Raw genomic sequence first — 72,089 nt, forward strand, 5'->3', positions numbered from 1 at the left:
ACGCGTAACCGACTCCCTTACCCAACTCTGGTTGTAATGGCCGAAGTTGATTTATAAAATCAATTGCCTTATCCCTTTTTCCAATGTTTTGAGTAAAACATTGGTGGCGACTCCATGAACCCTTTTACTACGAAAACCACTAATCCATGGAGGGTCCCGCTTGGGATTAACATGGATTGGTGAGACTTTTAATAAATAAATTGGATAAGATCGACAAGGTCTCAGTTTGAGAATAAGTCGTTCTAATAATCCAATACATTTTCAAAACTAAAATAAAAGCGAGCTCGACCGTCTTCGCGACCGCCAAGGCCCGTTTCGGGCCGGTGGCGACAGATGGCGACTCCACTGGGGAAGCTTCGAGAGTCAGTCCCATTTAGTGACAGATTATTTTTAACAAATAATAGTTAAAATTACTTCATTACCCCTTGCTTGTATGATAACATGTTTATCTATTTGGCTTTAATAACTGTTGTATGTTTAAATTCTCGCAATTGTTTGAAATATAAATTGCACACAAACCTTTGCACACAACAGTTCCCTCTATACCCGGGGGCATGAGTGATTAACCATAGGGAGTGGATGTTAGTACGGCCGGTTGTCGAATGGGTCTATAGGTGCCCGTAGACCGTTGTCGGAAAGCATCACTCAAGGTGATAACCATGAACTCGAGTCCGACAGTGCGTTGGAGCTTTCCATCGGCTTACGACGAGAGGAATTGGGTCCCTATAATGGGGGCACCTTGGGGGCCTCAGACCGGTGAGAACAGTTAGAACCACCTTGAATATGCACTTTTCTGCAGGATACCCCTACCTCGTGATTCGCTCGTGACTGTTCGTGGATGAGTGAATTGTTTGTGCATTTTTATGTGACATTGTATGAGCATACATTGCACCTTTTAAACATACAACATTCTTTTTTAAATAAAAAGAATAAATAGAAATAAAGATCTTCTAGTACATGGTGTTAACATCTACCTTCATTGCATTCATATAGGTAGTTTCCCTTTTCACCCAAAAAATACAAAAAAGATACAAATTAAATATCCAAAAGAAAAATGATATTTACCCAAAACCAAGCAATATCATGCATCATCTTAGGAACATCCCGAAAACATGATAATGCTTAGTTGAATAAACACAATGCATGCATATTCAACGTCATCATCTCATGTCATGCATTCTTATCAAAGATCATGGAGGGATCTAGGTTTGCATTTCATACATCCCTCCCAATAAATCATTAATAAACATTAATAAAAAGAAAGAAATAATCGATGCGTATGTTCAAGATGGATCGCACGCCATTTGTTATTAAGTGTAAGCCAACAACCGCGCCAAGCGAGCGCACATCAACTCCGTTGTTGGTAATCAAGACAGACGAAGGGAAAGGTCCAACGCCATTAAGGATCATCGCTCCAAGGCCTTTTCCCTACGAATCAAATAAGGCTGTGCCATGGATATACGACATCCATTCTTCTGTCGACAGCGATATTTCCAACATCGCTGGACTTGGGGGCATGACTAGGAGTGGCAGGATCTACACTCCCGAAGATCTTCATGATAAAGCCCCCAAGAATAAAGAAAAAGAAGAAAAAAAAAACCGAGGAAAATAAAGAATCCGAGGAGGAGACAGACGAGCTGTTAAAGTTTATCCGACAGAGCGAGTACTCCATCGTGGATCAACTTCATAGGACGCCAGCAAAGATTACGCTGTTGTCGTTGATCCTAAGTTCCGAACCGCATCGGCAAGCTCTGTCGAAAGTCTTGAACGAGGCATACGTGTCGCACACTATCTCCCAAGACGAGTTTGAGGGGATTGTTAGTCACATCAAGGCTAATGATCACCTCACCTTCATCGATGAAGAAATCCCCGCCGAGGGATCAAACCACAACAAGCCCTTGCACATCTCTATAAAGTGCAAGGAGTATCACATCGCTAAAGTCTTGGTAGATAATGGATCTTCCTTGAACGTAATGCCAAAAAGAGCGCTCAAGCAATTGGCAATCAAGGGAGTCCAAATGCGCCCGAGCAACATGATCGTTCGAGCCTTCGATGGTTCTAAAAGAGAAGTGGTGGGAGAGATCAATCTTCCAATCCAAATTGGACCCACTATCTTCAACGTCGAATTCCAAGTGATGGACATTACTCCCGCATACAGCTGTCTCCTCGGCCGACCTTGGATTCATGATGCGAAAGCTGTACCCTCTACGCTCCACCAGAAAGTCAAGTTCATAGTGGGTGACAAACTGGTGACTGTACAAGCTGAAGATGACATACTCATCAGCAAGCCATCCAACATACCTTATGTGGATGCAGCAGAGGAAGCTTTGGAAACCGCCTTCCAAGCATTGGAAATTGCCAATGTTGAAACGTTTCCTCGAGAAATGAAGAAGGTAGCTCATATGCTCACAAAGAACGGATACTTGCCAGGACAGGGATTGGGCAAGTACTCCCAAGGAATCCCGGAGCTACCCATTATCAAGGACAATCCGGGGAAACAAGGGTTAGGATACAACCCTGTTAAAGATCAAAGAACGAAGAGGAATCAAGATCCTTCTCGACGTTCTTTAAGCCAGATCTTTAGGAAGGCCGGTTCACAAGCGTCAAGGCCGGTCGTCGTCGTCAAAATGTTTTTCTCCTTCCGATAGGGATGTATAGACTCAGTGACTATTAGAGATCACTCCTCGGGGACAGCCCGACCCCCGAGCCTCGATAGGGCACATGTTTCCATTATGATGATAATAAAATCATTCTTCATTATTTCTTTATTGCTTCTTTTCTTGCTCGCAATAAAAATCTAAACCACGTTATTTAACCCTGTTTGAATAAACATGAATGAGGTTAAAATCATCTTGATAATAATAAACCCGCATCATTTTTATGTGGAAATGTGCATAACGACTTGGAGCACCTTTTCTTGGCCTCAATAAGTGCCGTCATGGATAAAAGAAATCCATTCAGGACAAAAATCCTAAAAAACAAAAAGCTCGGCAGGAAACCCAAAAAGGGGGCTGCACAAAAATAAGAGCAAAAGACCCGCTAGGAATCCCACAAAAGGGTGACCTAGGCAAAAATTAGGGTTACAAAATAATGAACAAAAACAAAAGCCCGCTAAGACATCACAAATGGGTGTTTTAGGCAAAAGTTAGGGCCGTCAAAAAAAGAAAAACAAAATAAATCCATGATGGTACCATCAATTGAATTCAACAAGGGGCTCAAGAAAAGCTATCCAAGTTGTCAAAACACAATCATTAATAACAAAGATGTGCTTAACCTCATAAGTGTTTAATCGAACAAGCCTAAACACATAAGCCTACCATGGCCAGCCATTCTTACAAAAACCATTTTTCAAAAATAAAATAATCCCCTCTAAAACACAAACTTTTGAAAAATATACCCTTTCCTTCTTCTCTCTCTTGACCCAACGATTTTTGAATAATCTAGTGGAAACATGGAGATATAGTGGTCAATAGGAGGGTTGACACATCTTCTAAAGAAAGGGAAGGATCATTTGGTTGATGACACCAAATCTCAAATATAATACGCATCATTCCTCGGTTACAGAAGTCGGCAGCGCACAGCCCGTCTAAGAGGAATGGCAAAATCCAAAAACGCATCGGTTAATTCTTTTGAAAAAAGAGTCAAATAGAATTAGGTGCATCATACCGCATACATGCATACAGATGATAGGTGTACTGGAAGATCACTTATTCTCTGTTTATTGAAAAAACAAACAAAAAAAAAAAAAATAAATAATATATATAAACTTCAGGAAAAACAATGCGCCCGTACCATGTTCAGTACACCCGTACTAAAATTGGGGTTATGAACAAATTTTTAACTCAAACATGGGCGTACTGAAATGGATGCGGCCATATTGGCCATAAAGAAATTTTCAAAGACCTCGTCATGAGGCAATTGCATAAAATAGAAAAAATAGAAAAAATTGCTTGTGTATGACAGCAGCAAACAAAATGCAAAGATTCAGAAAATCAACAGCGTCATACAGAATAACTAAGCCTGGAGAGGCTTGCCGAAAGAATACTCTCAGAATAACTGAGCCTGGAGAGGCTTGCCGAAAGAATACTCTCAGAATAACTGAGCCTGGAGAGGTTTGCCGAAAGAATACTCTCAGAATAACTGAGCCTGGAGAGGCTTGCCGAAAGAATACTCTCAGAATAACTGAGCCTGGAGAGGCTTGCCGAAATAATACTCTCTCAAAATAACTGAGCCTGGAGAGGCTCGCCGAAATAATACTCTCTCAAAATAATTGAGCCTGGAGAGGCTCGCCGAAATAATACTCTCTCATAATAACTGAGACATTTCTGTACAGAAAAAGCCGAAAAAACAACAGAAAAGGCAAAAATACAGAAAAAGCCAAAAAATGACAAAAAAGGCAAAAATACAGAAAAAGCCAAAAAATGACAAAAAAGGCAAACATACAGAAAAAGTCAAAAGTCGACAAAAAAAAGACAAAGATTTCACATCTTTCAGAATAACTGAGCCTGGAGAGGCTCGCCGAAATAATACTCTCAGAATAATTGAGCCTGGAGAGGCTTGCTGAAATAATACTCTTTCAGAATAATTGAGCCTGGAGAGGCTTGCAGAAATAATACTTCCTCAGAATAACTAAAGCCTGGAGAGGCTTGCAGAAATAATACTCCCCCAACTGTATAGAATAATTGAGCCTGGAGAGGCTTGCTGAAATAATACTCTCATCAGAATAACTGAGCCTGGAGAGGCTTACTGAAATAATACTCTCTCAGAAATAACTGAGCCTGGAGAGGCTTGCCGAAACAATACTCATTCAGAATAATTGAGCCTGGAGAGGCTCGCCAAAATAATACTCCACATCAAAGAATAATTGAGCCTGGAGAGGCTCGCAGAAATAATACTCCCCAGAGAAACCTCAACTCACGCTCTTGGACTCAAAATCCCCAGCAAGAGCTATCAAGCAAGATCGTCAAAGTCCCTAATGGAAACACGATCGCCCAAGAAGAATATCCAAGTCAAAGGACTTTAAAACTTCCTCAGTGAAGATAGCTCTTCAACTCAGGCGTTGAGTGAGGCTAAGCCTGCAGAGGCTTCCTAAATAATACTCTGGGATACATAAGATCCCCAAATCCCCAGTCGCCTACTCAAGAGGCATCCCTGCAAAAGGAGAAAAATCAAAAAATATCAATAAATATTCCCCAAGCGGAATCCGGCACTCAGCCGAACACTGAACCCCATTCCCCAGTCGCCTACATAAGAGGCACTCCTTCAAAAGGAAAAATCATAAAAAGATCAATAATCATTCCCCAAGTGGAATCTGGCTCTCAGCCAATCATTGAACATCAAGGTGATATGCCTAACAGAAGAGGCTAATCAAAATCAACGACAAAATCCCCCAGTGGATAACAGCCTACACAGAGGCAGCAAAATCAGAAAATCAAAAAGAGTCACCCGAATAAGGATAAACAGGGATACTCCACCAACGTCAAAGGACGTCAGCCAAACATAAGGCATCGCTCAATTCAAGGAGAGCATCTGTGTCTACACCCCAAGGAAACAGAAATTCCCCATGGGTACCAACCAAGCAATGCAAGTTGGGGCACAAAAACCTATGAATGACTGCACATCCCCTAGACGGATCCCTGCGTTATCCAGCCCTCAGTGGCACCAAAATCAAAATCAAACCGTCGAAGCAGTATCGTGGACTGTGGAGACAAAATCATCACAAATCCCTGAAAAGGAGATATTCACGCTACCCCGTCGTCACAAACACGGAGGTATGCAGCTTCCGGCTCGAGCAATGAGCGAAGCTATCTCTGGAAAGGAGGTACTCACGGCTCACCGTCGTCACAAAGGTACTTAGCTTCCGGCTCGAACAAAGAGTGAAGCTAAGCCTGGAGAGGCGGTACTCACAGCTTCCAGCTTGGGCAGCAAGCAAAGCAAAGCCTGGAGAGGCGAAACTCACACTGCTCACCGTCGTCACAAAGGTGCTTAGTTTCCGGCTCGAACAAAGAGCGAGACTAAGCCTGGAGAGGCGAAACTCACACTGCTACCGTTGTCATAAGGGTACTTAGCTTCCGGCTCGAACAAAGAGTGAAGCTAAGCCTGGAGAGGCGGTACTCACAGCTTCCAGCTTGGGCAGCAAGCAAAGCAAAACCTGGAGAGGCTACTCGACAATTTTCCACCGGAAGACGCTACAAGTCAGAAGGTCGGCGCATCACCCGGACAATTGGGTCAACTCCTTTACTTGTCAGCCGGTACACCAAAAGGCCGTCCGACTAAGTAAAGGGGGGGCAGCTGTAGACCCCTAAAATTGTCCGGGTCGGAAATAAAACTCAAAGACCCTCAAAGATCGAAGGAAAGTCAGCCAGAAGGACTCCTAGAAGACCATAGGATGGCTATCTGTAGATTTAGAGGTCTTAGAGTAGCTTAAAATAAGGAAGTGGAGGGAATGAAGCCCAATACGGCCGTACTAAACTTAATACGGCCGTATTGAAGCTTCAACATGGCCGCAGTGAACTCAATACGGTGTATTGAAGTTTCTGAAACTTCAATACGGCCGTACTGAAATCAATACGGCCGTATTGAAGCTTCAATACAACCGCAGTGAACTCAATACGGGCGCATTGAAATTTCTGAATTTCAATACGGCCGTATTGAACTTCAATACGACCGTATTGAAGTTCAAAAATTTCAATACGGCCGTATTGATTCTGTAGCCCGTATTGCGCCTATTCCATATAAATATGACGTCAATTGGACGTCATTCCACACTTGGGAACATAGTTTCAACCCTCTCCTTGAGTATTCTGGGGTTTTTGAGCAGTGTTATGCCCTAGAAATCACTTGGAGAGTTGATCCGACGAAGTTCTTGAGCCCCGAGCCATTTTGCTTGAGGATCGAACCTAGTCGAAGGGAAATCCTCCGGATTTCCGTAGTCAAAACTTTATAGGAGGGAGCGAGCGGGCTTGTAGAGCGAGGGAACGCCAAAAAGCTTCCCAGTTTTACGAAATATATAAAAGCACGCTTCAAAGGTTTCTTCTTAAATCCTTCCTTTTACTGCTTTCTGTGTGCATATTTAAACTGTCATCATGTAGATAGTTAATTCATAATCGTTTAGAATAAATAGGGGTAATTTAGTAATCTTGTACTATTATTTTTAGAAATAATCTGTCATAGGGAACCCGAAAGGGGCGTTGTGGGGTGCTAACACCTTCCCCACGCGTAACCGACTTCCTTACCCAACTCTGGTTGTAATGGCCGAAGTTGATTTATAAAATCAATTGCCTTATCCCTTTTTTCAATGTTTTGAGTAAAACATTGGTGGCGACTCCATGAACCCTTTTACTACGAAAACCACTAATCCATGGAGGGTCCCGCTTGGGATTAACATGGATTGGTGAGACTTTTAATAAATAAATTGGATAAGATCGACAAGGTCTCAGTTTGAGAATAAGTCGTTCTAATAATCCAATACATTTTCAAAACTAAAATAAAAGCGAGCTCGACCGTCTTCGCGACTGCCAAGGCCCGTTTCGGGCCGGTGGCGACACCAAGGTCAAAGACAATACCACTTTTGTCAATCGAAAGTCTTATGTGCTTTAAAAGTATGTTCAACTTAGAAGATTTGTTAACAAACTTTGTTATAGGTCCTTCCTAAGTTATAGGTTTTTAGCTTCCAATGTTGTAACCTTAAGCGGAACGAAGCTAGTGATCTTGTCCTTAAGAGACTTTATCTCTTCTGCTGCATCTAACATGTTCTTCCTAAATCCAAGATTTTTTTAAGAATTTTTTGTTTTTCCTCTAATTTCTTGTACTTGAGAGAGACCGTGTGAAAGTTAGCCAATAAAGTCTCATAGGACATCTCATCGTCATTTGATATAGAAGAATGAGAGCTTGAATCAGTTCTTACCTCTATGTTAGCAATGTCTAACTTAGTGTCTGTCATGAGGCATATGTTGGCCCTCTTATCGTCTGACTTGCTACTATTTTTACTATCCAGATCTTCAGGTGGCCATCAGACTTTACTTTTCCTTCCTTTTAGAGGATCATGTTTTCCTCTAAGATGGGGCTATCAGCCTTCGTATGGCCAAACTTCTTTCACTCATAATAAACAACCTCTTTGTTGTTAGTTTGGCTTGGCTTCCTAAATCTTTCTTGAAGTTAGCGAAAAAACACATAGAAAGGGGGTTGAATATATGTGTGTGTGTACAAAGGAATTTTCAAATCATTTTCGCAAGATTAATGTTCTTTGTCCAATGCACTTTTAAACGTCAGACTGTTATGTAGAATTTGTTTAACATAAGGTCAATGCGTCGAAGGGTTTATCGTCTGCTAAGGAAAATGTTTCATAATGATAATCATTGAAATTCTTACATTTTCCTTTTCAAGATAGTTTTGTTTAAGGACAAGCAGTAGATAAAACTTTTCAATGTAATATATATATTAAAAGAACTTGCATCTTCGTCTGAAAAGTGGTTTTAACTGTATGTAAATATTGGACGAAGTTTTTCACAAAGATTTACTCAGTAAGGAAGATTTGTTCCTAGTTAAACATTAAGAGTAATGCAATCATTTTATACTAGTTCTCTCAACTGATCTACGCCCAGTCTCCTTCAATTGGGTTCCACTAGATATGCAATTTAATACACAAGTATTCTCAACCACTCCTGGCCCGTCGGCTTCACTTACCAATGCTAGTATTCTTAAACCACTTCTGGTTCTCCAAGTATTCTCGACCACTCCTAGCCCGCCAGCTTCACTCCCTAGCGCTAGTATTCTTAAACCATTTCTGGTTCTCCAAGTATTCTCGACCACTCTTGGCTCGCCAGCTTCACTCACCAGCGCTAGTATTCTTAAACCACTTCTAGTTCTCCAAGTATTCTCGACCACTCCTGGCCCGCCAGCTTCACTCACCAGCACTAGTATTCTAAACCACTTCTAGTTCTCCAAGTATTCTCGACCACACCTGGCCCATCAGCTTCACTCACCAACGCTAGTATTTTCTTATCAGCCACTTCTGGCTAACAATGAGTATTCTTTGACAAGCCCCTTCGGGCTTTACAAGTATTCTTTTCCTAGCCTCTTTAAGCTTTACAATGTTGGCTAGGCAAGTTTGGATGGAGTGTGTAGGTTACTCTCACAGAGAGGATACATATAGGATCTACACTCTTTAAGGTTTCTCTAACTTAGTCCTACAGAGACTTGTGTTTGAGTGTTTGGGTTACTCTAATGGAGAGGATGCATACGTTTACAACACTCACTAAGGTTCGTTCATAACTGACATTTCAAAACCTTAGTCTATAGAGATACAAATACAATATTACATTGTACATATGACTATCACCGCTCATCTCTGGACTCTCTGTCTTGTGGGCTTGATATCACATTTCTTAATCACAACCCCAGGGCAAAGCCTATGATTATTCCTTTGTTACTTCTTGCCAACATTTTCTGATTTGATGTTATTGCATACTTATAGGCTTGTAAAAATTTTCTGTTGCATATGTTCGTTGAAGCTTATGTAGTCGTTCATGACTGGTTTGATCCTTTCATTTAATGCATTTGGTCTTGCATTAAATGTTGCTTCCTGTTCTTAGACATTGCGTGTATTATTTTTTGTCATATTGCCAGCAGTGTTTGACTTTATCTGAGACCTAGAAGTTATTTATCTTTTTCTGGTCATGCAATAATATAGTCGTTGTCCTTTTCTAAAAAAGTAATGCACTTTTTCTAACACATGCATGCTCTACTTTTACGTTCTTTTCTTCTTCTTTGTTTCTTCTTCTATTACGTTAAGAACACTTTTGTGATCGTCGGTAACACTTTGAGTAATCTTTTGAGGCTAGATAAGTGCTTGTGTAGTGGTCTTCGTCTGGTCTTATATGGTTTGTTTCAGTCTGTGCTGATCTTGGTCTTGATGTACAATTGACTTTTTCCTGTCCATAGACATATGCCTCATCTGATCTGTTCTTTAGAGCAGTTGCACTTGACACAATTTTTTCTGGATATTTTGTGATCATCTGGTGCATATTTGTGTTCCAATTACTCATCTCTTGATGCTCGGTATCCTACATCACTTGCTTTATCTGTCTCGACTTGTCTGATTCATGTCTTGCTTTGACTATTCCTCATAGGCTTTGTCTGATACATCAGTGTCTCATTCTAGTGGTAGTCCTCTTCCATCCGTGAGCAAACTTCGTTTTTATGCTTGACTAGCCATCATTTGATTCTTTCATCTAGTTTGTACAATCTTCAGGCATTGATGCATTTAATGCCTTTGGTTTTGCATTAAATGTTTGATTGTTGAATTTGTGCTTCACAAGATCTTTTGTACTGTATGTTTGATTTTCTGACTAGCATTAAGATATCTTTGTACTTCCTAATATTGCTGCTACAGAGGCGTTGTCCTTAGCTAACTGGTAGGTGTCCTTGCTCTAACACACGCAACTTTGATATGTGGATAAGCGCTTCTTTTATTTTGATGACATCATGTGTTCTTCTAAGAGTGTGGGTGCTAGGTAGTTTGTCTCGTTGTGTCTTTAGATACAGTCCAGCCTTCTTGGTTTCTGTCTGTTTATTTGAATCTCTGTCTAGTCAGCTATTGATGGCATCCTTGCTTCCATTGAAGAAGGAATGTTGAACAATGGCAAGGGATGTTTGAACTCCTTGGATCAAAGTTCCTCAAGGGGTGTTTTTAATGGAGGAGTGGGGTGGAAATGGAAGTGTGGAGGTTGGGTAAAAGGTGTTTGAGGAAATGCTTAACGAGGGTACTCTAGGGTTGGCTCACTTCATGATGATGAAGGCACTTCTAGGTTTTTTTCTCTCAAGGTGGAGATGGTAGGGTTTGGCCAAAAATAGCCAAGGGTGACTAAGGAAAGATATAAAGGCACAAAAGGCTCTCTTTATATTCAATATCCAAAGTATTTACAAGTTGTGGTGCCTAGGGTATTTATAGGAGTGGGAGGCATCTAGGGTTGCATTGGCCAAAATTTACAATGCCAAATGCACACCAAATGAAACCCAAATTAACCCTAGATGCAACTTGGTGGCCAAGGATGGAATCTTTGGGTTTAGTTAGGCTACATCTAGGTGCATGATAAAACCACCCAACCTTTGCCCTCCACTTGGGCCTAAACCTTTCTAAATCCAAAAATAGGCCCAAACACCACCAAAAATATGTCTAGCTCCCTAATTAAATACCTTAGCCCAAAATTAAAAACCTATGATCTAAAGCACCCCATAATACAAGGGTAAAATGGGAAATACAAAAGAAAATAAATCCTATGACTAAGAAACCACATAATACAAGGGTAAAATGGGAAATACAAAAGAAAATAAATCCTATGTCTAAGATACGCAAAATAAAAGGGTGAAAATGGAAAATTTAAAGATAAGGCCAAAGTAGGAATAAATTTTATGCTAATAAAAACGTAGGAGCTAAGGCCCAAAAGTAGGCCCACTCCTCTTAGGTTTTCAAAACTAACCCATTCCTCTTGCCTCTTTCAAAATATCACCTCTTGGTCTTCTTGGCTTTAGTGTGATTCCATCATTGGCTCCCTCTTGAAAAGGATTTGACCTCAAATCATGAGGTTCTTCGTCATGACCAACAAAAACATAGAAATAAGCATGAGAGGCAATAGTATATGATATAGATGGAAAGTGCATCCTAAGAGAAGTTCCACTAAAAATGCTAAAAAGACTTTCTAAACTAAAAGGACTAGACTCCCTAATGCTAAGGATAGGATCCTCCCTATGATGAAGTCTAGGTGTATAACTAAAGCCTAAAAAGTTAAAAAAGACTAAAACTATAGCACACTAATGCATTAGTCTTACAAACTAAAATATCCTGTTGGAGGTACCTAACGTAGTGACCTAGGTATGTATTGGAAAATAAATAAAATTTAACTAAAAAATTACCTAAACAACTTTGTATTTCATAATTTGTTAGATACATATGAGAAAAAAGGTGTTAAGAGGAGTCTAGAAAACTCATATAATCTAAGTTTGTCTTGTAGGGAAGTAACTAAGTTAAGTTCAAATAAGTGTGAACTTCCTTCAAGATCAAAAATAGAAGATACAACACCATGAGATGTATCCAACAAACCATATAAACCAAAAGTTGGGTGCTTTATGAAGAGAACTAAAGTAAAAAGAGTCTTAAAGAAAGAAGGCTTATCTTGCTTGGGCACCACCAAGGAAGTAGCACAAGAAGTTGGACTAAGTGAAGTCCACTTCTTCACTAAATCTTGAAGTTGAGATTCTTTTTCTTTAAAAAGGATTTGTTTTTGAATCTCCACTTCATGACTAGTGGCAACGTGAGAAAAAAAGTTAAGGTCTTGATGAATGAAAAGAGTCTTTTTTAAATCATTTTCAATGGTAAATTGACTCTCCTCAAGCATAAGCCCTTTGGAAGAAACATTATCCTCCTTACTTTTCTCTAAGAGTGTTGGTTGTTGTTTTTCTTGTTCTAACCACTCTTTAACCCTCTCTATACTTTTCTTCTTTTTTTCTTTCTTTTATTTTTCTTTTCTTCTAAGTTCTTCCTCTCTTTTTGTATTTTCTTCCTCATGCATACTCTTAGGGATTCTAACCTCTTTGGATTTTTGATACCTAGTTGGGACAACCCTAGGTTTGGATCCACTAGTTTCTCTCCCCTCAACTAATTTTGCAAGTAATTGTTTTGTTTCCTCCTTATTCCTAGCATTTTCTTTTTCCCTTTTTCTAATTTCTTCCTCTCTTTTTATGTGTTCCTCTTCTTTTTTTCTTATGTACTCTTTTAACTCTCTAATCTCATCTCTAACACTAAACCTAGTACTACAAGAATTATTACCATGTACACTAGAATGATCACTCATCTTTGATCAAGAAAAGGTTTTCACAAATTTGTTTTCAAAAGGTTGGTAAAAAGGTTTTCACAAAGAATGAGTGATAAAAAGGTTTCCACAAAAAGGTTTTCATGATGCAAGATTGGTATGAAAAGGCCTAAGTGTACAAAGTGAACTATCAAGGGAGGTGGACTACTAAGAATCACTTAAAAACCAAGCCTTTTCAAGTAAAAATCACTAAGTCTTTTCAAACTTCTCTCACAAAACAATTTTTTCACAATACTTGTGTGTGTGTGCATGGCCCCCCTAGTAGGAAAAAGAAAGCCTTCTAAACGAAAATTTAGACAAAAAAAAGACCTAAGCAATTATACTACCAAAATCTTTAAAACAAGCAAAGGAAAGCAACTTAAAATATATACTAGTCGAATTCCTAGGTGAAGGTTTTCAAATCACCTTCAAACTACACGAAATTACTACCAAATTGAAGAGGTTAAAAATGGCCAATTACAACCCAAAATGAATGGAAGCAAAGGCCCAAAATAAAAAGGCCAAAAAATTTAATCAAGAAAAAACAAGTAAGAACCGAAAATTTTAAGACTCCAAGTCTTCAAATCTCCACCCCTTCACAATGAACACCCAAGGTTAGCCTTTCAATGGAGTTTGCACTCTTTGATTTGGTGTAATCCTCCAAAGTTCCTTAAACTCAAATCGGACAGCCCCTCCACTCAATCCACCAAGAAAGTGTGTGGTGTTTAGAAGCTTTCCTCACCTAGGTCAAGAAGAAAACACAACCCAAGAGTACAAGAGGCCAAGGAAGAAAACTAAAAAGGAACAATTAAAAAGGCTAAACTCAAGCGGATTTGTTGAGACAAACTTAAGAGTAGAAAGAAAGACTCAAAAACTAAAATTAAGGCACATTAACAAAAGGCAAGCACACAAAATAGTAAGTCCTAGAATGACACTAGAATAGAATTCAACAAGTAGGCTTAAAAGAAAATAATGCACTTAAGGTGTTTGATTAAATGTCTCATAAGGTAAATAAGCATTGTCCAATGGTCCAAGATTAACTCCAAGTGCCAAGGTATGAAAATTTTGGGTCCAAACTCAACAAGTCTAGCAAAGGTTCCCTTGTTCTTTTGTCTTTGATTCTTTTGATTTTGTTTCTTTTGTTCCTTTTGACACTTGACTAGGTCACGATTTTAAGGTCCACAAGTCCAGCCAATACTCCTTTTTTTTTTAATTTTATAGTTCTCCTTTGCTTGGGTTTTACACTTCTGTTTGTTAGTTTGATGAGTAAGTCCTTGGAGTATCCTCTTAGCAACTTACAATGGCTTAAAGAGACAAGTTTTTGAGTGTTTTCTTAAAGTTTTTAATGTGCAATGTCCAGCAACAAGAATTGGCACATAAAAGTCATTTTCATACTCAAAACATCAAAAAATACATAGGCATGTTAAGTGCACCAAGGAATACACAAAGTAGCCGAAAATTTTAAAGCAAGTATGTGCAAAGAAATTAATCAAACATGATATTTTAGGAATGTAGAACATGCTAGAACTAATTATCATGCATGATTGACTCTCTAAAACACATCAAGGACTCACGGACATTTTATCAAACAAGTGGCATGCATGTCATTTTTTGTTCATTTCAAAGGCTAAGCATAAAAACTTAGAATTTCTCTCAAGGTAGTTCAAAGGAAACAAGCTTATGACAAAACCATATGGATTATAAAATGAAAAACATCATTATATCATGCAGCCCAAAAATTTCCAGCAACTTAATTTTAAAGAAAAAATGGTAGGAACCCTAGCAAGGAACAACAATTTAGACATTCAAGGCGACACAAATGACATGACCGAAAATACTAAAGATGGAAAAGTTACCCTTGAAGAACCAAGGCTCTAGATACCATATGATGGCATCCTTGCTTCCATTGAAGAAGGAATGTTGAACAATGGCAAGGGATGCTTGAATTCCTTGGATCAAAGTTCCTCAAGGGGTGTTTTTAATGGAGGAATAGGGCAAAAATGGAAATGTGGAGGTTGGGTAGAAGGTGTTTGATGAAATGCTTGAGGAGGGTACTCTAGGGTTGGCTCACTTCATGATGATGAAGACCACTTCTAGGTCTTTTTCTCTCAAGGTGGAGATGGTAGGGTTTGGCCAAAAATAGCCAAGGGTGACTAAGGAAAGATATAAAGGCACAAAAGGCTCTCTTTATATTCAATATCCAAAGTATTCACAAGGTGTGGTGCCTAGGGTATTTATAGGAGTGGGAGGAATCTAGGGTTGCATTGGCCAAAATTTACAATGCTAAATGCACACCAAATGAAACCCAAATTAACCCTAGATGCAACTTGGTGGCCAAGGATGGAATCTTTGGGTTTAGTTAGGCTACATCTAGGTGCATGATAAAACCATGCAACCTTTGCCCTCCACTTGGGCCTAAGCCTTTCTAAGTCCAAAAATAGGTCCAAACACCACCAAAAATATGTCTAGCTCCCTAATTAAATACCTTAGCCCAAAATTAAAAACCTATTATCTAAAGCACCCCATAATACAAGGGTAAAATGGGAAATACAAAAGAAAATAAATCCTATGACTAAGAAACCCCATAATATAAGGGTAAAATGGGAAATACAAAAGAAAATAAATCCTATATCTAAGATACCCAAAATACAAGGGTGAAAATGGGAAATTTAAAGGTGAGGGAAAAATAGAAATAAATTTTATGCTAATAAAAACGTAGGAGCTAAGGCCCAAAAGTAGGCCCACTCCTCTTAGGTTTTCTAAACTAACCCATTCCTCTTACCTCTTTCAAAATATCACTTCTTGGTCTTCTTGCCCTTAGTGTGATTCCATCAGCTATGCAAGCTCTTGACTTCATCTAGGGTGCTTTGACTTAGCTTTGTCCAGCATCCATGGTCTTGTATCATCTAAGGCTTCATTATTTTCCTTCTTGTATTGGGCTTGATTTTGTTTGATCGTTTGATCTCCTCATATGTCGTCTTGTTAGATTTTGCCCTTCATCTGGGTTGCTCGTGTCCTGTTTAGACTTAGCTTTGTCCAGCATTCTTGGTTTTCGTCTATGTATTTGAATCTCCGTCTGGTCAGCTGTGCAAGCTCTTGACTCTGTCTAGGATGCTTTGACTTAGTTTTGTCCATCGTCCATGGTCTTGTATCATCTGAGGCTTCATTATTTTCCTTCTTATGTTAGGCTTGATTTCGTTTGATCATTTGATTGTTTGATCTCCTCTTCTGATGTTTTGTTAGCTTTTTCCCTTCATCTTGGTTGCTCGTGTCCTGTTCTTTATTTCTTTTGTGTCTGTGTTTGTGGGTGTCTTCGTATGATATATTCCCTTCATTTGGTCAGCCTTTATCCAGTGCTTAGCTCATATCTCTTGGTTCTGGTGTATATGCGTATCAACTTGCCTGTACTTATATTTGAAACACTAACACACTTGTTAGAAATAACAACATGTATTATATTTGTCACATTCAAAAACCTTGATGGGAATTGTTTTCATCTTCGTCTGACTTAACAATCTCCCCCTTTTTAATGATGACAAATATAATTGATCAAATGGTTTCAGATACACTACATCAGAAGTATTTGCAAGTTCATTTGATTTCTCCCCCTTAGTTTATGCACTCCCCCTTACTAGATTGTCTCTTAACCGAGTCCGATAAACTGATCAATTATTTTCTATTTCTCCCCCTTTGTAATCATCAAAAAGAAATATATGCCAGATTAATTATCAAGATTAATTACTATAGCCAAACTGTAATGTTTTGATTTGTGCATGAATATTAAAACCTTTTAACAAAGCATTATGTTTATAAAGATGAAAACTTTGCATGAACTATATATCCTTAGTTAACCTTGATTGAGTTGAGTAGCGTACGTACATAGCAGGTGTACACTAAAAACTTATTATCATCATTTTTTTTTTTTTGCCATCAAGATGGCTGAGTTTCTAAGGTTATTAAGCATTAGAGGAATTTATATAGTAAGTGTAACATCTTAAATTTTCTAACTATTTATCTATAAGTTTCTGCAAATTATTATATATATTAAATATTATGTAAGTTACTGTGAATGAAATTTATGTAGCATTATTTAACCAAATTTTCTAAATTCAATAACATGAATTTTATTATCTAATTTGACTATTTCTCGGACAGTGTTGAGAAAATGTTGTAAAATATGAGGAACTCAATTTAAGAAAATTTAAGTAATCAATAACTTAAATAATAATTTATTGAGTGTAGATTAAGAATAAATATAGTTAAGAGAGAAAATCTCTAAATTAAAATTTATAGAAATTCTCTAAGGATTTAACAAGAAAAAAATTATTCTGCTAAAACCTTATGCTAGAAAATTATGGAAAAATGTTCAAAAGGATATAATAATTTTATCATCGATATAGTATGCTTGGAATAATTAATAAAAATGTATAGTTAGTTGAAATAAAAAATACAAGTCTCAACCAATGAAATTATGACACATAAGCAAAATCCTAATTTATTTAATTAATATTAATTAACATAATTAGGAGAGGATCAAGAGACAAAAGTTTATATTTTTAATGGTCAAGATTCTAATTATGATATTAGTATCTGAAAATGATAATTAATTTTTAAGATACTTTAATAATTCTACAATGTTCTAGAAAGTTCTACAAAACTCTTCAAAGTAGATATCTAGTTACCAAATAATTAAATGGGTTGGAAGCTTAACTATTAAGATATTTAAATAATTCAAGAAAGTTCTATAAAATTCTACATAATAGAAATCTAAAATTGATTAGATACTTAACCATTAAGATATTTAATAATTCTACAAAATTCTAGGATGTTCTATAAATTTCTACAAAAGAAAAGGGACACATAATCACCATGTGATTAAAATGAATTGAAAACTTAATCATTAAGATAACTAAATAACTCTACAAAATTCTAGAAAGTGGACATCTCATCACCAAATTATTAAATAAATTGGAAACTTAATCATTAAGATACTTAAATAATTCAAGGAAATTCTAGAAAGTCCTATAAATATCTACAAAATGGACACCTAATCACTATGTTATTAAAATTTCTTAGGAAATATCAAGAAATATCTACACATCTAGAAGATTGGAGAATGGAGGTGGAGACTAGTATAAATAGGAGAAACCACACACCAAAAAGCTCACCAACAACCCTTAACAACTAGACATAAACCAATGCCAAAGAAACACCCAAAAAAATACTCTATCTTTTCCACAACCAAGGAGTAAAACAAGGAGTAAACAACTAAAATTTCAAACAAAAAAAGGAAGAAAGGAAGAATATAAGAGGAAGAAAAGAAGTAGGAGAAGAAGAAATCAAAGAAATTAGGAAAAAACTAGCAAGCTTGGAGAAATAGGTATGGGTTAGATGTTTAATTTTATTCATGTCTATATAGTTGTATAATAAATATTAATTTTTACTTATAAGTTTTGATGCATGGAACCTTAGGTTAGTTGATATGGTTTTCTATTGTACTTTTGATAAATTTGATGCTTTAAGGTCGAATCTTGAAGTGGTTGATTGTTTATGGTCGAATGTTTTTATTGAAATTGTTTGAATTGTATTTGAAGAGTTTGATTGAGAATAATTTTTGAAGTGATAGATTAATAGTGATTCATATTGCATATTGCATAATGTCATTTTTGAGTCAAAAGATTTTTAGGGGGAAAAGAAAAGAATTTCAAAAAAATAAATATTTGAGAAATGAATTTTGTACCAAGGATATTTGATAGAAAAAGAACAAGTTTTGTAATTTTGAAATGATACTTTTTACGTTAATTCTTTTCTTTATGTTTACTATCCGAGACATTGGTGGCAAGAGATTGATTGAGAATTGTGATAGTGGGTACTGTTAAGGACAGTTGGCAGTACGAGATGGATAAAGAAAAGGATAAAGTGAGAGAGAGCTTGATATGGTTGTGAAAGTCTGACTAAGATATTTGTTTTATGCTACCAATGCCAGAAGATAGTAATGGGGTTTGAGTAGAATGGGTAAGATGGGACCTCTGGTCTGGGGGATAGACCTTTGGTCTAGGGAGTGTTTGGGCATGGGCAATCCCATAGATGGCCAGTCTTTATTGATTCTGTGTCGTGGTTGCCTGTCGGGTGCACTAACACTCTGACTACTGTCTACTTGTTCGCGTTTAGTGGGGCATTGCCGAATCACTGGACAGAGTGATGTTAAACTCTAGCTTCACTAAACACTCAAAAGGGAAAATCTCCATGGTGTATTGAGTCAAAATGATTTTTAAAAATATGTTTTTAGTCAAAATCTGCATCTCATTCTCATAATCATATTGCATTATTTGGACTATTATTAATGAAAAATCTTATCAATTTGTTATGTGTATTGATAATTGTATGAACTTATTATGCACTTGTCTGATTTGTTTGTGTGAGATGTGAATGAAATTAAATGTCTAACCCCATAAATATTTTTAAACCCAGATATTGGAGATCTCATAATGCAGAAAAATTGGATGTGCAATTAGAAGGTCAGATGCAAAAATCCAGAGCATAGGATGGGGAGTTTTATTTTACTGAGTTGTTATATGATGGCTTGTAATATCTAGTGACTTTTATTAACTAAAAATTTAATTGAATAAATTTAATTCATTTCTTTAAGTATCTTTTCTACATATTATTCATAATAATATAAATAATTAGTTATAATTAGCATATGTAATCTGGAGAGGGGGTTACATTAGTTGGTATCAGAGCTCTGGTTATGCATCTTTAGGGCTTGTGAGTGTAGGTCCATTAGGTTATAAGATTTTCAAGTTCTTTGGAGAATTGTTTAAAATTATTTGAGAATGATTGAATTTGTTTGAAAGTTGGTTGAATTCGTTTTATACTATATTCTTAGGAAATTGTAATATTAGTTGTCCAATTAGTTTAACCAAAGGGAGATAGTAAATCTAGGAAGAAAGGACACCTAGACGTGATATTTAGGTTACTATATTGATTTAGAGAAATAGTTCATGGCACAATTTATATGAGAATTGGCGTAAGTTTTAGTCAAATAGTAAATTCTAGTGGATGGAACCATATTAGTCAACTTTAAGAAAAATGATCTACTTTAAGTTATAGGAGAATTTGAATTGGAAAGAGATGAAGACTGGATTTAGATATTGAAGGATTTATTCATAGCTATGGAATGTCTTGGTAAATGGAGATTTTATCATACTAGGTTTTAGCTTTAAGGAGATGCTAAAGTTTGGTGGAAAGTTACCTAGAGGATGTTGGAGAAAAAAAGAGAAATCATTGCCTAGGATATATTTAAACTTTATGGAGAAGTATTTTACTACTAGTGTTAGAAATTTAAAGGAGGTGAAATTCAATAAGCTTATGGAAATTTGGAATTTGCTACTAAGTTTGAGTCACTGGTAAAAATAATCTAGATATTTGCACCTCACCTTTGAGGGAGAAAAAAAAATAAGAAAGGACTTAGAGATGAGATTAGAAAGGTTGTAACTTCATGGATAAATGCAAAATAGTGGAACATATGGATAGGATTGCATAAAAGTATAAATGTTGGAAGTGTGGGAAAGGTCTTTTGACTAATAAATTGTATTTCTAAGACCTCAATTTTTTGGATGATGATCTTGGTCTACTTCTTGAAAGGGAAATAGAATTTAGTATAGATTTAAGGCCTTGTAACAGGCCTATTTCAATAGAGCCTTTCAAAACATTACCATTAGAATTAGTCAAACTTAAGAAACAATTACAAGAATTGTAGAAACAATGTATTAGACCAAGTGTATCTGTAGGGGGATCCTTAGATTTGTTAGAAACATGGAAGATATACATTATGTATAGAATATAGATAATTAAATAAGGTAACAATAAATAATAAGTACCATTTTCCTAGAATAAATTATTTAATGGATCAAGTTAAAGGATCTACTATATTTCTAAAATATATTTAAGATCAAGATATATATCATCAAATAAGAGTTAGGATAGAGGATATTCTAAAGATTGCATTGAGGGCAATATATGGACATTATGAATATCAAGTGATGCCTTTGGGGTGACTAACGGTCTCATAAACTTTCTAAATTATATGAATAGAGTGTTTAGACCATACTTAAATAAATGTATAGTTGTATTTATAGATCATTACTATATTCTAAAAGTAAAGAAGAATAAGAAATTCATTTAAGGATAGTTTTGCAAGTGTCAAGGAATAAACAATCATCAGCAAAATTGTGTAAGTGTGAATTTTGGTTGGAGGAAGTAAAATTTTTAGGACATGATATTTCAAAGGAAAGAATAAGTGTAAATCCTTCAAAAGTGGAAGTTGGTATGCAAGTGGAGAAACCTAAAATTGTACTTGAGATTAGAAGTTTTCTAGCTTTAATCGGATACTTTAGGATCCATTGAAGGATTTTCAAGTATAGTAAGACCTTTAACATAATTGACTAGGAAAATTTCACCTTTTTATTTGGAGTCAAGAAGTGGGATTGTTTTTCAAGTGTTATATTGAATAGGATTCAAATTAACCTTATGAAGTATTAGGGGTTAGGTTGGGTATCAATGTAGAATAAGAAAATGGTAGCTTACGTGTTCAATTATTTAAGGCCACATGAGATAAGTTATTATACCCATGATTTAGAATTAGCCACTATAAAGATTTGGAGACATTATTTATGGATCTAAATTTGATAGTGACTGTAATAGTTAAAATGTTAATTTGATCAGGAGGAGTTGAATATGAGACAAATAAGGTTGATGAAATTTATAAAGGATTATGATTTTCAATTATTATTTCATCGAGGAATGGCCAAGGTATTAGTCAATCCTTTGGATAGAAAAGTCATTCATGTTTCAGCTATGATGAAAAAAGAAACGGAATTGATATTTGGATACTTGAATTAGTATACTATTAGGGAAAAGGATAAAATAAAATGATATTTGGAATGATTCTATAAATAATGGGTTCTTAGAGGAAATTAAGGATATACAATAGAAAGGTGAATTTATACAAGAGAGGAAAATATTGATAGGAATAGATAAGGTTGGAGATTTTAATTTAGAAATGAAAAATATCATAAGATCTAGTAGTAGAATTTGTATCCTTAATGATATTGAATCAAAAGATTTATTTTTGGAGGTAAGACGTATGAGTAAATTATTCATCTAAGAGCTACTAAAGTCCATACAGACTTGAAAGAGATGTTTAGGTGTCCTAGAATGAAGAAGGGGCATTGCAGAATATGTGGCACATTGATTAATATGTTAGAAAGCTAAGATTGAGCATAAGAAACCATCTAACATGTTGCAACCATTGAAGATCCTAATATGGAAGTAAGATATTGTATTTATGGATTTTGTAGTAGGTTTATCTAAAACCTCTAGGAGTTGTGACTCTATTTGGGAAATTATGGATAAATTAACTAAGAGTGCACATTGTATAATGGTATATATTAGGCATTACCTAGAAAGATCAACACAATTTTACATAAAAGAAATTGTGATGTTACATGAAATACCTACTAACATTGTATCGAATAAGGATCCTAGGTTTGTATCCAAATTTTGGAGGGAATTCCAGAAAGCTCTAGGAAGTAAATTACAGAATAGTTCAATCTATCAACCTTAAATGGATGGACAAACAGAAAGGACTATTCAATCATTCAAAGATCTTTTGAGAGCTAGAGTATTAGAAGAAAAATTCAGTTGCATGGGAAGAAAATTTACCTTTAGTAGAAATTACATATAATAATGTTATCATTGTAGTATAAGTTTAAGATCCTGATGAAGCATTCCATGGATGTAAATGTAGAACACCTTTAGTTTGGTGTTAGGATGGTGATAATTTATAAGGCGATATGTGAGCCAACAAACCACAAATAAGGTAAGAATAATTTAGGAGAAAATGAAAATTTGCATAGACTCGATAGAAAAGTTATGTTGATAAAAGGAGAAAACCTTTCGAATTTCAAGAAGGAGTTCGTGTATTTTTCAAAGTCACCTATCACTAGAGTTGGAATTTCTATAAAATCTAATAAATTTACCCCTAAATATAGTAGACCCTACCAAATTCTGCGTCGAGTTGGAAATATCACCTATCAGGCAGTCTTATCACCTTTCATGAGATGTTCCATGAGTCATAATTAAGACAATATATCTTAGATCTGACACATGTCATAGAACCTAATCATATGTAGATAAAAAAAATAAAAAATAAATAAATAAAAAACCCAACAATTGAACCAAACCCTATTAAGATTGAGGGTAGAAGGATTAGGTGTCTAAGAATGGAAAGAAATATATATCACTAGTTAAGGTTATCTAGAATGACACATGAGATAACAACATTTGAAAACTCAAGGAGAAAATGAAAGTAGAGTACTCTCACCTATTTATATAGAATGTGGTAGAAATTTCGAGGACGAAATTTATTGATAAGTAGGGAAAAATTGTAACATCCTAAATTTTGTAACTATTTATCTATAAGTTTCTGAAAATTATTATATATATTAAATATTACGTAAGTTACTATGAATGAAATTTATGTAGCATTATTTAACCAAATTTTCTAAATTCAATAATATGTATTTTATTATCTAATTTGACTGTTTCTCGGACAGCGTTGAGAAAATGTTGTAAAATATGAGGAACTCAATTTAAGAAAATTTAAGTAATCAATAACTTAAATAATAATTTATTGAGTGTAGATTAAGAATAAATATAGTTAAGAGAGAAAATATCTAAATTAAAATTTATAGAAATTCTCTAAGGATTTAACAAGAAAAAACTTATTCTACTAAAACCTTAAGCTAGAAAATTATGGAAAAATGTTCAAAAAGATATAATAATTTTATCATCGATATAGTATGCTTGGAATAATTCATAAAAATCTATAGTTAGTTGAAATAAAAAATACAAGTCTCAACCAATGAAATTATGACACATAAGCAAAATCCTAATTTATTTAATTAATATTAATTAACATAATTAGGAGAGGATCAAGAGACAAAAGTTTATATTTTTAATGGTCAAGATTCTAATTATGATATTAGTATCTGAAAATTATAATTAATTTTTAAGATACTTTAATAATTCTACAATGTTCTAGAAAGTTCTACAAAACTCTTCAAAGTAGATATCTAGTTACCAAATAATTAAATGGGTTGGAAGCTTAACTATTAAGATATTTAAATAATTCAAGAAAGTTCTATAAAATTCTACATAATAGAAATCTAAAATTGATTAGATACTTAACCATTAAGATATTTAATAATTCTACAAAATTCTAGGATGTTCTATAAATTTCTACAAAAGAAAAGGGACACATAATCACCATGTTATTAAAATGAATTGAAAACTTAATCATTAAGATAACTAAATAACTCTACAAAATTCTAGAAAGTGGACATCTCATCACCAAATTATTAAATAAATTGGAAACTTAATCATTAAGATACTTAAATAATTCAAGGAAATTCTAGAAAGTCCTATAAATATCTACAAAATGGACACATAATCACTATGTTATTAAAATATCTTAGGAAATATCAAGAAATATCTACACATCTAGAAGATTGGAGAATGAAGGTGGAGACTAGTATAAATAGGAGAAACCACACACCAAAAAGCTCACCAACAACCCTTAACAACTAGACATAAACCAATGCCAAAGAAACACCCAAAAAAATACTCTATCTTTTCCACAACCAAGGAGTAAACAACTAAAATTTCAAACAAAAAAAGGAAGAAAGGAAGAATATAAGAGGAAGAAAAGAAGTAGGAGAAGAAGAAATCAAAGAAATTAGGAAAAAACTAGCAAGCTTGGAGAAATAGGTATGGGTTAGATGTTTAATTTTATTCATGTCTATATAGTTGTATAATAAATATTAATTTTTACTTATAAGTTTTGATGCATGGAACCTTAGGTTAGTTGATATGGTTTTCTATTGTACTTTTGATAAATTTGATGCTTTAAGGTCGAATCTTGAAGTGGTTGATTGTTTATGGTCGAATGTTTTTATTGAAATTGTTTAAATTGTATTTGAAGAGTTTGATTGAGAATAATTTTTGAAGTGATAGATTAATAGTGATTCATATTTCATATTGCATAATGTCATTTTTGAGTCAAAAGATTTTTAGGGGGAAAAGAAAAGAATTTCAAAAAAATAAATATTTGAGAAATGAATTTTGTACCAAGGATATTTGATAGAAAGAGAACAAGTTTTGTAATTTTGAAATGATACTTTTTACGTTAATTCTTTTCTTTATGTTTACTATCCGAGACATTGGTGGCAAGAGATTGATTGAGAATTGTGATAGTGGGTACTGTTAAGGACAGTTGGCAGTACGAGATGGATAAAGAAAAGGATAAAGTGAGAGAGAGCTTGATATGGTTGTGAAAGTCTGACTAAGATATTTGTTTTATGCTACCAATGCCAGAAGATAGTAATGGGGTTTGAGCAGAATGGGTAAGATGGGACCTCTGGTCTGGGGGATAGACCTTTGGTCTAGGGAGTGTTTGGGCATGGGCAATCCCATGGATGGCCAGTCTTTATTGATTCTGTGTCGTGGTAGCCTATCGGGTGCACTAACACTCTGACTACTGTCTACTTGTTCGCGTTTAGTGGGGCATTGCCGAATCACTGGACAGAGTGATGTTAAGCTCTAGCTTCACTAAACACTCAAAAGGGAAAATCTCCATGGAGTATTGAGTCAAAATGAATTTTAAAAGTATATTTTTAGTCAAAATATGCATCTCATTCTCATAATCATATTGCATTATTTGGACTATTATTAATGAAAAATCTTAACAATTTGTTATGTTATTGATAATTGTATGAACTTATTATGCACTTGTCTGATTTGTTTGTGTGAGATGTGAATGAAATTAAATGTATAACCCCATAAATATTTTTAAACCCAGATATTGGAGATCTCATAATGCAGAAAAATTGGATGTGCAATTAGAAGGTCAGATGCAAAAATCCAGAGCATAGGATGGGGAGTTTTATTTTACTGAGTTGTTATATGATGGTTTTTAATATCTAGTGACTTTTATTATAACTAAAACTTTAATTGAATAAATTTAATTCCTTTCTTTAAGTATCTTTTCTACATATTATTCATAATAATATAAATAATTAGTTATAATTAGCATATGTAATCTGGAGAGGGGGTTACAGTAAGCGAGATGCTTAGGGAGTAAGAGAATCCTATAGTCATGTGCAGATCTATTTATGCACCAAACGAAAGTATAAGAGTAAATGCATTGATCTGAGTCAGACATAGTTGCAATATGAAGAGTCTTATTGATGGAAGACCATCTTTGGAACTTCATGTGGGACCCATCACTAGGCTCATGGCTAAGAGATTGAAAAAGGATAGGGGAGCTAATACCCCTAAAGACATGTTTCTCATATTGATCATCCTCCTAAGCCTTGCTAGCATAGACTTTATTTTTATTCCTATTTTACCCTTATCTTTAATTTTCTCATTTTCACCCTTGTATTTTGGGTATCTTAGACAGGATTTATTTTACTTGTATTTCTCATTTTACCCTTGTATTTTGGGGTGCATTAGATCATAGGATTTTATTTTTTGGGCTAAGGTATTCGATTAGGGTGAGAAAAGGGCTAGACGCATTTTTGGTGATTATTGGACCTATTTTTGGACTTAGGAAGGCTTAGGCCCAAGTGGAGGGCAAAGGTTGCATGGTTTTATCATGCACCTAGATGTAGCCTAACTAAACCCAAAGATTTCATCCTTGGCCACCAAGTTGCATTTAGGGCTAATTTGGATTTCATTTGGTGTGCATTTGGCCTTCAATTTTTGACCATGCACTCTCCAAATGAAACCCTAGATGCCTTCCACTCATATAAATACCCATAGCCTAGCACCTTGTACACACTTTGGATTATATTGATTTTGAGTGAGCATTTCATGCCTTAACATCTTATCCTTAGTCATTAGGTTTGATTTGTCTAACCTTCTCCTATCTCCACCATTGGAGAGTAGGAAACCTAGAGTGGCCTCCATCTTCATCTTGGAGTGAGCCAACCTACTTTGAGCATCCCCACTAAACTCCCAAACACTTCACACTTTCATCCATTTTCACGTCTAAATTTATTCCAGCCTAAAACGTCTCTCTATCTCATTTCCTTGGTGAGCCTAGATCCTTGGGCAAAGGTGACCCTCTTCAAGACGCCAACTTCATCCATGGAAGGGAGGTCTCCATCATGTGGTATCTAGAGCCAAGGTTCATCAAGGGTAACCTCTAGCTTATTTTCTTCTTTTCGGTCATTGTCCCTTATTTGTCATTCCTTGTTGTGGCCGAATGCTTTGCTTCACAGTTTGGTTCATATTATGCTTCTTGTGAACCTTCCTTGAACGTTTTAGGTTTCCTTGTTAAGTGGTATCCATGCTTGTAATTTTTAGGTTTGAGTCTCATGTGAACATGATGAACATGCTTTTTGATTTTTGAATCCTTTCAAGTTTTTTCTAAGTCTTGGTTTCCATTTTGTCTACAAAAAATTCCATGTATGTATGCCAAACACCTTGCATGATTACATTAACCAAAAATATTATGATGCATAACATGAAGTGGGTGTGACATATAGAAGCCTTTTAGGAGTCATTCATGCATGCTATTTAGTCCAAGCATGTTCCATGTATTTTTGAGTATCCATGTGTAAAATGCTTCCTTGCACATGCCTTTAAATTGCACCCCACTTTTTCCTTGCATTTCCACTTGATTTGGTCAATATTTGATGCTTGTTAACCCTAAAATAATCTAAGAGGTGTGCTGAAAAAATTGTGCAAAACAACTTGTACTAAAAGTTCAAAAACCAATTCCACTCAAAAGATTCCCTAAAACCCTCTAAGAAGCCGCCACTTGTCCCCTTCTCCTTTTCTTAAAATTTGACCTATTTTTTTATCCTCCCACAAGTGCAAAACCGAAGCAACAAAAAGGGCTGAACATTAAAGAATTTGGACCCAAAGAACAAAAAAAAAAGTGACGTGAAAAAAAAGAGATAAAAACAAAATTTTAGACCAAAAAGGACTTGTTGCTAGACTTGTGGACTTGGACCAATACCTATGCTTTTTGGAGTTAGACTTAAGACCTTATTGAACCTATTTTTTTTAGACTTTAAATGTGGCTGGACTGAACCTCATAAAGGACTTAATCAAGTGGACTAAACAATTAATCCATTCTAGTGCCATTCTAAGACTACTTTTTTGTGTGCTTCCTTTTTAAATTGTGTCTTAATTTTAGTTTGTCATTTTTTTGCCTCTTTTGTTTTGTCTCAATCAATTCTCTTTCAGTTTATCCTTCCCTTAATTGTGCCTTTTCAGTTTTTATTTCTTGGACTCTTGCTCTTGGGTTGGTTTCATTTTAAGTGTAGGTGAAGAACATTTTTAGACAACTAGCAAACCTTTGGTGGATTTTAGTGGAGAAGAAAATCCAACCTATACCTAGTCCTTTGGAGGGATTTCCACTATCAAAAGGAGTGCTTAAACACTTGGAGAGGACTAACCAAATTTTTTCTTTGTGAAGGAAGCCAATTGGAGGAGTTGAAGTCCTAATTTTCTTTTCTCTTAATTCTTGTTTAATTTCTTTTGGGCCACTTGTATTTGGGCCTTGTTTCTTTTATTTTGGGTTGTAATTGGCCATTTTAAACCTCTTCATTTTTGGTAGAAACTTCATGTAGTTGGAAGGTGATTTGAAAACCTTCACCTAGGAATTCGACTAGTATATGCTTTAAGTGTTTTCCTTTGTATGCTTTATAGTTTTTGTAGCATAATTGCCAAGGTCTTTACTTTGTCTATTTTCTACGTTTAGAAGGCTTCAATTTGCCTACTAGGGGGGCCGTGCACACACACACATAACTTGTGCAAAAATTGTTTTGTAAGAAAGGTATAAGAAGGCTTAATGATTCTTACTTGAAAAGGCTTGGTTTTTAAGTGATTCCTTGTAGTCCACCTCTCTTTAGGTTCTTAGGAACTACTTTTGATTCTTATCTTTGAATTTCCTAATTCAAAGTGGTGAATCTTCCTCAACTTATCAATTTTTAGGGATTGTGGCGTTGTTCTTCCATTTCTTACCTCAATCCATATTTTTTTCTTTTAATTTCTTAATTATGAGCTTTCCAACCTAGATAGATTCGTAAAATGAATCCATCCCTCTAGGTTCACATCATTTGGTATCAGAGCTTCGGCTCTGGGTTTGGAATGGTAATGGAAATTTACTATACAAGATGTTTGGTTGACGACCATCTGTTCTTGGTTGCAGTAGATGAATTCAATTTCAGAAATGTTGTGAGCAGCAGGGCAGTTGAGAAATTATTTCTGCCCACTACAAATAGACAAGCAAAGATTAAATTCTCTATTGGAAAATATGAAGATGAAGTTTTTTGTGATATTGCCCCCATGGAGACATGCCATATGTTATTAGGGAGGCCATGGCTATATAATAAAATTATAAATCCTGAACGGCCTTCTATTTGTTTTGTGCATGGTGGACAAAGGATTAAGTTGATATGTCTATCAATCGATGTTGTACATGAAGATCAACTAAAATTGAAAATAAAGATACAAAAAGAAAGAGAAGAGAAGATGAGAGTAGAAGATGAGATACATAGAGAGGAAGATGACAACTCTAACGTTACATTTTCTTCTTTTGATGTGTCAAATTTATAGGAATATGAGGACAAGTTTTCTTGTTTGAAGAAGCATGTCAACATCATTTCTAATGCACCTTTACATTCAGTCCACCTTTCAAAATAAAATTCAAGAGACCTTGCACCTGGAAAATGGAGTTGATTTGTTGTTTGAAGTTACTATTTTCCAAAGTTTCCACTTGAATGGGATTCAATTCCTATTCATTGAGTACGTTTGTGGTTATGAGTTTGAAGAGGTTATATTTGTTTCGTTGATGATTAATAGCTTACCAACAGGTGAAGCTAGAGATGGATACAAGCGAGATGTCTTCAACCCAGGAGGAAGCATTTGCGTTCCGATAGTAGTTAGTGAATTAAATAAATTAGGAAATAAATAAAGCCTTAAGATTCAGGATGAATCTTCTCAAAGAAGGAGGGTATGATGTGAATCCAGCAGGGTAAAATTGAAGACTAACAAGCCCAAAGTCATATGATAAAGAAAAAGCATTAATGGGCTAAAATTTAAGTAGTTTGGGGCTGAATAATTAAATAAGTCCATTATCTTATTTTTTTAATGTAATTTTCATTTTATTAATTTTATTAAATAAGTCAGACTACTTTCCAAGTTACCTAGACTAGCATTTAGTGTTTTAGGCTTAGTGGAATTTAATGAGTTAGTGGGCTATTGAGGAGTCAATTCTAGTGGATATTAAGTGTTAGTGGGAAATTAATAGGAATTTATGTCATCTTGCCCATCTAAGCTTATAAATAGGAACCATTTGTAAAAATTTGCGGAAAAAATGATTTATTCAGAATTTGGATATTTTTCCAATTGAGAGGATTTTTTCTCTCTAAGTTCTTAGGAACTACTTTTGATTCTTATCCTTGAATTTCTTAATTCAAAGTGGAGAATCTTCCTCAACTTATCAATCTTTAGGGATTGTGGTGTTGTTCTTCCATTTCTTACCTCAATCCATATTTTTTTCCTTTAATTTCTTAATTATGAGTTTTCCAACTTAGATAGATCCGTAAAATGAATCCATCCCTCTAAGTTCACATCAACTCCTGGCCCGCCAGCTTCACTCACCAGCACTAGTATTCTTAAACCACTTCTGGTTCTCCAAGTATTCTCGACCACTCCTGGCCCGCCAGCTTCACTCACTAGCGCTAGTATTCATAAACCACTTATGGTTCTCCAAGTATTCTCGACCACTCCTGGTCCGTCGGCTTCACTCACCAATGCTATTATTTTCTTATCAACCAGTTTTGGCTAGTAGTGAGTATTCTTTGACAAGCCTCTTCAGGCTTTACAATGTTGGCTAGGCAGGTTTGGATTGAGTGTGTAGGTTACTCTCATAAAGAGGATACATATAGGATATACACTCTCTAAGGTTTCTCTACCTTAGTCCTATAGAGACTTGTGTTTGAGTGTTTAGGTTACTCTCGTGGAAGAATATATGTACAAGATTTTGATGATGCCAAAGCAATTGTAGAAAACAAAAGGTCAACATACAGCAAGTTGATCACGGAGAAAAATTTTAAGTAATATCTAGATAAGTCTTGACTAATTAGCTTAATATGTAAAATGAAATTTTAAAAGTATTGCAAATTTTACTTGGCCTTTAAAATTAGAATTTCAAGAAAACCTAAACTTAATCTTTTTGAATTTAAGAATAAGTTATTTGAAAAGAAAACAAAAAGAGTATTCAAAAAGATTTTACAAAAATATTTTTGACTGAAAATTAGAAGTTTCCTATAATCAAAAGTTTATGTAACAAATATAACAATATTTGTCTGGTAATCGATTACCATCTTATGTAATCAATTACCAGAGCAAGGAAACTTTAAAGTTTAAATTTTGAATAGGAAATGTGTTCTGGTAATCGATTACCAGTCATTGTAATCGATTACCAGAAGATGAATCTTCAAAATTTGAATTTAAATGATACAACGTTTCAAACATTTTGAACTTAAAAACCGTTGTAATTGATTACCAAGTCTTGTAATCGATTACTAGAGAATCTTTTCTGAAAAAATATAGAGAGTTACAACTCTTCATGAAAAGACATAACCTAAGAAACAATTGTCTATAAATACCTATAATTTTTTAGAGAAAGGTTACGAACTCTATTGTGAAAAAGTCATTTACAAAAACTTCTTGGCCAATTTCATTTGCATTATTCTAAGATTTCATTAAGATCTTTAAAGGTGTGATATCTACTCTTAAAAGAAGAGTTCTACTGTAATTCCATATTGATCATTGGATCTGTGAAGGAGAAAGGGTTGTTCTCCTTGTTGTTTTTGAATCTCAACACTAGGAAAGGGTATTCCAAGGTGTTGGAGGATTCAAGTCTTGTAAGTACTAGAAGAATAGTAGAAATCTCAAGTTGGAGACTTGAGGACTGGATGTAGGCAAGTTTGGCCGAACCAGTATAAAATCAAGTTTACAATTCTTCTTCCCTACACTTTTACTTACTTGTTATTTAATTGTGGTTGAGTAATTTTTATATCATTACATACATTTTGCTTAAATAAGTAAATTTTTAGAAGGCATCTTTAAAAACTGAAAAAGAGAAGAAAAATTAATATAACTTAATTCCCCCCCCCCATCTTAAGTTATACGAGGCTTATTGGCTAACAAGTGGTATCAAGAGCAAGTTTCTTATATAAGACTTAAAAGCTTCAAGAATTGAAAAGACCTCATCAAATTTTTTATTTCCCGAAGGAAACTCTATTAATAGACCTCGTATATTCAATGGTGAAAGGTATCATTATTGGAAATCTAGGATGCAAATTTTTATAGAAGCCATAAACTTAAATATATGGGATGTTGTTTAAAATGGTCCTTTCATTCCCACTATTGTAGTAGGTCATGAAATAAAAGATTTACCCAAAGATCATTGGAGTGATGATGACAGAAGAAAAGTTCAATACAATTTGAAAGCCAAAAGTATAATTACTTCTGCATTAGGAATAAATGAATACTTCAGAATTTCAAATTGTAAAAATGCAAAAGAAATGTGGGACACATTAAAAATAACACATGAAGGCACAAATGATGTTAAAAGATCTAGGAGACACACTCTCATCCATGAATATGAATTATTTAGAATAAATCAAAATGAAAGTATTCAAGACATGCAAAAGAGATTTACACATATAATGAATCATCTTGCATCTCTAGGAAAAGTGTTTCCTAACGAAGATCTTATTAACAAGGTTTTGAGATGTTTGAGTAGGAAATGGCAACCGAAAGTGATTGCAATTGCTGAATCAAAAGATCTGACAACCATGTCTCTTGCCTCACTATTTGGAAAACTTCAAGAACATGAAATAGAACTAATGAGACTAAATCAATATGAGGAAAGTGATAAAAGAACGAAAGGGATAGCACTCAAAACATCATCATCTATTCAAGAAGAAGATGAGAAAGAAGAAAATATTGAGGAAGATGATTTAGAAGATGATGAAGATTTCAGCCTCTTTATAACGAGATTCAACAAATTCCTCAAAAACAAAGGAAACCAAAAAAGATCCAACTTCAACAATAAGAGAAAAGGAGAAGACTCTTCTTCAACCCCAAAATTCTATGAGTGTAATCAACCAGGACATTTGAGATTAGAATGTCCAATTTATAAAAGAAAGATGGAAAAATCTAACAAGAAAAGTTTCAAAGAAAAGAAAGGGAAGAAAGCCTATATCACTTGGGAAGAAAATGACACGGATTCTACAAGTGAATCTGAAAATGAAGTTTTAAATTTGGGACTTATGGCCAAAGACTACGAAAGCGAAGAAGAGGTAACATCTTCTAATAATGATATCTCAATCTCATTTGATGAACTTCAAGATGCATTCAATAATTTACATAAAGAATCATTTAAACTTGCAAAATTAGTATCATCATATAAGAAAATAATTTCAAATTTCGAAAACGAGATTTCAAAATTAAATAATGAATTAGATAATCTCAAAACTAAAATTAAGATAATTAATTCTAAAAATGAAAAACAAGAGATTAAAACTAATTTAGATACTAATAAAACAAATCATCCATGTTTAACTTGCAATAAATTTAAAGAAGAAATTAGTAATCTAAGAAACACTCTTGCACAATTTATAGGTGGAAGAAATAACTTAGACATAATATTAGGAAAACAAATATGTGTATTTGATAAGGCAAGATTAGGATATAATCCTCAAAAACTACAAAAGAAATACAAAAATTTCTGCATACCCTCACAAGTTACTAGTTTTCCATTCGCAACTTGTTTTTACTATGGTAAGAAAGGTCATAATTTATCAACATGCTAGATTAGAAAGAATTTTAACAATCTCAAGAATTTAGTTTGGATTCCAAAAGGTTCTTCTGTTAATACTAACAATAAGGACCCAAAGAAAACTTGGGTACCTAAATCAATCCTATCTTTGTCTTGAAGGATTCCAAAAATCAAACTTGGTACATTGATAGTGGATGTTCCAAGCACTTGACAGGAGATGCTTCCAAATTCATTGAACTTACTCCTAAGAGAAGTGGACATGTAACCTATGGAGACAACAACAGAGGAAAAATACTTGGCATCGGAAAAATTGGTACAAATTTCTCAACCTCCATAAAAAATGTCATACTTGTGGATGGTCTTAAACATAGTTTATTAAGTGTTAGCCAACTTTGTGATAAAGGTTTTTCAGTGTCCTTTGACTCACAAAAATGTCTAATTAAACACAAGAATGATAAAAAATGTTAAGATAATAGGATTTAGAGTTAACAATGTATATAAAATAAAATTAGAAAATAATTCTAATAATTCTCAATGCCTCATGAGTAAAGAAGATGAATCATGGCTATGGCATTAAAGAATAGCTCACATAAACATGGAACACTTAAATAAATTAATCTCAAAAGACTTAGTAATAGGATTACCAAAGATTAAATTTGAGAAAAATAAACCATGTGATGGATGCCAAAAGGGAAAACAAGTTAAAGTATCTTTTAAACTAAAGAATATAGTCACAACCTCTAGACCCTTAGAACTTTTACATATGGACTTGTTTGGACCATTTAGAACTATGAGCTTTGGTGGAAGTTACTATGGTCTTGTAATAGTGGATGATTTCTCTAGATATACTTGGACCTTATTTCTTGCTCATAAAAGTGATACTTTTGGTGTGTTTAGAAAATTTGCTAAACTAATTCAAAACAAGAAAAACCTTAAAATTGTCTCCATAAGAAGTGATCATGGAAAAGAGTTTGAAAATAAAGATTTTGATTTATTTTGTGAAGAAAATGGAATTGAACATAACTTTGCTGCTCCTAGAACTCCTCAACAAAACGGAGTAGTAGAAAGGAAGAATAGATCTTTAGAAGAATTAACAAGAATAATGCTAAATGATTCAAAACTTCCTAAATATTTTTGGGCAAAAGCTGTTAACACTGCATTCTATACTATGAATAGAGCCATAATGAGACCTATCCTTAAGAAAACTCCTTATGAGTTATTCAATGAAAGAAAACCTAATATATCCCATCTTCATATTTTTGGATGCAAATTTTTTGTACTTAATAATGGAAAAGATAACTTAGGAAAATTTGATGCTAAATCAGATGAAGGGATATTTCTTGGATACTCTCTAAATATAAAAACATATAGAATATACAACAAAAGAACCATGACTATTGAGGAATCAATACATGTTGTATTTGATGAAACTAACCTTATTTGTCTAAGAAAGGATTTTATTGATGAAATTGTAGAGAGGTTTGAAGATACTCATATTAATGAGCAAATTCAAAAGGATAAGAAAGATGAAGAAACTGAGGATTCGATAATACGAGAAGATCAACCAAACATGAATCCTTAAAGAGAGTGGAGAATATCAAGAAAACATCCTCTTGAAAATATCATTGGAGATATAACAAAAGGGGTAACTACTAGAAACTCCCTAAAAGAAGCATGCAATAATATGTCTTTTGTTTCTGAGATAGAAGTTAAAAATATTGATGAAGCTTTAAATGATGAACATTGAATTAATGTTATGTAAGAATAATTAAATCAATTTGAGAGAAATCAAGTATGGGAATTGGTTAATAGACCTATTAATCATCAAATTATAGGAACAAAATGGACTTTTAACAAACTTTATGAACATGGTATAGTCACAAGAAACAAAGCTAGATTAGTTTCTAAAGGATATAATTAAGAAGAAGGTATAGATTATGAAGAAACAAATGCACCTGTAGCAAGACTAGAAGCCATTAGAATGTTACTTGCCTATGCATCAATAATGGACTTCAAACTATACCAAATGGATGTTAAAAGTACTTTTTTAAATGGTTTTATTCAAGAAGAAGTTTACATAAACAACCCCCCAGTTTTGAAAACTCGGAATTTCAAAACCATGTCTTTAAGTTGAAAAAGGCTTTATATGGATTAAAACAAGCTCCTAGGGCATGGTATGAAAGACTAAGTAAATTTCTTCTGGAAAAAGAATTTACAAGGGGAAAAGTTGATACTACACTTTTTATCAAAAGAAAAATGAATGACATCCTTGTTAGAAAAGAATGGCACAATCCAAGAGGGGGGTGAATTGGATTCTATGACCTTTTAAAAAAATTTCAGAGTATTTAGGATCTTTATTTCACTTAAACTTTTCTAAGACTGAATTTTCAAATGAAGCTTCTTTAAAGACTTGTTATGGAAGTATGAATGCAATATGCTTTCTTGATTACAAAACAATGAGGTTGAAATGCAATGCTCTAATTCAGATTAAACCATCAATATTCACACACACATGCTAATCAAGAATTATCTTCTTTAATGTTCAACCAAGAAATTACTCAAAGTAAAAGATAAGGTAGAAGAAGATTGCACAAGTCTTTTATACTGGTTCAACCACTCCATATGTGACCTACATCCAGTCCTCAATCAGCACCTGATCAAGATTTTGTTCCACTATCTCGAGGAAGAAGGTTTACAAGCACACACATGCATATACTTCAACACTAAAGATAACCACTTTCTTGACCCCAAGAAAGTACCCCTTGTAGAAACCCACTACAAGAAACCTTACCACTTGAGAAACCCTTCTCAAGATTTTACAAGTATTCACACAGAATAAAGGAACGAATTCACCTGGAATTCAGAAGAAAATCTTAATCTTCCCCTTTCAAGAATGTTATGATGATGATGATCTTCTTTCAAAGTTTTTCACAAACGTTTTTCTTCTTGGATTCACAAAGAAATCTCTCCAAGATGGTCACAAAGACTCCACAAAAACGCTTTTCTCAATTTGATTATCAGTTCTAACTCTTGTCTTAAGTTTCTAAAAGTTCAAACTATTTATAAAAGTCTCAGACCCAGATAATCGATTATTTTAAAGAATAATCGATTATTTTGTTCTTCAGGTTTTCTGGAAACCAACCAAGAACAATATAATCGATTATTTTGCTGGATAATCGATTATTCCATAGAGTTATTCCTGGGATAATCAATTATTTTGGCAAATAATCGATTATTGCAGCAAGGCATCCTATTTTGCCTGTTGCTGGAATAATCGATTATATTTAACGATAATCGATTATTTTGAGTTAGCTTTCAAAATTTCGTTTTAAGTCTCAAAATAACTTTTCCAATCTTTTTAACTCATCATCATACACTCTCTACTTAGCTTAGATATAGATTTTTCTCATGCACACAACATACACATCAAACTAAACAATTTATACACTAATTCCTATTACATAGCATTTTCTTTGACTTTATTTTTGTGCTTCCAAGTTGTTGTTGTACACACACATTGTGATCATAAGTTGTTGTTGTACACACATGTTGTGATCATCAAAACTCCTTTAAGCTTCAAGCTCTCCTAAGCTCAACAATCCTGTTAGAACAAATCTATGTTGATGATATTATTTTTGGAACTACTAATGACTACTTGTGCAAGGAATTTTCAAATGATATGCAAAGTTAATTTGAAATGTCCATGATGGGAGAATTAAATTTTTTCCTTGGACTACAAATAAGGCAAACCAAAAATGGAATTTTTATAAATCAAAGCAAATACTTAAGGATTTGCTCAAAAGATTTGGAATGGAGAATGCCAAACCAATGGCAACACCAATGAGCACTGCTTGCTACCTAGACAAAGATGAAGATGGAAAATCCATAGACATAAAGAAATATAGAGGTATGATTGGATCCCTTCTCTATTTATCTGCAAGTAGACCTGATATTATGTTTAGTGTATGTTTATGTGCAAGATATCAATCTAACCCTAAAGAATCTCATTTGAGTGCTGTGAAAAGAATAATGAGATATCTATTAGGAACTATCAATCTAGGTTTATGGTATCCTAAAAACATTCCTTTCAATCTAGTAGGCTACTCTGATTCTGATTTTGTCGGATGCAAAAATGACAGAAAGAGCACTAGTGGAACATGCCACTTTATTGGATCTGCTTTAGTATCGTGGCATAGTTAAAAGAAAAATAGTGTTTCTTTATCTACTGCTGAAGCAGAATATATTGTTACTGGAAGTTGTTGTGCACAAATTCTATGGATGAAACAGCAACTATTTGATTTTGGTTTATCTTTAGATCATATTCCAATTAAGTGTGATAATACTAGTGCCATCAATCTTTCTAAGAATCCAGTTCTTCATTCTAGAACCAAAGACATTGAGATAAGACATCATTCTCTTAGAGATCATGTTCAAAAAGGAGATTGTGTTCTAGAATTTGTTGAACAAAGAATCAATTAGCTAACATATTCACAAATCCCTTAGCAAAAGAAAACTTCTTTTCAATTAGACAAGAATTCGGGATTCTAGACTCTTCTCACATTAACTCTTGACTCTATATTAAAAAGACACAATTTTAAGTTTAGTAATCGATTACCAAAGATGGTAATCGATTACTAGGGAAATTCATTAAAAATTTTGAAATTTTTGAACTCTTTTAATCGATTACAAGATTATGTAATCGATTACCAGAGGCTATTTACTCATTCTGTAAAACTTGTAATCGATTATAGGACAATGTAATCAATTACCAGAATGTGCTTGCACTTATCTGGGAAAAGGGTAATCGATTACCATGTAACGTGATCGATTACCATAAACAAAATGCATGAATCTGGAAAATGTATAATCGATTACATATATATGGTAATCGATTACACAACGTCTGCACTTAAAATTCAAAACCCTTTCTCTCTCTCTCACTCCGCGCAGCTCAAAGGTCTCACCTTTTCTCTCTTCCGTCAAAACCCCAAAGAACTTCAAATCACCATATCTTTCTTTTCTCTTATTAGAATCAACTCCCGTTTCTTGCGTTCTTCATCATTTTCAATTCACTTTACTTCTATCGATTCTATTTTTCAAAACATTCAATCAGTGGCAGAATCATCAAAATGCCATACGGGTTCATTATCCTGTTCAACCACCATCAGCCGCCAACGACAGAATCCCTCTGATGACCCCCCTACTCCTTTGAATCTGATTTCGTACTCTGGACGCACTCTCTCTCTGTTCTCCATGGATGAACAACAGGATAAGTACCTCTAGTTATTTTTAGAGCGAAATATTGTTGATCCCAAGTATATAAGTATAGATTTTTTTGAGGATGAGTCATTTGAGTGTTATACAATTTTTAAAAATTCTGGGGTGCTGAATTTTATGTCTCTGAAGAACCCTGTTTATCCAGAATTAGTCAGGGTCTTTTACAATAATTTGGAAATCAAGAATGGGATTATTCACAGTGAGGTTAAGAAAATCCCAATAGTGATAGATCAGTCTCTGTTCTATAATCTATCAAAATTAAGTAATAAGGGTACACTGTTTGAGGGAACAATTCCTAATACATGGAAACCAGAATATTCCCATCCCAATGCCCGTAGTATGATCTGTGTGGATGATGCTGACATGTCTGGACGTTTATTAGCTAGATCTATAAAACTTGATTATCGCATCATGCATTATATAATTGTTCGGGTATTGATTCCCCGTACCACTAACCTTGCACAGGCAAGTGAGGAAGACTTAATCTTGATATGGGCACTAATAACTGGCTGGGAGTTTAGTTGGGCTCATCTGATTAGGAGTCGTATGAATAAGGCCTTGCAGGTTAATGCTTCTCTTCCTTATCCACACTTTATCACTAATATTTTGGAACATTTTAATGTTCCTCTGGATGATGAAGCATGGCTTCCAGTTAAGAGGTCCTTTGAGATTGGGGCCATTGCGATTGCTTCTTTTGGATACAAGAAGACACTGGAAAACACCTAGGTCAGGAAGTGGGATTTTCAAGTTTTTGATCTTGATGATAGAACTCCTTCATCACCTCCTCAGGATCCTTCATCAGGACTTCTCTTGGATGTTCTAAATGAGATTAGAAATCTTCGTTTCTATGTTGGTGAATGGTTTGATTCCCTTGACACTCGCATGACTCATCTTGAGGATGAAATAAAATCTCTTCGTCGTCCTTCTGAGTAGCTAGCTGACTATGGTTCTGATAGTTTTCTTTTAGTTTACCTTATGTTTTGGGTTACTTTTAATCAATTTCTGAACTCTTGTTTTAAGTGTGTTCTAGGATTTTCTGTAGTTTGACTCTAACTACTTTGATATTGGGACATATTTGTTTTTCACTTCTGTTCTGACTGGTGTTTGTTATCTCATTCGATATTTTTGTTGTCTCATTCCTTTTGATGTTGCCAAAGGGGGAGAGGAAAGGAAAGAAGAAAAAGGGAAAACAAATTATCATTTTTTTTGAATCCTGATCAAAAAAATTGACTTTTATGATTTGAAGAATTTAACCTGATCACTGCAACTATCTATTTAAATACAAATTTTTTTATAAAATAAAATTAACATCAAACAATGATTTACTAAGGGGGAGACTAAGGGGGAGTGATCGATATACACTATTTTATGTTTCTTTCCATTTACAGTATTTTGTCATCATCAAAATGGGGGAGAATGTGAAAGAATATATGTACAAGATTTTGATGATGCCAAAGAAATTGTACAAAACAAAAGGTCAAGATAAAGCAAGTTGATCAAGGATAAAAATTTCAAGTAATATCTAGATCAGTCTTAACTACTTTTAAACTTAATATGTAAAATGAACTTTTAAAAGTATTGCAAATTTTACCTGGCCATTAAAATTAGAAGTTTCGTATAATCAAAAGTTTATGTAAAAAATATAAGAATATTTGTCTGGTAATCGATTACCAGCTTATGTAATCGATTACCAGAGCAAGGAAACTTCAAAGTTTGAATTTTGAATATGAAATATGTTCTGGTAATCGATTGTCAGTCATTGTAATCGATTACCAGAAGATGAATCTTCAAAATTTGAATTTAAATGATACAACGTTTCAAACATTTTGAACTTAAAAACCATTGTAATTGATTACCAAGTCTTGTAATCGATTACTAGAGAATCTTTTCTGAAAAAATATAGAGAGTTACAACTCTTCATGAAAAGACATAACCTAAGAAACAATTGTCTATAAATACCTATAATTTTTCAGAGAAAGGTTACGAACTCTATTGTGAAAAGGTCATTTACAAAAACTTCTTGGCCAATTTCATTTGCATTATTCTAAGAGTTCATTAAGATCTTTAAAGGTGTAATATCTACTCTTAAAAGAAGAGTTCTATTGTAATTCCATATTGATCATTGGATCTGTGAAGGAGAAAGGGTTGTTCTCCTTGTTATTTTTGAATCTCAACACTAGGAAATGGTATTCCAAGGTGTTGGAGGATTCAAGTCTTGTAAATACTACAAGAATAGTGGAAATCTCAAGTTAGAGACTTGAGGACTGGATGTAGGCAAGTTTGGCCGAACCAGTATAAAATCAAGTTTGCAATTCTTCTTCCCTACACTTTTACTTACTTGTTATTTAATTGTGGTTGAGTAATTTTTATATCATTACATACATTTTTCTTAAATAAATAAATTTTTAGAAGGCATCTTTAAAAATTGAAAAAGAGAAGAAAAATTAATATAACTTAATTCACCCTCCCTGCTCTTAAGTTATACGAGGCTTATTGACTAACAACTCTCAGGTTTGATGTTATTGCATACTTATAGGCTTGTAAAATTTTCCCGTTGCATATGTCCGTTGAAGCTTATGTAGTCGTTCATGATTGTTTGATCCTTTCATTTAATGCATTTGGTCTTGCATTAAATGTTGCTTCCTGTTCTTAGACATTGCATGTATTCTTTTCTATCCTGTTGCCAACAGTGTTTGACTTTATCTGAGACCTAGAAGTTATTTGTCTTTTTCTAGTCATGCAGCAATATAGTCATTTTTCTTTTCTGAAAAAGTCATGCACTTTTTCTGACACATGCATGCTCTACTTTTATGTGCTTTTCTTCTTCTTCGTTTCTTTTGCTATTACATTAAAAACTTTTTTGTGATCATAGGTAATACTTTGAGTAATCTTTTGAGACTAGATTAGTGCTTGCCCAGTGGTCTTTGTCTATGTCTTATATGGTTTGTTCAGCATTACAGATAGACTTGTCTTCATCTAGAGTATCTTTTAGTCTGTGTTGTTCTTGATCTTGATGTACAATTGACTTTCTTCTGCCCATAAACATATGCCTCGTCTGATCTGTTCTTTAGAGCAGTTGCACTTGACAAAATTTTGTCTGGATATTTTGTGATCATCTGGTGCATATTTATGTTCCAATTACTCATCTTTTGATGCTCGATATCCTACATCACTTGTTTTATCTATCTCGACTTGTATGGTTCGTGTCTTACTTTGACTATTTCTCATAGGCTTCGTTTCATACTTTAGTGTCTCATTCTAGTCGTAGTCATCTTCCGTCTTTGAGCAGACTTCATTTTTATGCTTGACTAGCCATCATTTGATTCTTTCATCTAGTTTGTACAATCTTCATGGATTGTTGCATTTAATGCCTTTGATTTTGTATTAAATGTTTGATTGCTGAATCTGCGCTTCACGAGATCTTTTGTACTGTATGTTTGCTTTTCTGACTGGCATTAAGATATCTTTGTATTTTCCTGATATTGTTGCTATAGAGGCGTTGTCCTTAGCTGACTGGTAGGTGTATTTGCTCTGACACACGCAACCTTGATCTGTGGATAAGCACTTCTTTTATTTTGATGACTTCATGTGTTCTTCTAAGAGTGTGGGTGCTAGGTAGTTTATCTCGTTGTGTCTTCAGATGTAGTCCGGCCTTCTTGGTTTCCGTCTATTTATTTGAATCTCCGTCTGGTCAGCTATGCACGCTCTTGACTTCATCTGGGGTGCTTTGACTTAGCTTTGTCCAGCGTCCATGGTCTTGTATCATCTAAGGCTTCATTATTTTCCTTCTTGTGTTGGGCTTGATTTTGTTTGATCGTTTGATCTCTTTATCTGTCGTCTTGTTAGCTTTTGCTTTTCATCTTGGTTACTCGTGTCCTGTTCTTTATTTCTTTTGTGTTTGTATTTGTGGGTGTCTTTGTCTGATATATTCCCTTCATTTGATCAACCTTTATCCAGTGCTTAGCTCATATCTGTTGGTTCTGGTGTAGATGCGTATCAACTTGCCTGTACTTATATCTAAAACACTAACACACTTGTTAGAAATAACATGTATTATATTTGTCACATTCAAAACCTTGTTGCGAATTGCTTTCGTCTTCGTCTGACTTAACATTTCTTTCCTTTTATGGAAGTTTCTTAGTCTTCATTTTTTTTAACATGTCATTGAAATTTTTAGACATGAGAAATATCTCATTATCTATTAAATTATCAAAACTTTCATTTGAGATGCTAAACTCAAATTTTTCTTTTAGAGTTTTCCCTTTCTCTCTCCTCTTGTTGTTCTCATCACCCTTCATAGCAATAATGTCATTTACTTTAGAGCGATATCTATTTTTCAAATGAACCTCATGAACTCGTAGAGCTCCAAGAAGTTCATCAAGTGTGAGAACTTTAAGGCCGCATGCTTCTGAGATGGTTGTCGCTTTGGGCTCCCAGATCTTAGGAAGACTATTTAAGATCTTGGGATTATTTTGAGCTTTGGAGAACTCAATTCCTAGGGATTTTAACCTATTCAGAATTGTTTGGAATCTTCTAAATAGTTCATCTTGGAATCATTTTCCTTCATGTAGAACAACTCATAGTGTCTCTAAACTATAGCAGCTCATATGAGCCTTACATCTTCAGTACTCTCATGAATTACCCTGATGAGATCCTACATTTCCTTGGTTGTTGAGCACCTACAAAACTTTTTATACACCATTTTGGACAAGGAGCAAGCAAGAATGTAGCTTGCTTTGGTGTTAAGCTTCAATGTGTTGTAGTCATCTTGGGTGTATTCACTCTTAGGCTTGGTAACAACAACATCACCTTGAGTGGTGATTCTCTAGAGGTAGTATTGGGTGGATTTGATAAACATCTCCATTCAATCATTCCAATATGGATAATCCTCTCCATTAAAGGAAATAGGCCTTGTGAGAGAGGCTTTTTCCTGTAAGTACTATCCTTCACTACTTCCCATAACGAATCTTTTTCCTTTAGCACAGTTAGATGTTCATCCCTGTCAAAGATTAAGCTCTAATACCAAACTATGGAGAGAAGATAAACAATAGAAGAGGGGTTGAATAGTGTGTATCAAAATTTGCACATTTTTTGTAGTGAAGTAGTAGCGCTAATTAGATGAAATGTGAAGAGCAGTCAAATGGAACATTGGATACTTTTATACTAGTTCATCTCAATCATTGAAACTATCTCTAGTTTTCAATTCAACCAGATTGAGTTCCACTATCTTTAAATAAAGAAATAAGTATTCTTTCAACAAGCCACTTCTAGCTCAACCCTAAATATTCTTTGACTTGCCTCTTCAAGTAACTACCCAAGTATGTTTTTAACAACAAGCCTTTCCAGGCTTAACAATCAAGTATTCTTTTACAATCAAGCCTCTCTAGACTCAAAACAAGTATTCTTTTATAAACAAGCCTCTTTAGGCCCAAAACAAATATTCTTTTGCAAACAAACATCTCCAGGCTCAACCTTATAAAAATGGTTATGAAGGTTAAACAAATGTTGTGTTTGTCTCATTTAGATATTATACAACCAGTATAGAATTGTAATTTCTTTACAAGAGAGAATGAAGCTTATATACAAATATGATTTTCAAAATGTGTTTCTTCATGTATGTGTCTATACAAGTCTTTTCTTCATATGTGTTCCCTCTTGTGTATATCTATATATGTTATTTCCTAGGCTTTGAATCTTATTATATAGTAGCTTAGAGAAGATGATCATTCCAACACTTTGAGTTTAGTTCACAAGTTTGCTTCGTCTGTCATCATTGTCTTTTCTTGTGATGGCAAGTAACTGTTTGACTCATTTAATGGAAGTATTAAATGCATTTAACCAAATGGTACCTCTTATCTCATCAAGGAGACTACTTATCAACTTTCATACCAAACAGAGCCTATAGAAGCAATGTCAACGTAGAGCAATTATAGCAATGACTTTATTTGCTTTTCTCCGTAATTTTAGGGATCTTGGTTTGATGGAAAGCATGACTTTTCTCTTTAATAGATTTGCGAGTTCCAAAATGTCATTAGTCTTAATAAATAATAAGTGTTTAATGTTTGTGAGACATATTGTATGCTTCATCTAATTTACATTGTCTTATAGATGATCTGCATCTTACACTTTGTCTGATAAACATTTTCAAATATATTTTTGAAGATGTTTTTTAAGACATTTTCTCTTATAAAAATATTTTGTTTGTTAACATTAAAACTCTAAAGGTTAAGGGATCCAAGATCATCTTCTGATGTAACAAACTATTTTTTGTTTTTAATTAAATAATATGTATTTTGGAGGTTAATGGGATGAAAAATGGGATTTTAGAAAATAAGGATTTGTTTGGTCTCAATGATAATAAAAGTTTGGTATTTTGTCTTTGTGAGCCCAATTCTCTTACTCCTTACATTCATTAGGGTTCTAAGACCATAATATATTCCCTAATACTCTGTCTTTTACTTTGCATCTTTGGAAACCATCATATTGTTAGAACCACAAATATAAGAGCAAGGATCTTTAGGAGAAAATCATAGTTTTTCACCCTTGCCTTAATTTGTAGGTGTGTTTACTATGTAAGGTGTTAGAAAAAACGATTAATCCAAGAGCGGGGGTCAAATGGATTTTAAAACTTTTAACTTTCTAGGATAAAAACTTTTCTAAATACTTTCCAATTGAACCAATTGATTTTTAACAAAAGTTAAATGGACTACTAAAACCACTTATTAATGCAAGTCCGATTTTAATTACCCTTCATACAATATTCAAGATACAAGAAACATATTAAGAAACATGTAATCATGTTAATAAAAAAGTAAATTCAAGTTAAAGTGTAAGAGAGACTTGAATAATAATCTATACTAGTTCAATCATTTTCACTAGTGACCTACATCCAGTCCCCAATTAACCTAATTGAGTATTTTCATTATTATTTAATTTCAGAAGTTTTACAATCACACAACCACATGCAAAAGACTTCATCAAATTAAAGAAATCGTTTCTAGAACTCCAAGAAACACCCTTAGAGCACCCCTACAAGATATCTATCTTCTTGAGAAACCTCCTCGAGAATCTTATCTTCCTTGAGAAACCTACCCAAGTAATCAAAAAAATTAAAGAAAGATATAACTTGAAGTGTTAAGTCAGACGAAGCGCATTTGCAATTTCCACCGAGGTTTTGAATATGACAAATATAATACATATTGTTATTCCTAACATGTGCATTAGTGTTTCAGATGGATAACAATAAGTTCAGGAAAAAATGAAGAACAAAGTATGATCAAGGATAATTGAATTGAACAAGACATCAGACAATAGTAAAGCTAGTATCAAGACTAAGGTTGATCCAGGCCTAAATCAAATACAAGATACGACGAATCTATCAGCTGAAGCCTGAGGGATCAGACGTAAGAGCAAAACAGGCATCATATGAGACTAAGTCAAGAATGGGACGAAAAGTTGGCTAAACATCAACATGGATTTAGAAATCATCAGATGAAACCTAACGAACAAGCAGACGAAGTCATCACTCTCAAGACCAGACGAAGAATCAAAAAGTAAAATGTGTATCCAGACGCAATCAAAAAATAATGAAGCGTGTCTGAAGTCCACTAATCACATTGAGTGAAATCATACAAGAAACACAAAAGGACATCAAACCTGAATATAGAAAGAAGAAAAATAGGCAAGTGTGGATTCACAAGTCAAAGTTGCGTGCGTCAGAAAAAGGAAACCTACTTTTTAGAAAAGGACAGCACCTCAGCAGCTAAACTGATGAGAAAAGTACAAATATGCCTAGATCATGATTGTAGTCAGACATTGAAATAATCAACTACACAGAAAGACTTCACGTATACAAGCAAACATTTAATGCAAGATCAAATGCATTAAACGAAAAGATTTACATAGCCATGAACAAGCCTTCATCTGCAACAACATGAAGCTCCGCTCCAACGGGAAAATTTGAATTCAAACAACAGGCAGATTTATCAACAAGCTATAAGTATCAAGGCAAAGAAGAAGAAAAAAGAGAGAACGGAGAAGTAGAGAAAACTTTCAATAAGAAAAAGAAAGCGAAAAAGCATAAGCTACATTTCTTCTAAAAGCATTTCTTGTATATCTGTGTAAAAACTAAGATAGCTTATCTTAGTGAGTATTGCTAATAGTCTATCCTCTCTACGAGAGTAAACAAACACTTAGACACTTATTCTTGTAAAAACTAAGGTTACGCACCTTAGTGAATGTAGAAACTATCCTATATCCTCTTTGTGAGAGTAGCAAACACACTCAACATCTTCATTTGTTGTAAAGCCTGAAGAGTCTGGTTGAAAGAATACTTGTGAACCAGAAGTGGTTTGAAAATACTAGCGCCAATGAGTGAAGCTAGCAGGCCAAAAGTGGTTAAGAATACTTGGAGAACCAGAAGTGATTAAGAATACTAGCGTCGACAAGTGAGGTTGACAAGCCAGAAGTGGTTGAGAATACTTGTAATCCTCTGTGATTAGTGGAACCCTTTAGTTGAAGGAGACTGGAAGTAGCTCAGATTGAGTGAACTAGTATAAAAACATGTGCATACCTTTTTCTATTTCTCAAACACTACTTGTTTAAAAACTTCGTCTTTCATCTACTTTCATTTTAACAAACTGTTAGACAAACTTGTCCACTATTTTTGAAGAAACAATTTTTTTTTACGATAAATCCTTTCAGACGAAAAACATATTTACTCAACATATTTCTTGAAGCAGAAAATCAATTTTACTGGACGCAAAAAGCTTTCTAGTCAGACAAGCCTGCACAAGTTTTCAACAGTACTTGAATATTCTTTTTTATAAAAAGAAAAGGAGTATCTTTACAAAGTGATTTTGAAAAATGTTCCTTCGAACACACACACATTCAACCCCCCCCCCCTTCAGTGTGTATTTCCGCTAACTTCATGGAGCACATGACAAAATGAATAGATGTATCAAGACTAAACCACTTAGCCATAATCTTTCAAGTAGATGATGATGACAATTCACTCTCTTGATTCATGCTAGAGGTTCCCACAAAGGGTTTCAAACCTCTCTTCAAGAAAACACTTTTCTAAGAGCTCACTAAATGATTAATTCATTCGCTTTTTTTCTTCTTCATTTTTTGAGAATGAAAAATGTTTATAAAGTTTTTTTTCTTGAAATAATCAATTATTGTTATGAATAATCAATTATTTGGTTCTTCACAAATCTAGAAATCCATGTAAAACACTTAAATTGATTATTTCTAAAGGAGAAATCTAGTAGTTTTTGGTAGTAATTTGACAATGCTATCAATTATCTAGCCAAATAATCATTTATTTCATAAATGAACCACTTACGATAATCCGGAGGAAAGCTACTTAACCTCGAGTGAGGCTAAGGAGGGGAAATACCCCTAGAGGGAAAAGAGCTAGAGTTAAAGAGCTAATTGAATCAAGTGAGTGATCCTAGGGTTAGGAGCATGAGCGATAGAGGAAGCGGTCTTATGAGCTATTGAATGCACTGGGTTTTTCTAGCCTGCTGTTCTTTTAGCAATGGTTGTTCTTTATTAACTGTAAGTTTAGTGACTGAACCTCAGGTGGGGGACAGGAACGAGTAAAGAGTTCTTAGGAAACAACCTAGGTTATTCTTCTCGAAGACACAAGTCAATATGATCCAAAATTATCATGTAAGGTTAAAAGGGGGATTTTATGAATTCTAAACAGTAATTGAACAATTAAGAATTTAAATAGAGATTTAAAAAGAAATTTTAATCAAAGATTACATTGATTCAAGATTTCAATCCTTATGGTAAAATTTCCACGGTTCAAAATGTAATCCAAATTCAATTGAACTAAATCGATAAAAAAATGTAATTAAAATATAGATCTAAATCTAGATCTAGTAAATTTCATAAAAATGTGAAACATAATCACGATCTCACAATTTCCATGAAATTCAAGAACGATGAGCAATTGATTTAAACGATTTAGGTTATTTTATGTTTAGATCTAAATTTGGATCTTGATTCAAAATTAATCTTCAAGCTTAGTTCTAGATCTAACTAAATGAAATTCATAATCATGAAAAAGAAAATTAACTAAAATTTTGAATTCAAACCAAAATAGTCCAGTAAGATAAATGTCAACCAGTTGATCAATTTAAAACACTACCAAGTGTCAAATAAGCCCAATATAATATATTAAAATATTTGTTAATTATGCACTATCAAATATCCCACACACTTAATCTTTTGAACTTTGGGCAAAACTCAATTATTCAACAATATTTCAAAAGAAAGTTTGTACAAAATTTTAACATTTTTAATGAATTACAAATGTATAGAAAAAGAGAAAGAGTACAAACATTTCAAGTATCAAGGTTACAAGCAATCTATGAAGACATTAATAACATTAAAAGCAAGCAAGATGACAAGTTAAATTAAAGAATGACTCCAAAATGTTAGAACCCTCACAAGATAGAGTTTAACTCTCAACTCTCATGTGTTTAGGTTTGTATTTACACTCAAGCACATCATGCAAAATAGCACTACTAAGCTTTGACAAGCCTTTAATTCAACAACTTAAAACACATGCAATTATAGATCTAAAGGACTTTTATTTAACTTGTAATTTGGCCAAGGTAAAGGTGGGATAAAAGAAAGATTTTTAAGTTATTAATCAAAGAGAAAAGAGGAGCAAAGGGGAATAAATTCAATAAGTATGAAAGTTATCTCAAATAGGATCATTTTGTTTAATTTGGCTTCCTATTTTATTTCAACCACAATTTTTTTTCTTTTCTTTTCCATTTTTCATTGCATTTCTTTATTTTTTATTTCTATATTTTTTATTTTTTTCTTTGTTTGTGTGAAGAAAAGATAAACACTAAAAGGGGGGTTAAATAGTATATATAAAAAACTTGAACATATTTTGTAGTGAAATAGTAATGCTAGTCAGATGAAGCAAGAAGAGCAGTCAGATGGAACACTGAGTATTTTTATATTGGTACGTCTCAACCATTGAGATTGCATCTAGTTCTTAATTGAACCAGATTGAGTTTCACTATCTTTAATCAAAGATACAAGTATTTTTTTATTAAGTCACTTCTAACTCAAATCTCTAAGTATTTTTTGACTTGTCTCTTTAAGTAATTACTCAAGTATTATTTTAACAACAAACTTTTTCAAACTTAATAATCAAGTATTCTTTTACAATCAAGCATCTCTAATCTCAAAAACAAATATTCTTTTCAAATAAGTCCCTTCAGACTCAAGTGTAAGTATTCTTTTCTAGTCAAAACTAAGCATTAATTACCACTTTTGTCTATTGTTCCTCTTCAAATGGTTTATCTTGTTTTTCTAAAATACTCTTCGTCAAACAAATGAGTAGAATTGATGGTTCAAAGAAGCTACGGGGGAGAAGTTATTCCCAAATCTTTTTTACAAGACAGTCAAGCACATTCAAAAGGTCTTTGACATACTCATGTACATTTAAAAGGGCTTTCTGTACAGGGAAATTGGTCTTTGTCCAAGAGCATAGCCTCAGAGGCCAAAGGATTCGAGTATAGTAGAAACAGGAAAAGATGGAGGCATTTGATTTCTATTTTCATAAGAACTGTTTATTTTTCAAAATACAAATAAACTGGGTTACTCAGACAATTAGTTGGTAGGTGAAGCAAGGCACAGAGTAAGAGTGGAACTTATAGGGAGAGATCGAAAAAGATAAAAACTGAAGAAAAATCTGAGAAAACAAGTCCTAGTTGCAACTAATTAATCCTATGTACAACAAAACCAGTTATATATGCCAGCCAAACGATGCAATAGAAACTTGTATCTATAAAACAATTCAATGTCAAGGTATGATCGAATGCTAAAATTGCCATAGAAATAGAGCATCAAGAATAATCCAAGGTTCACTGCATAAGTGAAGTAATTCTACGGGGATGCATATATTTCAAGTAACATAACTTATTCATGCAATTGAATTATCAGTGTATCAAAAAACAACGTGCAGTGAAAAAAAGTAGAGTAATATAATTGATACTTCAGTAACATGCCTGTACTTGTAAACTAGAAATTCAAACGTGTTCAAAAAGGATGAACCTGGTTCAATAACAACCTGCTCCAGAACTCCTTCAAACGTTTCAAAAAGTTACCAATTCTAATAATAATCTTCCATGTCACTCGTGCTGGTAAGGAAAAGATTTATATTTTATAGCAAATTTTTTTTTTCTATTTTTATTATCTTTTTTCGTTTTCTGAAAATAAGTTTTATTTCTAATTTTGAAATTTAAAAAATATGTTTGGTTTATTTTATTATTTTTTAATTTTGAAAATGAAAACATTAAAAAATTGTTTGATTTAACTATTTTTAATAATAAATTCATACTATATATTCTCAAATTAAAATTATTATATTATTTATTTAAATAAATAAATATAACTAGCATCACGGAAACAAAAAAAAATATATAAATATAATGACTACTACTTGTTTTAAATAATACAAATCATCTTTTTATGATCTAAGATAATTTTTTTTTATTATTTTAGATCCGATTGAAATATACGTCTTATTAAAATTTGAACAAAGTATTTAACTTTAATTTTACCTTCTTTTACTCTAAAACATAAAAGGAATTTGCTTTCAAGAGCAACTCCAATCCCCTTAATTTTAATTATGATTTATAATCCACTCCCGTAGTTAATAATAATAAATTGAAGATCAAGGATTTTCATTTTCTTTTATAAACGAGTTGATGGGTTTGTAAATTTGTATTATCTTGGAAATCAATTCAAGGAAAGAGCGAGCGTGACATAATGAACTTGGACCATGATTTTATTCAAATTTTAATACATGATTCAAATTACAACAATCATATATGAAAAATTACAAATGTTTCAAATAAGTAAATATTTTATCACTAATTAACAAATTTTGAATTACATAACAAGTAAAATTAAATTATTTTTCTTGTTTTATGTCTTCTTCAATTTAATCTATCAACTCATTAATACAATATTTGATTAAAAAAATATAATTAAATATGAATTAAATATATGCAAAGGAGTAAGGAGTATAGTATTTTTAATTTAATAATTTATTATAAGTCAGAGTTAGTTTAGATTTTCGAATAACAAACTTCTTGATCTGTAACTCAATCCAGATATAATTAGATAATATAAAAATTACCCAACCCAACCCAACCCACAAAAATATAATTTTGTTGATTCAGATAAATTGTATTCAGGAATAAATCGTTACCCGTCTAAAATCGTATTTAGAAGTCACACCTAAAATAATTAGTTATTAGTTAATAAGATATTTTAAATTTCAAATTTTATCAGTATTAAATTATTTTCTAAAACCTATTCTATTATCGTACTATTATTTGAATCCTTTTAAATCACATTTATGCTATAAAATGATATTGTAATTTATATTTAGTTATTCATAAATACAAAATATATATATATATATATATATAAAGAACTTTACAAAATAAATCTGAAATAAAAAAATGTATTAAATGGTCACAATTCTTTCTTTGCTGGTGTAACTACTACCATGTATTTAATAAATGATAATGAAATTTTTTAAACTTTATCGATACTCAAATATGATTAAAATCAACATTTCTATTTAGTAAAAAGTAATAATAATTCGTATATTATCTATTTTTAAATTGAACTAATCGAATAAAATATTCTTTTACCCTGAACGAAATGTTTATCACATAAAAAAGTTAAAAAGTAATTTGAGATGAACAAGAAAAATTGGAGTTTCAATAAGATACCATCATACCAGTGCCACTATCAATAATGAATATCCACCCCAAAACAAAATACGGCAATTATGTTATGTATTCCGGATTTTTTTTTTTTCAATCCTAATTCAATCTATGTATTTTGAGGGTGATGTGTTGGATCATGGTATGCATTCTGGAATTTGTGTTGAGGATTTCCTGGACTTAGTTGAAATCTAATCAAACAACGCGTTGTTTTTTTCTCTATTACAATAGCAGATGTTAGATCTTTCTCTATAAGAGATCTACCAAACTATCAAGTATTCTTTGACCATTCAATAGGTTAACAGTAACTTTACTGGAATTGCAAGGTTGCCAAACCCTTCACGGAGTCATCCATATTCAAAAAGATAGTTACTGTGACTTAAGAATTTTCTTATAAATATAGAATCTATACAAGTTAGAAATGTTTGTAAGACCTTCTTTACTGAAAATAAAAAATATTTTTCAGTAAAGAAACTCTAAAAAAATATTTGTAAACTTATATTCCAACAGACGGTTAATAAGTTAACTTCTAATTCACCGAGTCATCCTTGTTTGAGAAAATAGTTACTGTCAGCTTAGACTTTTTTGCTAAAGATTAGTTTGGTTAGTAACTTAAGAATTTTTAATCACTTATTACTTATCAGTAGTCACCGACTAGTACCAAAACCATTGCCCCGGTTTATCATATAAATTTTCTACATTGTGCTTTCATGAGTCTTTCAATCATCCTTGACTTGTATATAATTTGTATATTGTATATCCACGGCTATCCTGTACCCCAGGCACATAGTGAGGATATAGAGTGAAAAAAACACACTACCTTCGCTCCTCGCACTTGTGTTCGAAGCATCAACTAGCTAAACCCCCACTTAGTGTTTAGACTTAAGTCTAGTGTTGAGACCATCAACTAGTTGAACCTCCATGTCTATTGTTCGAATTATCAGGTAGTAGAACTCCATGTCTAGTGTTCAGACCATCATGTAGTCAAATCCCTTATGACTTAGTATCCGGACCCTAAGGTTGATGAATACTTAAGGGAGATACAACTCAGACATTTGGACGGCCAAATGGTTAAAGACCTCTCCAGTTGCATAGCCAAACTGAAAAGGTAAAAAAGAAAGTAATCAAGATTTTTAAGACTACTAGCACACCAAACTAGCATTAAGGTCAGATTACCTGGTTAGTAATTGTGGATAAAAAACCAAGAACCAAAGGCACACTAAAGTATGTATATATCGGAGAACAAATCTCGAGGAAAATAATTATTTATTTATTACTAGCATTTATTACTTTGAGCCAAATGCTAACTTAACTTTTGCATGTATCTCACCCTTCAAAGAGTTCAGTAATTGGCTACTTAGTGAGAAAACTCAGAAGTAGAGAAGTGTAGCAAGAGGATTTACCATTCTAGACAGGCACACGATTTGAAATTTGGGAGCATGATAGAACACCAAGAAGAGATCAGAATCAGGAACAGCAGGAGGTCGAGAACCAAAAAGCAATTCAGGGGCATTAATTTACTGTAAACTCCTCATATGCAATACATCAAGGTTGAGAGGACTACCACGAATTTCAGTACATATAACAGAATTTGAGTCTATGATGAGTTAACGCTTCAGGCATCTATAAAATAAAGACTTCTATCATGGTATGTAAATCAATGACGGAAGAAAAGAAAAGAAAATTATAAAGTTGTTAACATTCTAGGAAGAAAACTTGAAGCTTGCATGCTTTGACTACATGAACTTTTCTCTTCTGTGTCATTCTTCAGTTTTGTCTAGGTATGTAACTTCATCCACGCAGATACCATTTAATTTGTCTCTTATTCCTAAACATGGCAACTAAAGTTAAGTAATCCCAGGCAGAGGTAGAAATTTCTAGAGGTTGAACTCTTATAGGAACTGACTATTTTAACTTTATTGATTTAATTGTGGATTAAACCATTATTCCGTACGAGCATTTCATGGTGAAAAAACTCAATACCTTGATGTTAATCATGATCCGTAGAGAAAAACAAATGCATACAGATTGGTCATCACCTGAAGTAGCATCACTGAACAAGCTTCACATTGAGCCTGAATACCAAATCACTAAACATGACTAAACATCTCCCTAGGATTATTATCCAACCCAGAAAACTCCCTTTATCCTGGAATTTCACAGCCAGAGAGGATTATTAACAAGATCTTTTAAACTTATAGAAGCTTTTTTCTTTTTATCAATCAAATTTTGTACCCAGAAACTCATAACGACTCATACATCTTTCTCAAACAATTAAGTTACACCTCTCAGTCGCAAAGAAGCATCTAATGACCCTTCCAAAAATTACTAGCCCGTTCTAGTTTATTTTAACAAGTTTCATGCATAATTTTTTTTTAGTTTATTTAAGTAAATTTTACAATCAATTTCATTAACAAACTCTTGTTTATTAAGATCTTTTTTTTTTTTTGGTGTTGTATTAAGATCTTATTTAATAAATAGTAGTATTTAATTAAAATGTTTGAAATGAATCAAATAACATCCATACTACTTTTTTTCTTTTTTTTGGTTTCAATACAAGGATCCGGTTCTGTTTTGCACCCAGTCACAAGATCAGGAAAAACCGGTACCACCACACATGAAACCTTCACATAATTTCATTAATTTTTCAGAAAACCCTTCATCCACATTTCTTTCATAAATTAAAAAAAGAAAAGTAACATATGATCCACTAGTTCAAGGCCAATCTAAAAAAACTTGTTACCATTATTAAACTAGAAAGAAACTAACCGTCCCATTTTACTGTGGTTGTGGCAAAGATAACATCTAATTTCCAGATCATGCGGTCCCTGTCAATAATCACAAGTTTAGGGACACGTGAAGTGAATAAACAATCGAATTGGTTAGTCTCAAAAACTAAAAGCAGTGTAAGCATAATTGTTGCGATATCTACGCCGCTGAAACTATCGACCCAATAGGCATGGCTAGGTTCAGAGGCGAAGATACCCGCAACAGTTTTGCTTGCCCGACGGAAACGATAGGAGGAAAGATAGAGTGAAAATGAGTTGCGGCTGATGCAAACCCTATGGGTGCAGATTGAGGGTTGCAAGAGGATGGTTATATAGCACAGCTCAAGTCTCAACAGCTTAGAAGCATGCCACTTGTATTTTGCCAATTATTAATTCTTCTTCTTATGCTGTAGTTTTAGGAATTATTTATCGAGAATTATGATATTAGAGACTAAAATAATATGTTTTTAAAATTATAAAATTAAAGAGATAAATTTTAAATCGGAGAGATAAAATAAAAAAAATTATATTTGTAAAATTGATTGGTATAGTTAAAAAAAATTAAGAGAAATGGTAGTGCTTATTGTTAAATGACAACTATGTTTGAGATTTTTTTATCTCATATATTAATATATAATGAAAGAAATTTGAAAAAGGTCTGAAATAAAATTTTATTTTAAAAAAAATTCTCAAATATCTTCTAAGGATAGAAATATCACATATGTTTAAAACAAGAAATAAACTCTAAGAAAATATAAAATGAAATCAACACTTAACAAAGGTCATTACAATTTAAAAAAGAACTAAGATGAGTCTTAGCATAAGAAATAAATCCACATAAACATAAAATATATTTTAGGAATTTTGATGTCATATGTAATGGATATGGACTTTTCTAGTTCTACATGCATATGGAGCCAGTGAATCTCATGTACTTGTAGTCCAAAGACAAATACCCATGGCCTGAATATTCATGGCTTAAAGGCGAATACTCATGACTCAGAGGCGAATTCTCATTATTCGAAAGCGATTACTTAAGGCTCAAAGGCGGATACTTATGCATATAATACATGCCTCTCATACAACACCCTATACATCACTTTATCTCATGGAGTTAACTTATATTCATATTGTTCACTTAACACGTCATCTTCATGTCAATCTAATGTTGGATCCTTAATCCAACATTGACCTTATATGTGAACAATTATATATTGAAGACTATCATCAAAGTTTGTGTCAAATTAAAGTAATATAATTAAGTATAAATAATTTTGGTAGTTAGGTATCTAGTAGGATATGAGGCCTTTATGTGTTGTGACTAAAAATTAATTCTACTTTTGTGATGGGTTAAAATAGAAATATACCATAAGATAATCCTATAGTTGTTTATAAATAGGTTTGGTTTTCATATCATAGTACATTCTTTTCTTTTTGGCATCCCATTATCAAAAGAGACATAGAGATAAGTAAGTATTGATTTGGAAGGTCAAACCATACTACTCACTTATTATCATGAGTTTAGGTACTCTTGACATAAGGAAAAGATGCATTAAAAGTGTCATTATCACATTACCAATTGCGCAATCAAAGTGTTTTAATAGTTTTTTATTGTTAATTTCTAAAAAGAATTTGGTTTGTGGCATTTGTGTGTGTGTATAAAGAAGGATCCATTTACTTCAAGAGTATATTTACCTAAACTTACTTCATTGAATAACTCATGTTCTATATTAAATTTCAATGATCTAATTGTTGAACTAAAATTTTTTAATGCATAGATCAAATATACAAATTTTTAAAAAAAATGAAAACTATTTAATACTCGGTTTTATTAATTCAAATCTACATATAAAATATATTTATGATTATATGTCAATTTGAATTAATAAAATAGAGTATCAAATAGTTTTCAATTTCAAATTTTTTTGCAGATTTGATATATGAATTAAGAACTTTTAATTTAGCAGTTAAATCATTAAAATTTGATGTACAACATGAGTTATTGAATAAAGTAAGTCCAAGTAAACTTACTATTAAAGTAAGTGACTCTTTCCTCTCTCTATATGAGTGTGTGTGTGTGTATGTTTTGATTGATATTTGATTTTTTTTTTGTTTAGGCAATTTTTTTATTTCATTTTATGATAATTTGTTTTTCATAATAATTGCAATTGAGAAGAAAAAACTTGCATTTGATTTTAAATTTTAAATTCAAATAATGAAATATATATATATATATATATATATATATATATATTATGATTAAAAAATTGAAACATGTAACTAAAGTGACCTACCTCTCTTGTGAAAATTAATTTATTTTAAAATATAAAAGGTTGTAATCTTGTAACTTACGTGATGGAAAACTTGTAGTGGAACCGGATTGATGTTGATTCCTCTTCAAGTTCCTCCCTAGACCTTTGACTCCTTGATTCTCCTTAAGCTTTTCCAAAGCCTCCAATGGATGAGAAGCTTCGGATTACACCAATGGTTTGGTGTGGAACACTCTTCAAGAGACGCCAATCCTTAGAGGAGATAAGCCCCTTCAATCCTCACCACAGTACTCTTCATTGAGAGGATAAGAGAATTGGATGAATATCAAATATGTTAGAGAATTTTGGAAGAGAGAATTTTCTGCACAAATTCTGAACTCACTCAAATATATCATCAAAAGTGATTACAAAGGTAAGAAAAAGGTTTATATAGAGTGGGGGAAACTTATGGTGCAAGCTAGGCTAACTATGATTCAAGAGAACCATGGTTAGCTTAGCTTGACCGGCCTAGTTGGTTTAGGAGGCTTGTGGAGCAAGCTTCTAGCTTAAGCTTGTAGCACAAGCTTCCCAAGTGTGCAAGACAATCCAAGTAATTTAGCCAAAGGATTAGGCTAGGCGACCCACTCTTGTTTTTCCATATTTGATCCATTCCAAAATTTGGAGTTGGTTTAGTTAGGTTCACCAAATGATGGTGAGACGTAGCTAAATCAATTCACTACAAGAAAATGACGATTTTGCGACGGTTATATGACCTACATTGCGACAGTTAGAACTGCCGCAAAGACAACATTGCGACAGTTTGGGAACCGTCGCAGAATTGTCCGTCACCAGGCAATTTTTCGACGGTTATCAGAACCGTTGCACAAACCGTCGCAAACTTGGAATTGCGACCCTTTCATCAACTGTCGCACCAACTGCCTAATTTTAATAAATTTATTAATGTAACAATCCTCATATTTGGCCGCTCAAGGGTTCTATTTCACAATATTTCACTATTTAGCGTGTTTTATCCTTATTTGTGCAATTTCTGGGAAACTTCCCAGAAGGTCACCCATCCCTGTACTACTCCAGGTCAAGCACGCTTAACTGTAAAGTTTTGATGAGTAGGCTACCGAAATGTATATGTATGTTGTCAGTATAACTTGTACAAATTAATTCATTTAAGTTATCCTTAAATATACAATCTCATATTTGTACTATAATAATAATATATAATAATTTTATATTATGAATAATAATAATAATAATAATAATAATATATTTAGTTATTCTTTATTTATATGTACTTACTTTTATAATTAACATCTACTTATTTCTATTTAAAATTATAATTTAAATTATTTAATTTTATAATTTATAATGATAATATAATTTATAAAATTATAAATATTTATTTATTACATACTTATAAATTTAATTTTAATATTTTAAATAATTATTAATTAATTTAATATATTTATTTACCTTAAATCAAACATATAAAATTCAAAAAAATGTATTTATCCTTGTTTTATTTTCTAATTATCAACTATTAATAAAATACTAATTTAAAATCTTATCTAATTATATATAATATTCTCATATCAAATTTAAAAGCAGATATTAGTTATACAAAAATATTAAGATCATATAGTAAATTGTCAATAAGATTTTAGTTAAATAATTTAAAATAATTAATGTTTCAATTATATTGTTAATTAGAAAATAATTTATTCCAAAACTAATTAATTTTTTTATATTAATTATTAGTAAAATTTAATAAATTTTAAATTAACAATTAATTAGATCGATGAAATTCAACACACACCATGAGTTATTGAGCGGAATAACTTTACCAAGAGTTATTTTATAAGTTATCTTAAATCAAACATATAATATTCAAAAAATGTATTTATCCTTGTCTTATTTTTTAATTATCAACCATTAATAAAATACTAACTTAAAATCTTATCTAATTATAACATAATATTTTCATATCAAATTTAAAACCAGTTTTTACATTTTCGACAAATATAAATTTTTCTGAAATATTCCATCAATAATATAGCTTTTCTTACAAAAAATTTCTCATCGAAAATATAAATTTTCCGACAGATTGAATTTAATTTTATAAGAAATCATCTTCGATTAATATAACATTTTGTATATATGATTTAAGAGTAAAAGATTTTCAATTTAATGGTTGAATTTACACATTCACATTTAATATAAAGTTATTGAGCGGTGTAACACTTAGTAAAATTTACACCGATATAATTATAACCCCCCCTCATATATATATATATATATATATATATATATATATATATATATATATATATATATATATTAAATGTGACTTTTACTAAGTATTACACCACTCAATAACTTTATATTAAATGTAAATTTGGTAAATCCAACTGTTAGATTGAAAGTTCATATCTCTCATAGTTATATATACAAAACTTTATATTAATCCAAGATGATTTGATACTTCATTTTTATAAAACAAAATTGATGTAATATATTCATTTCAAAATACACTAAAATATAAACACTTTGATTACCTTCCAGTTGTTCAATTTTAACAAAATTTGATATACACTTATAAAGTGATATGAACTTTCAATTTAACGGTTGGATTTACAAAATTCACATTTAATATAAAGTTATTAAGCGTCATAATACTTAGTGAAAGTTACACCGGTATAATTATAACTCCCTATATTATATATATATATATATATATATATATATATATAGGGACGGATGCACGTTTGGAATAGTGGGGCACTTGCCCCCACTACTATTTGACATATACATAATTTTTTATCTAAAAAGTAAAATATTTTAAAAAATAAAAATTATATTCTAATAAAATAAAATATAGATTCTGAAAAAAAATATTTATTTATTTGATATCTGTCAAATTTTTGAAAGAAATTAATTCTCATGTGATAAAAAAAATTTCTTAAATAATGAATTAATTTTTAAAAAAGTTTAATTATAATATATATATTGATATATATATATATATATATATATATATATATATATATATATATATATATGTCTTAATACTCACTATATATATATATATATATATATATATATGTGTGTGTCTTAATACTCACATATATAATGTAATATATTAAAATAAATAATTTTTTGATAAAATAAAATTTGTCCATGCATGTTTATCTTTTGTGTTTTTTTATTTATTGTATACGTTGATTGGAAAAATCAAAATAGTAAAATTGTATATATTAATTAAAAAATCAAAATAAGAAAAATCTGAAGATTTATGTTCCATTTAGAATTGTTATTATAAGATATATTTTAAAATAAATTATCATTTTAAAATATATATTAGATATTAAAAACATATTTATATCATAGATAAATTAAACTGGATTTTTATAAAATTTAACATATTTATTTTTATATTTTTAATAGTGTTATAAAGATGAAATTTAAAATAAAATTTATAAAATTTAACATTGTAAATTATTCAATAATATGTGATCTGATAACTCAAAAATTAAGTTATAAAATGATAATTATATTTATTTATATACTCTAACACATCTTACATACAAGATAAATTCATAAGTTTGTTGAAAGATAAATTTATATTCTAGTCACGATTTTGAAATTATATAAAGAAAAAAAAATCGTGTACCTCATGTTAAAGGAAGTATATATAAAATTGTTAATAAAATATAAGTTTATTAAGATAATATACATAATACTTCAAAAAAAAAATTGTTAATAAAAAAAATTGTCTTGTAGATTGCGACGGTTTACTATAAACCGTCGCAATGCTGAAAATTTTGCGACGGTTTATGACTAACTGTCGCAATATTAAAAAAAATTTGCGACGGTTTATGATTAACTGTCGCAATCTTCAACAAATTTTGCGACGGTTTATGATAAACTGTCGCAATGTTCAACAAATTTTGCGACGGTTTACGATAAACCGTCGCAATGTTGAACAATTTTGCGACGGTTTTTGATAAACCGTCGCGATGTTAAACAAATTTTGCGACGGTTTATGATAAACCGTCGCAATGTTCTACAAATTTTGCGACGGTTTACGATAAACCGTCGCAATGTTGAACAATTTTGCAACGGTTTTGAAAAACTGTCGTATGAAGGGTCGCAATATCAAAGCGACGACGGTTTCTAGATAACCGTCGCAATTTGTCCGTCGCAATTTATCATTTTTCTTGTAGTGATTCCTTGGAAAATATGGAGCAAAACAAGCCAAATATGTAAATTTTGGCCTAGGCCCAATTCTGACCCAATTACTAGTTGCACCTACACACCTTGTTATTTGTCACCCCACTTCTACTACTGAAAAATATAAAAATGAATGACCCTTAATATAAGGTCAAATAGAGCAAAAGTCTCCAGGTAACATACCCTAAAATCCTAAAGGATAACCTATAATAAAAGAAAGAAAGTGTCTCACAAATACAAAGGCAAAATATACCTATACAAGCAACTACTATGTACAAGTATCATATAATGTATATACCATGGAGACTAAGAGACTAATAAGAGGAATCATACTCAATGTTCATGAAGAGCAAAGGTCTAAGAAGCATCTCCTCTGTAGAAGCCTCCTCTAGTCTCTTAACCATGGACCTAGTTAAAGTTCCAACGGTCTTCAAGTATGAGTCTCATTAGATCAACCTTCACCCTTCTTGGTCTTACCTCTTCCAAAGATATCCTTAGGGATTAGATTTCCATCATTATGTGCATACTAGTCTTTCCAAAGAAAAGTTGGTATTTTACATAATTTCATGTGCATTTGTGGTGATAAATGCACAATAATTATTTAATTTTGCATGTAAATATTGGACGAAGTTTTTCACAAAGATTTACTTAATAAAAATGATTTATTTCTAGTAAAACAAGAAAAGTAATGCAATAATTTTATACTGGTTCTCTCAACTGAGCTACGTCTAGACTCCTTCAAATGAAGGGTTCCACTAGATATCAAAATGAAGAACACTGAGTATTATAGCCCACTCTTAGACCTGACTATTCTCGACCACTCCTAGCCCGCCAGCTTCACTCACTAGCGCTAGTATTCTTAAACCACTTCTAGTTCTTCAAGTATTCTTGACCACTCCTGACCCGTTGGCTTCACTCACCAATGCTAGCATTCTTAAACCACCTCTAGTTCTCTAGGTATTCTCGACCACTCCTGGCCCGCCAGCTTCACTCACCAGCACTAGTATTCTTAAACTACTTCTAGTTCTCCAAGTATTCTCGACCACTCCTAGCCTGCCAGCTTCACTCACCAGCGCTAGTATTCTTTTATCAGCCACTTCTGGCTAGTAGTGAGTATTGTTTGACAAGCCCCTCCGGGCTTTACAAGTATTCTTTTCCTATCCTCTTCAGGCTTTACAACTGATAGATGTATAGTCAAGTTTGAGTGTTTTGGGTTACTCTCACAGAGAGGATACATATATGATCTACACTCACTAAGGTTTGTTACCTTAGTCTTACAAAGACTAGTGTTTGAGTGTTTGAGTTGCTCTCGTGGAGAGGATACATAGGTTTACACCACTCACTAAGGTTTGTCCATAATTGATATTTCAAGCACCTTAGTCTATGAAGATACCAATACAATATTACATTATACATATGACTATCAATGCTCATCTCTGAACTCTCTGTCTCATGGGCTTAATATCATTTCTTCTTAGTCAAAAACCCAGGGCAAAGCTTTATAACAATTTCTTCGTTGCTTCTTGCCAACCTTTTCAAGTATGATGTTATTGCATACTTCTAGGCTTGTAAAATTTTCTCGTTGCATATGTCCGATGAAGCTAATATAGTTGTTCATAACTTGTTTGATCCTTTCATTTAATGCATTTGGTCTTGCATTAGATGCTGCTTCCTGTTCTGATGGAAACTTGTTTGGAGAATCCGGATTGATGTGAATCCTCTTCAAGTTCCTCCTTAGATCTTCGGCTCCTTGATCCTTCCTAAGCTTGGCTAAGGTCTCCTATGGAGGAGGAGGCCTTAGAACCACCAAGGTTTGGTGGAGAACTCTCCCAAGAGGCGCCACTCCTTGTTGAAGAGATAAGCCCCTTCAATTCTCACCACACTCTTCAATGAAGGGATAAGAGAATTGGATGAATATCAAAGAGGTTTAGGGACTTTTAGAAGAGAGTAATCTGAACAATATTTCATAAATGAAATCTCTATACATCCAAAAGTGTCTTACAATGAAGGAAAAATGAAAATATAGGAGTAGGAAGCTTAGAGAGCAAGCTAGCCTTAACCATGGTTCACTAGGAACCATGGTAAGGTCTAGCTAATCCGTCCAAGGTCAAGAGGCTTGAAGTGCAAGCTTCTCACTTAGCTTGCTTGGTAAGCTAGCTAAGGAGAAGCTTGTGCTTCAAGCTTCCAAGCTTGAGAAGCACCAAGCTATTCGGCCAAGTGTGAACACAAGTGTGAACACATCTAGGTGGGCGGCTCTTTGGACTTAATTTACTCCAACCGGTTTTGAAATTGATAATTTGGTTTAGTTAGGTTCATCCAATGTGAATGGAACCTAGCTAAATCAAATCTATGAAAAATTAGGAGTAAAATGAGTCCAATTTGTAAATTTTAGCCTAGGACCACCTTTTGGCTAAATTGCTAGTAACACTCTCTAGCTTGCTAATGGCACTCTCTAGCTTGCTAATGCCACTCCCAATCCTACTACTAGAAAACTAAGAAAAGAGTGTATTTCTAGGTTAGTTTAAATGGAGTCAAAGTGCCCAAGTAACCTACCGTAGAAACAATATACAATAGTTACTAAAAGGAAATAAAGTGCCTCTCAAATACAAAGGCAAAAATACACCTATACAAGTATCTACTATATACAAGGTACAAGAAATTAACTATACAAGTATGTACAATGGAGACTCCTTAGATTATCCTTCACCCCTCTTGGTCTTACCTCTTCCAAAGGGATCCTTGAGGATTAGATTTCCATCATACCCTCCCCGTTCGAAAGGATTTGTCCTCAAATCCAGTGGTCCTTCCACAAAGATAGCATCACCTACAATGAAAACAAAAAACAAAGCATTAGGGATGACATATTCATATAACATATGTGGAAAGTGCACCCTATGAGGAATTCCTTCTATAGTCCTAGCAAGGGTCCTTAGACTAGGAAGGATGGGTTCTCTAAGCATAAGAATAGGATCCTCACTATAGTGTATTCTAAGTGTAAAATTAAATCCTAAAAATGTTAAAGTACTAAAACTATAAGAAACTAATGAAGTACTCCTACATACTAAGGTATCTTTCCTAAAGTACCCTATGTAGTAACCTAGGCTTCTATAAGAAAACAAAGTGAATATAATAAGGAAACTACCTAGACAACCTTTGATCAAATTATATGTTAGATACATCATGGAAGAGGGTGTAAAGAGTTTAGAAAAGTCATAGAATCTAATTTGGTCTTGAAAGGAAGTAGTCAAGTTAAGTTCAAAGAAGTTTGAACTTCCCTTAAGATCAAAAATAGAAAATAAGACACCATGAGTTGTATCTAATAAACAATATAAACCAAAGGTTGGGTGCTTTATTAGAACAACTAAAGTAAGAGAAGTTCAAAATAGACAATGGCTGTCTACTTTGGGCACCACCAAAGTAGTAGCATAAGAAGTAAAACTACGTGAAGTTCACTTCTTCTTCACTAAACTAAGAACTTGAGATCCTTTATTTTCAAAATTATTTAGGTTGTGGATCTTAAGCTCTAAGTCCGTGGCAGCAATAGAAAAAGAGCTAAAATCTTGGTGAAGAAGAAAAGTCTTTTTGCAATCATTTTTAATAGAAAAGTGACTTTCCTTTATCACAAGACTTTTGGAGGAGACACTATCCTCCTTACTCTTTTCCAAGAGTAGTGTCTTTTTAGCATTGAGAAGGTAAAGAGGTTGTTCAACTAGAAGACATTGTTTTATTGAATGATTTATTGAAAATTGACTTCTAGGAACAACTTCTTTGGAAGGGATACTTCCTTCCAACTCTATAACCTTCTCTACCTCCCTCTCAAGACTTAAGAGGTTTTGTTTATTTTTCTAATTTTTCCTTTTTTTTTCTTCCTCAAATTTCTTTTTCATGACTATTTGATCCTCTAACACTTGGGAAGGTGTAAGAGGAGTCAAAGTATGTTTCTTGCCTAGATGGACTAGGCGAATTTTGTTGCTAACACCATCATGAATGGCTTTTCTATCATGTTGCCATGGCCTTCCAAGTAGAATGTGACTTGCATCCATTGGAATGACATCACATAAAACTTCATCTTGGTATTTTCCAATGGAGAAAGGCACACTTACTTGTTCCTTAACTTCTATAGGTCCATCCTCATTAAGCCATTGAAGTTTATAAGATTTAGGATGGGCTATAGTAGTTAAGTGAAGTTTATTAACCAACCTTTGACTTACAAAATTGTTACAAGATCCACTATCAACAATGAGAGAACAAGTTTTCTTGAAAATTTTGCATCTAGAATGAAAAAGGTTCTCTCTTTGTGATTGATCTTGTTCTTTTAGTTGGTTAGTTAATAACCTTTGGGCATTTAATAGATCACCCTCACATGGTGTTTCCTCATTTTTATGTCTATGGGGCCTAGAAGGCCCTTCACCATCATGTCTTTTGGGCCTAGTAGGCCCATGACCCTCATTGCCATGGGGTTTGCTATTCTCACCCCCCACCACAAGCTTTTTCAACAACTCTTTTATTGTTTCATTATTTTTTTCATTTTCTATTTCTTTTCTCCTAATATATTCCCTAAGTTTTCTAAGCTCATCTTTAGTGCTTTTATGACTCTTAGGAGTATGATGACCATGCACACTACTCTCATGAGAATGATCACTCATTTTTGCAAGAGAAAAGGTTTTCATAAGTCTTAAAGAATTTTGCAAGTGAGTGATAAAGATTTTCACAAAAGAGTTTCTCTTTTTGGTGTAATACTAAGTACTTGGAGGTCTAAGTATACAAGTTGCACTATCAAGGGAGGTGAGCTACATGGAGCCACTTAATAACCAAGCCTTTTCAAGTGGAAATTACTAAACCCCCTTATACCTTTCTTACAAAACAAATTTTTCACACAAGCAAGTTAAGTAGTTGTGTGTGTGTGCACGAAACCCCTAGTAGGCAAAGGAAGCCTTCTAAACGAACTTATAAATTAAACAAGTAAAAAGAAAGCAAGTAAAGCATACACTAGTCGTAGGGTCCTAGGGTGGAAGTCCAAGTGACACTTGAAGTCTTTTGGAACACTTCCACAAGGTCTAAACGTAGTATGAAAGCTAGTAAAACTAGGTGTGTCCTAATGGAAGCCCAAATGGCACTTAAAGCCTTTGGGGACCCTTCCACAAGTACTAAACGTGTCTAGGAATCTTTATTTAATATTATTTAGGAAGTGGTGGGACTTAATCAATTTCCCAAACAACCACTCCTAAATGTAGGTTTGTTTTAACAAAGGAAACCAAAAGTTAACCCAAGGTAGGGTTAAGAAGTTACAAACAATGGAAACAAAATTAATCAAGGATGCTTGAAGAACTTCCACCAAGGGTGTTTGGAGGTAAGCTTGGACAGCCTTGGAGTCAAGTGAAATGCCCCTAATTGGTCTCCACTACTCCTTCTCTAAGTGTTCCAAATCGGTCACCAAATTCTCCAAATCCGTCACTAAGTCCTCCAAATCCGTCACTAATTTGCTTCCAAAATCCGTCTCTAACTTTGACCTAAAAATAAAAACAAGTCTTGGCTGCAAAAATCACAAACAAGTGAGCCTTTATAAGGTGTTTCACTCAGGTTATGTGTACCTCAATCTCCTTCAAGTGTAGACCCCTTTGAGATTAGCCAATATGTCTCAATTAGTCCTTCCTTCCAAGTGTGTTGGCTTGAAAAGTATTGTCTCACCAAGGCTTAACAACCAAACAAGAGAGAGTAGAGGCCAAGAAATGAAAACTGAAAAAGCACAATTTAGAAAAGGCTATACTCTTGTAGGAATTAATGTGACAAAACAAGGAGAGCCAAGAAGACACAAAGCAACAAATAAAGGCTAATTTCAAAAGCTAGTACACAAAAGATTAACCCTAGGAATGGCACTAGAATGGATTACAAAAACCAAAACAAAATTTGTGCAAATGTTTTGAGTGTTTCAAAGTCTTTTTCCAACCACTGGACAGCAAGCAAACCACAAGGAAAATCACACAAAATTTCAAGGCCAAGTGCTACTAAAAATGTTTTGTTTTCACTTTGCTTTTTCTAGGTTTTTCTCTTTTGTTTTCTTTTCTTTTTCTTATATTTTTGTCTCTTTTCTTTCTTTCTTTTCTTTGAATACAGAGAGTAAGCACTTAAAACAGAGTCCACACAATTAATAAAGAGGTTTCCAAGTGGTGGAGAAAAGAGAAGTAAGAAGAGTAGAAGTGTAAGTGTACTAGTCAAAATTTTCAACACAAAAATGTTACTAGTTTTGATACTAGTTTGTTCTTATTTTTTTGTACACTTTGATTTTTGTTTTTAATACACTTCTAACTCTGTTTTCTTTTTTCAAAACAAGCACAAGACACACAAGGAATTTCTGGTCACAAATTGCTAAGAAACAAATAGTAATTGAAGTTCACAAAAAATTGACTCTAGAACATGTTAGGTCTAATAACATGCATTGGAATCATTTTATGAGCACACTAAGATTTAATAATGTTCAATCAGCAATGACACCATATATGAACAGAGGTTAACACATTTAGATTCAAAAATAAAAAAGGCACAACAAGGATTTAATGACAAGTAAAACAACTACACATGACTCTAAGACAAAACTAGAAGATTAAGAAATGAAAAATGCTTGTATTCTTGTTTCTTTTTAGGAGTTTCTTTTTGTCCGAAATTTTTAGGAGTCCAAAGGAAGATAAAAGAAATCCTAAAACATTTAAAAAGACATACAAAGAATACCTAAGGCACACACAAAGATTGATTCACAAGAATTTAGAAGATGAACCAAAAACAAGCAAGACAAAGTGAGTGTGTTCTATAGATTTATAATTGTGACACAAGAACCACTCAAGGCACACAAACTCAAGACAATAAAAGGAAATACATGTAGGAACAGTTTAGACACATTTTAACATGATTTGAACCGAACAAAAACAAGACAAGAAGCTTAGGAACGAATTTACCAAGGAGACCTAGCTCTTGATACCAAATGATGGAAACTTGTTTGGAGAATCCGGATTGATGTGAATCCTCTTCAAGTTCCTCCCTAGATCTTCAACTCCTTGATCCTTCCTAAGCTTGGCTAAGGTCTACTATGGAGGAGGAGGCCTTAGAACCACCAAGGTTTGGTGGAGAACTCTCCCAAGAGGCGCCACTCCTTGTTTAAGAGATAAGCCCCTTCAATTCTCACCACACTCTTCAATGAAGGGATAAGAGAATTGGATGAATATCAAAGAGGTTTAGGGACTTTTAGAAGAGAGTAATCTGAACAATATTTTAGAAATGAAATCTCTATACATCCAAAAGTGTCTTACAATGAAGGAAAAACGAAAATATAGGAGTAGGAAGCTTAGAGAGCAAGCTAGCCTTAACCATGGTTCACTAGGAACCATGGTAAGGTCTAGCTAATCCGTCCAAGGTCAAGAGGCTTGAAGTGCAAGCTTCTCACTTAGCTTGCTTGGTAAGCTAGCTAAGGAGAAGCTTGTGCTTCAAGTTTCCAAGCTTGAGAAGCACCAAGCTATTCGGCCAAGTGTGAACACAAGTGTGAACACATCTAGGTGGGCGGCTCTTTGGACTTAATTTACTCCAACCGGTTTTGAAATTGATAATTTGGTTTAGTTAGGTTCATCCAATGTGAATGGAACCTAGCTAAATCAAATCTATGAAAAATTAGGAGTAAAATGAGTCCAATATGTAAATTTTAGCCTAGGACCACCTTTTGGCTAAATTGCTAGTAACACTCTCTAGCTTGCTAATGGCACTCTCTAGCTTGCTAATGCCACTCCCAATCCTACTACTAGAAAACTAAGAAAATAGTGTATTTCTAGGTTAGGTTAAATGGAGTCAAAGTGCCCAAGTAACCTACGCTAGAAACAATATACAATAGTTACTAAAAGGAAATAAAGTGCTTCTCATATACAAAGGCAAAAATACACCTATACAAGTATCTACTATATACAAGGTACAAGAAATTAACTATACAAGTATGTACAATGGAGACTCCTTAGATTATCCTTCACCCTTCTTGGTCTTACCTCTTCCAAAAGGATCCTTGGGGATTTGATTTCCATCATGTTCTTAGACATTGTGTGTATTCTTTTATATCATGTTGCCAGTAGTCTTTAACTTTATCTGAGACCTAGAAATTATTTGTCTTTTTCTAGTCATGCAGCAATATAGCCATTGTCCTTTTTTGAAAAAGTAATGCACTTTTTCTGACACATGCATGCTCTGCTTTTACAAGCTTCTCTTCTTCTTCGTTTCTTCTATTATTATATTGAGAACACTTTTGTGATCGTAGGTAATACTTTGAGTAATCCTTTGAGACTAGATAAGTGTTTGCGCAGCAGTCTTCGTCTACGTCTCACGTCTTGTTCTCCATCTGAGTATTTGTTGTTAATGCTTTGGCCTTTTATATGGTCTGGTCAGCATTACAGGCAGACTTGTCTTCGTCCAGAGTATCTTTTAGTCTATGCTACTCTTGGTCTTGATGCACAATTGACTTTCTTCTGACCTTAGACATATGCCTCGTCTGATCTGTGCTTTTAGAGTAATTGCACTTGACACAACTTTGTCTGGATATTTTGTGATCATTTGGCGCATATTTATGTTCTAACTATTCATCTCTTGGCGCTCAGTTTCCTATGTCACTTGTTTCATCTGTCTTGACTTGTCTGGTACGTGTCTTGCCTTGACTATTCTTCATAGGCTTTGTATAATACTATAATGTCTCATTCTGGTGGTAGTCCTCTTCCATCCGTGAGAAGAATTCATTTTTATGCTTGACTAGCCATCATCTGATTATTTTATCTAGGTTGCACAATCTTCGTGGGTTATTGCATTTAATGCCTTTGATCTTGCATTAAATGTTTGCTTGCTGAATCTGCGCTTCACGAGATTTTTTGTACCATATGTTTGCTTTTATGAATTGCATTAAGATAGCTCTGTACTTTTTTGATATTGCAGCGATGGAGGTGTTGTCCTTTACTAATTGGTTGTCCTTTGCTGACTGGTAGGTGTACTTGCTCTAACACACACAATTTTGATTTGTGAATAAGCGCTCGCCCATGTTTTATGTTTCTTCTTCTGTTTTGATGTCTTCATGTGTTCTTCTGAGAGTATGTATACTAGGTAGTTCATCTCGTTGTGTCTTCAGACGCAATCCCTTTTTCTTGATCTTCGTCTGTGTATTCAGTCTACGTCTGGTGTGTTTTAACTTAGTTTTGTCCATCATCTTGGTTGTTCATGTCCTTTTCCTTTACTTTTTTGTGTTTGTGTTTGGGACTGTCTTTGTTTGATGTGTTCCCTTCGTTTGCTCAGTCTTTATCAAGTGCTTGGCTCGTGTCTCTTGGTCCTGGTATGGATGCATATCAACTTGCCTGTACTTATATCTGAAACACTAACACACTTATTAGAAATAACAAAACATATTATATTTGTCTCATTCAAAACCTTGTTGGGAATTGCTTTCGTCTTCGTCTGACTTAACAATCTCCCCTTTTTTGATGATGACAAATATAATTGATCAAATGGTTTCAGATACACTTCATTAGAAGTATTTGCAAGTTCATTTCATTTCTCCCCTTTAGTTTATGCACTCCCCCTTACTAGATTGTCTCTTAGCCGAGTCTGATACACTAATCAATTCTTTTCTATTTCTCCCCCTTTGTAATCATCAAAAAGAAATATATGTCAGAGTAGATATTAAGACTAGTTATTATAGCCAGACAATGATATTTTGATCGGATCATGAAAACTAAAATTTTATCATAGCATTCAGTCTATCAAGATGATAATCATGCTTGAACTCTGTATATTTAGTTAAACTAGTAAAAGTTTGAATTATCAAACGTACATGATAGGAAAGACAATTGTATAATAAAGCTTATTATCATTTTTTTCATTTGTGGTCATCAAGATGAATGAGTTTCTAAAGATAGTCAGACATAAAAAAAAAACTCATATAGTAGGCGAGATGCTTAAAGAGAATCCTGTAGATATGAATGAGGAGA

The 72,089-nt window shown here is 33.3% G+C and overlaps 1 long non-coding RNA gene across 1 annotated transcript; it reads left to right on the forward strand.

Annotated features, from left to right (window-relative positions):
* Positions 1–16,781: 16,781 nt before the first annotated feature.
* LOC145958980 (uncharacterized) lies at positions 16,782–32,425 on the forward strand. Its single transcript, XR_014434576.1, has 3 exons — positions 16,782–18,228; positions 19,320–24,680; positions 25,771–32,425. It is a non-coding gene; the product is annotated as an uncharacterized LOC145958980 (long non-coding RNA).
* The last annotated feature ends 39,664 nt before the right edge of the window (positions 32,426–72,089 follow it).

Source organism: Cajanus cajan, chromosome 6 (genome assembly GCF_000230855.2).
Source record: "Cajanus cajan strain Asha chromosome 6, NIPB_CcT2T_4, whole genome shotgun sequence".
Lineage (NCBI taxonomy): Eukaryota > Viridiplantae > Streptophyta > Magnoliopsida > Fabales > Fabaceae > Cajanus > Cajanus cajan.